General features: G+C 39.9%; 3 long non-coding RNA genes across 7 annotated transcripts in view; 1 reads left to right on the top strand and 2 right to left on the bottom strand.

Annotated features, from left to right (window-relative positions):
• Positions 1-22,472: 22,472 nt before the first annotated feature.
• Positions 22,473-29,867, bottom strand: LOC308312627. 2 transcript variants are annotated; one of them, XR_013963789.1, is made up of 3 exons: positions 29,852-29,867; positions 24,862-24,886; positions 22,473-23,898 (listed from the first exon to the last, which is right to left on the bottom strand). It is a non-coding gene; the product is annotated as an uncharacterized lncRNA (long non-coding RNA). The 2 variants fall into 2 exon arrangements; XR_013963790.1 differs by lacking the exon at positions 29,852-29,867 and adding an exon at positions 27,101-27,214 and having other exon boundaries at positions 24,862-24,892.
• Positions 29,868-47,866: 17,999 nt separating this feature from the next.
• Positions 47,867-55,262, bottom strand: LOC308312638. 2 transcript variants are annotated; one of them, XR_013963792.1, is made up of 3 exons: positions 55,247-55,262; positions 50,257-50,281; positions 47,867-49,292 (listed from the first exon to the last, which is right to left on the bottom strand). It is a non-coding gene; the product is annotated as an uncharacterized lncRNA (long non-coding RNA). The 2 variants fall into 2 exon arrangements; XR_013963793.1 differs by lacking the exon at positions 55,247-55,262 and adding an exon at positions 52,496-52,609 and having other exon boundaries at positions 50,257-50,287.
• Positions 55,263-69,691: 14,429 nt separating this feature from the next.
• LOC308314005 overlaps positions 69,692-72,089 on the top strand; it is an 8,214-nt gene continuing 5,816 nt past the window's right edge. For all 3 annotated transcript variants that reach the window (XR_013963927.1, XR_013963928.1, XR_013963929.1), the window contains exons 1-6: positions 69,692-69,741; positions 69,842-69,906; positions 70,003-70,084; positions 70,173-70,251; positions 70,338-70,405; positions 70,584-72,089. The exon at positions 70,584-72,089 is cut by the window's right edge. This is a non-coding gene — a long non-coding RNA (uncharacterized lncRNA). The remainder of the gene's footprint in view (positions 69,742-69,841; positions 69,907-70,002; positions 70,085-70,172; positions 70,252-70,337; positions 70,406-70,583) is intronic.

Raw genomic sequence — 72,089 nt, 5'->3', positions numbered from 1 at the left:
GGTCAGTGGCAGGTTGGTGGTCAGTGTTAGGTTGGTGGTCAGTGGCAGGTTGGTGGTCAGTGGTGGTCAGTGGCAGGTTGGTGGTCAGTGGCAGGTTGGTGGTCAGTGTCAAACCAAACTCAGCTTCTTCTACGCAACGGTAGAGTCTGTTCTCCTATACGGCAGTGAGTGCTGGACCCTGAAGCCAACTCTGCAGAAGTCTCTAGACTGGTGCTATACCAGAATACTGTGTGCAGTACAGTAAGAGCACACATGTTACCAACAAGAATCTGTATGGCCAAGGGTGAGCCAGAAAATAGCAGCCAGGAGAATGAGACTATAGCAGGACACTGCCAAAGGCATCAAGAGCTGCCAGCCAGTAAACTAGTGCTGTGAGAACCAACACACGGGCACCGGTCATGGCGACGTCCCACATTAACATGTGGATGTACTCAAGAACGACGCAGGAGCGCAAAGCACCAACGAGCTGGCCAGATGTGTGGAGAACCGGGATTACTGGAAGCGACGATGGAGGGCTCGTCTGAGAACGACCTAGAGAGAGAGGCAGGTTGCCGGTCATTGGCAGGTTGCCGGTCAGTGGCAGGTTGCCGGTCAGTGGCAGGTTGCCGGTCAGTGGCACCTGGAGAATTCGAGCACCATAAAACTGTTCAGCTCTGAAGTTGTTAATCAGAGCAGTGGTCAGTCCTCCCCACTTCTCAGGTGGCCACTCCTGATTACCACTGAAGTGTGAGGGAAAACAAGAGCAAAGCCCAAGGCCTCTTCAACTCACCAGTTGTGTCCCAAATGACAGTCCCTTAGTTGAGTGATGTCATGCATGCAGGCACGCACGCAGGCAGGCACGCACGCACAAGGTTGAAACATTTCAATAACACCAATTAAATATCACATGGTTCAATGCCTTGGCAAGTTAGCTGATCTTATCGTTTATTGTTTATTTGACAAGACTGTCAATAGCGTAAGTTTAATGCCTTTTATCCTGATGTCCAGTTTCCCTGTCTACAATGATGTGACATGAAGAGTGTTTGTGTGGGTAGAGTGTGTTTGTGCAGTAACTAGGCTAGGTTTTGTGACCTGCATTGTGTGTGTGTGTGTGTGTGTGTGTGTGTGTGTGTGTGTGTGTGCGTGTGTGTGCGCGTGTGTGCGTGTGTGTGTGTGTGTGTGTGTGTGTGTGTGTGTGTGCGTGCGTGCGTGCATGCGTGCGTGTGTGCATTACATAAAATACACAGATGCATTGAAATATAAAATGCATTCACATAAACACAGCAACAGTGATCATCAACAGTGGGGAAAAGGTGAACTACCGGTATTTAAACATTTTCTTATTAAAAATGTCCACAGCAGTCTGCACAAACAAAGTTTTGTAACCTTTCTTTTTAGCAAATGTTGCCCTAAGCCCGATGGCAACAAGTCAAATTCAGAGCGAAAAGGTTGGGTAGAATCATTGTAAATCTGAATAGCTTTTTTGGTCATGGTATGGAGCAGTTGTATATGTCCTGAAGTTGCAATGATTTGTCTCATATGATCTTACTTGCCTGGTTGGAGAGACAGCGAGATCAATTCGTGGCGGCGACGACTCGCCACGACCTATTTTTTTACGCCATGACGTATTCTTCATTATCCGCCGTGGCGAGTACAGAATCCGCCATGGCGAGTACAGAATCCGCCATGGCGGAGACTCGCCACGACCTATTTTTTTACGCCATGACGTATTCTTCATTATCCGCCGTGGCGAGTACAGAATCCGCCATTGTTTATTTTTTTTTTGCGTGCCGTGGTGCAGGTTTTATTGTCCTACTAGTACTCTTCTCGGAATTATTTCATCCTCTTGTAGCGTAACGGTTAGCGCTCTCGCCCCTATAGTCAAGGCACTGTGCCGGGCCAGGTTCGATTCTTGTAAAAAACAAACTTTTTTTTTTTTAAAGTTATTTTTTTACCCGTACATACAGTGTGTGTGCGTGCGTGCGTATACAGTGTGCGTGCGTGTATGCGTGCGTGCGTATACAGTGTGTGTGTGTGTGTGTGTGTGTGTGTGCGTGCGTGCTTCATCGTATTTATTATTATTATTATTATTATTAATATGCAGGTAATAATAATAAATACGATGAAGCACGCACGCATATACAGTGTGTGTGCGTGCGTGCGTATACAGTGTGCGTGCGTGTATGCGTGCGTATACAGTGTGTGTGTGTGCGTGCGTGCGTGCGTGCGTGCTTCATCGTATTTATTATTATTACCTGCATATTAATAATAATAATAATAATAATAATAAATACGATGAAGCACGCACGCACACACACTGTATACGCACGCACGCATACACGCACGCACACTGTATACGCACGCACGCACACACACTGTATGTACGGGTAAAAAAATAATTAAAAAAAAAAAAAGTTTGTTTTTTGCAAGAATCGAACCTGGCCCGGCACAGTGCCTTGACTATAGGGGCGAGAGCGCTAACCGTTACGCTACAAGAGGATGAAATAATTCCGAGAATAGTAATACTAGGACAATAAAACCTGCACCACGGCACGCAAAAAAAAAATAAACAATGGCGGATTCTGTACTCGCCACGGCGGATAATGAAGAATACGTCATGGCGTAAAAAAATAGGTCGTGGCGAGTCGCCGCCATGGCGGATTCTGTACTCGCCATGGCGGATTCTGTACTCGCCACGGCGGATAATGAAGAATACGTCATGGCGTAAAAAAATAGGTCGTGGCGAGTCGTCGCCGCCACAAATTGATCTCGCTCCACCTGCCTGGTTGACTACCTGGGTGGGTTTGTTTTTATCTCTAACTGAGAGATTCCCAAACCAGGACACGATGTTAAAAGTGAGAACACTCTCAGTAAGTGATCTATAGACCTATAGGTCAGGGTGTGTTTACTAGCATTAAAACTTCCCAGTTTCCTGAGAGGATTAAGCCGCTGCGTTGCCTTTTTGTAGATGTTATCTGCAGTCTGAAAGGTGAGTTGGCCATGTCATCAGCGTATTTTATGACGGAGAAGTCTTTGTTGTGGAAAATAACAGAGGGGATAAAACGCACTCCTGTGGAACGCCAGTATTTAGGACAAGGCAGTCAGACAGAGTGTTATTAATACAGACTCGTTGGGGTCTCTCTCTCTCTCTCCTTAATCCACAGAATGACATTACTACTGACGTTCAGGTCACACAGGGGTCAGTGACGTGACACGCCAAAAAAACGTGTTTTTTAAAAACCTTTAAATAACAGGAATAAAAATGATTTACTTTTGCTCCACTCACTCTCATCTTTATGGAAACATATTTAGTTTTTAGATATTTTATTGGAATCAGAATTTATTCAGCATTTTTTTGTACTTTGTACTACCAATGAAAATGGAGTACACCTTTCTTAAGTTGCTCACTTTATCAAAGTCCTTTATCATAACTAACATGTGATCCACTATAGTTTTGTGAAAACGTATTAAATCTGTATATTCTTTTAATAATCAACACTCAATGTGAGGCCCATGTTGTCGGTCTTTCAATATATTTTGTATTTATTATCACAAAACTTTCTCTAAAATTACACAAATATTTGTGACTCTTCCTGATAATATTTGCTATATGTAATCCATAAACATTAATGGTTTCATCATTAATAAAGGTATGATTTTTTCACTATTTGGAACGTCACACGAAATGATTTAGTGTCACACCGTATGATCATATCTTCATTTTCCAAAGCAAACTGTGTTTTAACCTACCTATCAGGCACGTGCAGAGAGGGGGGGGGGGGCTAGGGGGGCTTGAGCACCTGCCCTTTTGCAGAAATTGCCCTTTCTAAAAGAAAAAAAAATAGTTTTTTTTTTAGGGAAAGGGCAAAAAAGGGGGTGGTGTGGGGGACCAATACGAGCTTATGTGGTGGCCAAAAAGGGCTTGTGTGGGGGGCCAATAAGTGCCATTGGCCCTTCAAGACGGACATTTGAAAAGTAATGATAAGTTCCACAATCATAATAAATTATCTTTTAATCTGCCATCAGTCAGTTTTAGTTTCAGCCTAATGAGAACATATTGCTTATTGTACTGTCCAATGACATGAAATGGCACAAGGGAAGGACTCCACAAAAAGACCACCCCCAAAAATCGGTGCGCACGCAGACACATGTGCCCTTTTCTGGAGTTTGAGCCCCTGCCCCCCCAGTGCTCTCTGCACGGGCCTGCTACTTATTAGTGAGTACTGAACTTTACAGATAGATTAAACAATTACTCAGGAAAAACAGCAACAGGAAAATTGCTTTAACATTGAATAACATGGCAATGACTGAATAAAACAAAATTAAACACAATTTATTGTGGATAGTTGCATCTTTTAGGTGAAAATGTTTAAAACAAATGTTTAAATGGACAAAAGAAACATGGGACTTGTTATTTATTGTTATATCTGTAGGAAAATACAGTTTGTATCATATGGTGTGACAAAAAAGTCATATGGCGTGACAGGCAGACAGTCACACCATTATGATAAAGTGTCACACCATATTATGTTTTCTGCACTTCACATAACCTTGAGGCTACTAGCTACACATTAGCATGCTAACAACATGCTAGCTATAACAAAGCAACATAGATTTACATGTAATTATGACCAAAAAATCTAATACCTTTAAGTTTTATTCAAGTTCCTACTTTGAGAAACAAGACCGGGGCAGTCGCACCATAAGAGTTTTGCTGTGTTTGGTTGAAAATTCTGAAGAAATGAGGAAAGAAAGTATGTTAACTTCACATGAAGCATAATGTCCTGCACAATATTCCCACCCATATATCCAATACACATATTGGAATAAAATACACATAATGTGAATTTAACCCATCTACTTCCACCTGGTGGACGCAGAGGCAACCGCAAACTGCCAAATCGTTTGTAGTGTGACACACACTGGATTCACATCCTGTTTGGGCGGCCATCTTAGATGCTAAATAAATAGCGTCAATGCTAGCGAGCTAAAATGAAGCCATCCTTGCTATAGAAAGTGCCAATGTTCCCATCTAGATCACCGGGAAATCAGCAAAGACCTCCGAACATTGCGTGTTTTATCCAAACCATGGCAGTTTCCTGTAATATAATCTGTATTCCATGCTTTATGCGTGTTGTGTGAGAGCTCCGTAGATTTCGAGTTATTCAGCTTTTTAGTCAGCCTGTATAAAGGGAGGTGAACGGCAGCGAGGATGTGTGATCCGGTCTAGGATCAATAAAGAAGGAAAGGCCAAGCAAAACAAATAATAATAATCAGCGATCCGGTTTGGTATCAATAATAAAGCTTATCAGACGGAACGTTACGCCAATAGCAGTTGCCGGTTCGATTCCAACTGGCGGAACGTTCCGTCACGAGCAGTTAATTGGTTAAAAATGTCTGCTTCTACGTCTTGGTGGCACCTCGAGCCATGATGGACTTCTTAGTGTTTCTCTCAGGTTTCAAAATTATTATATAACACTTTGGTCCAAACAGCGCCAGCAAAATGCCCAAACTAGATGCTAAAATAGCAAACACCTCCACTACATCGGCATATTTGCCTGGAGAACTGATATATGCTGGTATGAAGGCTATCCACACGGCACAGAAGATCAACATGCTGAAAGTAATTAACTTGGCTTCATTGAAGTTGTCTGGAAGATTCCTTACCATGAATGCTAGGAGGAAACTGAGGAGTGCTAGTAAGCCAATATAACCTAGTAACACCGCAAAACCAACTGTTGATCCAACATTGCACTCATGGACTATCTTTTCAGAATAGTATTGTGTGTTTTTATGAGGAGTTGGTGAGGCAGACACAAGCCAGGCTGTGCAGATTATTGCCTGGATTGCAGTAAGAAAAAGAACTGTTCCTCTCTGCTGTATAGCACCAAAAAACTTCATAATGTCTGCACCACCAGGCTTGGAGGCCTTGAACACAGCCAGCACCACCATAGTCTTTACCAGGATGCAGGAGACACACAGCACAAAGCTGATCCCAAATGCTGCATGCCTCAGCTGACAAGTCCAGAGTCTGGGACGGCCAATGAACAGGAGTGAGCACAAGAAACATAGTTTGAGTGAAAGCAAGAGTTGGAAGCTGAGTTCAGAGTTGTTGGCGCGCACCATGGGCGTCTCTTTATGATAAACAAAGATCCCCAGGACAATAGCACAGAAAAATGTTCCTAGCAATGAGATGGTTGTTAAGGAGATTCCCAGGGCCTCATGGTAGGACAGGAACTCAATGCTCTTAGGGACACAGTGGTCACGCCGGGGACTGGACCAGAAGTCCTCTGGACACACGGTGCACTCTGTAGAGTCTAACAAATAGGACAAGATTCAAGGGACATCAATCAATCAATCAATTTATATAGCACATTTCAGACGAGTGCAGTTCAAAGTGCTTCACAGAAACATAACAAAGCAAAAACATAACGAGAGAGCATCAACTACAAGTTACTACATAGTAATAGTAATAGCAAAAACAAAAGAAGCAACTAAAACAGGAAACGGACTTGCAATGATCTAACTAAAAGCAATGCTAAAGAGCTGTGTCTATAAGAGTTTAAAGTTTAAAAGTAAAAACATGTCCACAGATTCAGAGAACCGTAGATCCCTTGGCAGGCTGTTCCACAGCACAGGGGCATAGTAGCTAAAGGCGGCTCCATATTTTTTATGTTAGGGGTCTCTGGAATCTCTAGGAGACCAGCACTATATATATAAAAACACTCATTGGGCTAAAAACGGCCAATGCCGTCATCACAAATTGATGATGTCACATTTGGGCAAGTGGGCATGGCCGTTTTTTTGCAAAACTAATGCTCGGAATGGATTCAGCATCATGAAAACCCCCTAGTTTGACATGTCACATTCTAGATAAATCATGATGAAATTTTGCCTTCTATAGGTTGATAATGGTATGGTCACATATTATGCCAATTCTGAAAATTGCTCAACATATGCAAGTTAGCATCCGGCAGTTTCTACATGCTGGGGATCCATACTCAACATTTCTAACATAAAACGTTGGTGTACTCAACATGTCCGGGTTAACTTTTTGGCTACTAGGCTACTAGAGGATCTAAGGGGTCTGCCGGGCACATATATAGGAAGCATTTCGTTTTTATTAGGCAATTTTTCATTTTCATTACAGATCCCCCATGCTTATGTGACGCACACAAAATGTATGGTCACATTTTAGTTTGTATTTTGTTTATCATTGTGGGCTCGCTACAGCGAGCACACACTAGTTATTGCCAGCCTATATTTATTCCGCTTCTTTATTTATTCCACCCGTTTTTTTGACACCCTACTACTTCCACATACTTTATGCTAGAAATTTAGTTCAAACTTCAAACTGTTCAGCTCTTTGAAGTGATTGTGGCTTGTATTTTTATTTTTACAAAGTTTTATACTTTTTATACTTTTTATACTTTTTAACTTTTTTTAACATCCTTTATAATGGGAGTCGATGGAAGAAAGGTCCCATTTTTCACAGTTAACTTTTTTGAGCTCTTATTACTCCGTCATACTTTCACTTTGAAACTTCATTCAAACTTTATAATGTTCATCTATCTTTGAACTTTCATTGGTGAAAAAGTTGTTTTGAAAAAGTTTATACTTTTTAAAATATTTAACTTTATTTATAGTTTTTGCCTCCCATAGACAATGAATGGGATTTATCTCTAAATCAACCTCACTTTTGCAGCCTCATTACTCTGGCATACTTTGTCGTAGAAACGTGATTTAAACTTTAGAACGCTCACACGACTCTGGACTCTGGACGGTTCAAACCGTATTTGAATACGTTAAACGGTTTTTCCGAAATCGCAGTTCAATCGCAGGCCGTTTCGCGTAATTAGTGCCATCTTAGAGTGCGGGGCTTCTTTGACTAGAGTGTGGAGACTGAAATTCTTTCCTTGAAAATTTACCAAACAAATTGTCGTCCTGGCCAAAGTATTCATTTTACACGCATGTTCTTTGGTCATTTTGTAGCCACACATGTCCTCTTTCACACAATGTGACCAACAAATCACAGAGACATACAGAATGTGAACTACAGCCTTTTAAGTGACACAAAAACAGTCAATCTGCTCATTGACCTCCATTGTATAATTCTTACGAGGAAATTATCGCGCTGACAATTCTTAACTCGCTCTTATAACCACATTTTCAATCGTACCAACACCACAATCGCACATGGTGTACCTCGATATCTCAGGCCACTCACAGCGAAAGAAATATTTGCATTCGACTTTTACTTTTTGCGATAGAGCAATTTGTTCGGACATAGTTTTCCCCCATCCAGGACCATTGAAATCTCCCAGTCATAGTGCTGGCAAGTAGTAGAACTCTTTTTACTTCCACAGCTGAGACATATAAGGGCTTAATTGCAGGGCTGACATTAAAGTTACAAGATCTCAATGAGTTGCTCTGCGATACCTTGTGAGCTTGTAGGTCTGCTATTTGTGCAATTAGGCTAGACACATGCAAGTGCACGCACGCACACACACACACACACACCCTGTCTTCGCTCGCACGCTCGCACACACACACCCTGTCTTCCTATTGGCTGGCCTTTACACAGCTCTCGCAAGCGCACGCACGCACGCACGCACGCACGCACGCACGCACGCACGCACGCAAAAAAAATAATAACTTTTTTTTTTTTTTTTTTTTGATTTTTTTTTTAAAAAAATAAAAATTGAAAAAAATTGAAAAAAATTGAAAAAAATTGAAAAAATTTGAAAAAATTTGAAAAAATTGAAAAATTGAAAAAAAATGAAAAAAATGAAAAAAATGAAAAAAATGAAAAAAATGAAAAAATTGAAAAAAATTGAAAAAAATTGAAAACTTAAAAAAAAAATGACTTATTAAGAAAATACTTCAACTTTTTTTTTTTTACTTATTAAGAAAAAACTTAAACTTTTTTTTTTTTTTACTATTTTTTTAATAAAGTTTTTTTTTTTTTTACTTATTAAGAAAAAACTTAAACTTTTTTTTTTTTTACTTAAAAAGAATAAACTTGATTTTTTTTTTTTACCTTTAAAGAAAAACTTTTAAAAACACTTCTACAACTTCCACATACTTTATTCCGCTTTATGCAGTTATTTATGCTTAAACTATAGTTTTTCCAAATGTTCATACTTTTTTAAACTTTTACTTCAGCTTTAATACATTTTCTACTTTTGTTTACAATATGCTACAGTCCCGAAATTTTGATTATGGATTTAGACCACCAATGGGAAAACTATTACTCCGGTCCCCGAGTTTCAAACTTGACACGGCAATAACTTTATACATTGCATTTTATGCGCAATGTAAGGCTCTAAACAGCCAATTTAAGGCTTTAAACAGCCTTAACTCTGTTTCCCAGCATGTTACAGGTCTCAAAGTTTGTGGGTGGTCTTACTATATGTTACAGCTGTAACATATTATGCCCCATCCACACTGTCTTCCTATTGGCTGGGCCATAACTCCAGATAATCTCTAAACATGCTACAGGTCTCAAACTTGGTGGGTCGTCCCACAGACCCCCAATTTCATAAGAAAATTACCACTTCCGAAACATTTGTAGACACAATTATAAATGTTTAATTCCAGGTTAATAACATAATCTTTAATGTGCTTAATGATGGTATGGACATTTTCTATATAACTGCTTCTATCTCATGTATACATACTTTACAAGGCATAACAAGTCCTTACTTTAGATGGGCTCTACTAGTATCTACTGTACCTTTAAAAAATCACGAGTTTGGGCATACATTTTTTACATACAAGGATTTGTATTTTTGCATTTTGCATACAAGTTCATCTGTGCAAAGTTTAGATTGATAAAAACAAAATTGACATACATTTTAGACAATAATTGAGCCATGCAATGGCTAGTACTTCACTAAATAAGAAAAGTGATATAGCTTAAGTATTTATCAGATGTATTAATAGAGGACATTATTGATGCATTATAACAGTCTTAATGGTAAACTAAAGTAGCTATTTTTTTTTTTAAACATATGTTTATTCATTTTCTTTATATTACACATAAGTATTTTCAACAATTGACATATATTTTCCCCCCCCCACATCCCTCTGGCAGCACAAATACAAACAAAATCTTATTACGAAATGAATTGACAATAATAAATACAAAACAAAAATAAATAAATAATGACAAAACGAAAAATAAAACGAAAAACGAAAATAAAACACATTACATACAGTTAAAGAAAACAGATTCACAATGTCCATCACAGTTCCCTACCCCCACCCCCCAGCTAAAGTAGCTATTAGATATGTATTAATAGAGGGCATTACTGATGCATTATTATTATTATTAACAGTATTTTGCGTGATATTTTTGACATTGACATATACAAGAAAACATTTGTCCAGCATAAATTTAACAATGAGTTGTGACCTCCATGTTTAACACTTTCCATCATCCCAGTTTTTCCCTGGCACCCCCCCCCCCCCCCCCGACCCACAGACACACCAATTTAGGCATTTGACAGACGCTCTTAATCCAGAGCAATTTAGAGTAAGCAAGAACACATGGTAATACATCAAATTACATAATAGTCATCAAGAATCATGCGCAAGCTAAGAACTTAACATCCCTCTGACAGTGGAATATCTATAATGAAACTATGTGTATACACTGTAGAGTGCTATGTCTACATAAACTGATATCTAAAAGTTGAGCCTTTGCATACGCCTGTAAGGTTGTCGAGGCTAGGGCACGTGCACACACACACATGCATGCATGCGCGCGCGCACACACACACACACACACACACACACACACACACACACACACACACACACACACACACACACACTTGTCACCCGTTGGTGAGATAATACTCACTGTGACTTTAAGGCTGAGTAATTGTGACTGTGCCTGTCTTAGGTTGTCCCGGGGTGTTTTACCCATGTGGGATCTTACCCGTCATTGGCTAACCAGCCTGCCATACTCGCCTACTTCTGGCTCCAAACGTGGAATGTAATTATCCAGTGCTCCCCAGTGTCCAGGATCTTATGCAAAGTAAATTAAACGCAGTAAGTCGTCAGCCCAGATAAGCGTTCAGCAGGTAGCAGTAGTGCAGGAACTGTGAGACGTGGTGCAGGATTGACTGGCATTCTCTGGAAATGTGAAGCTTTTCATAGTGTGGTTGATACCTCCTGTAAAAACACACACACGAGCACACATGTATCACTAATACATATGAATTGTGCATTGTTGCAAATTGAGTAGTGAATGCTTAATCGTATTATGTAGATTGTAATACATTTTAATATACAATTAACTTACATATAACAGGTAGGGTATCTATGGAAGGGTGGATGGGCTGTCTGTGGTGTGTTCTTGTTTGTGGGAGGGGTGGGGTATCCTCCTTCCATCTGTTGCTCCTCTCAAACCAAGAGTTGTAGTGTTGTTTGCAGATAGCTGTAAATAGCATTTGCTTAGTTACAAAATAAGCATTGGATGCTTACTCACATTACAAGGATTACAATACATTATATTTGGCATGCCATGGAAACAACTTACTTGTAATGTTGCAGCTATGGAATCGGGGGCTGCAGGATGGATGGGCTGCGACTGCCACATCCAGTGGTTGGGTATTGTTATGGGGGGGGGGGGGGTCCTATTTCTGTCTCTTGGAAACCAAGTGTTGTGGTTTTGTTGTGGGGTCCTATGTCCATCCCTCTTTCTTTCTCAGCTTCAAAGAGGCTGGGGCAGCCAAGGCAGGTGGTGGAGCTTGGCTGCATGGAGGACCCCCCCCCCCTATTATATGAATTAGTTGTATTACATTATGTTCTGTTAATCTATTCAAAAGCTTAATTGCGTTACTCTATTACTCTATATACTCTATTAAACATGTTTTTTCTAAACTAAATAAAAATATACAGTAATGTCTGAATAATATAATAATGCTGAATTAGTTGTATTACATTATGTTCTGTTAATCTATGCTTAATTAAACTACATTGCATTATGTTTTGCTATATTAAACATTGTTTTTTCTAAACTACATAAAAATGTACAGTGATGTCTATTATGATTATATCGTGTTGAATTTGTTTAATTACATTATGTTCTGTTAATCTATGCTGAATTAAACTACTACATTACATTATGCTTTACTCTATTAAACAATAATTCAATATAGTGCAATGTTGTATATCAATAGTCTATTAAATGTGACTTTGTAAATCTACTTTATATCAGATGTTGGCTGTTTGTTTATTTGAAAAACAAGGCACAATAGCCTACAGATTATTCACCTGAAATAGCTTTAAATTGATTGGTCATAATGCCAACAATAAATTGGTGGTCAGTAGCACATAATTTGACATATAAAATGAAAGACTTTAAAATATTGCACTGTAAGATTTCACAATACGGATTTAAGATTCCACAATACAAGTTGATATCGTTTGATAACTGTTACTCTACTGAGACACGTTAGAGGTTATTACACAGTATACAGGGTTGTGGTAACTGTGATAGGTTCGTAATACACCTGACTGGACACAATGCTGTGGTCGAGAGATGAAAATGTGGTCCAACAGTGTGTTCTTTTCAGTGGTCGCAGTTGTGATTAGCTGTGCATATCCTCTGGATTCAAACAGATCAAATATTGCATGCGTTCCACTGGACAGCAAATTTTCATTGAAGTCTGCACACACAATGATTGGGTGATGATCCATGATCTCTAAAGAGTCCAAGAGGCTTTTCAGGTTTGGGAGGAATTGATTAACACCGTAGTTTGGAGGTCTGTACACAGCAGCAATCAGTGCATTCACTGGGGCTTCAACTTTGACAACCACAAACTCCAGGTCAGTTACATTATGTATGTACGGCTTCTCACGGGCTTGAATGTTGTTTTTCACATATACAGCAACTCCACCCCCGTTACTGTTGGCCATGCAAGAATTGTTAGTGTAGGAAACGTTTCTGTTTCGCTTGAACATACTGTAGCCATCCAAATGGAGACTCTCAGCAACAAATGATCCATGCAGGTGAGTTTCCGTGAGACACAACACATCTGCTAGACCCAGCTCATGATGACTCTTTATGTCACTGATATGAGGTGCCAGTCCTTCTGTGTTGTGATGGATGATGGTGAGAGTGTCAGGCGTGTTCAGTGTTTGCGTGCTGTGAGCAAGTGGCATTATGTCCTCAAAGCTGAGTTGGGTCATGCTCTCGAGGCCTGCAGTGATTTCAGGGTTGGCATAGATTTTAGTCTCATCCATATCAATGATGTGCATTCCACTGAGAGAGGTTACTCTGCTGAGAGCTACGTAAGCCATACCGGGTTGAAAAATCTTTTTTAGGGACACTACAGCAGTAGAGGTTGTCATGCCTTGCACTTTGTGTATTGTACAGGCAAATGCGAGCTTCATGGGAAACTGTCTGCGTACTACGTGCTTCAGCTTTTCCTCTATCCTCTCGATGTACACAACATTATCAGGTCCTCCGCGTGTTTTATGACGGTGCCTCTGTCCTGCATTTGTATTGTCCAGCTCAAGCCCAAGCATCTTTGTATATATAGCACCATCTTTTTCACAGGTAACTATTCGGGCAATTTTACCAAATGTGCCGTTCACAAGTCCATCGTCCACATCAATGTTTCTGGTGATCATAACGCGAGCACCCACAGCAACTTGTAGTGTGTCTGGTAAGTCGTTCTTGGTTCCACGACATGGTTTTGCTTGTCTGGCCATTCTTCCTGATGATCTGTCCTTTCTATAGTCATCTGCATCAATGTTTGTGACATCAGAATGAAGCAGCGCTAACGTTTTTGCGTTGTGTTCATTGACCTCCTTATTAGTAGGAAAGATGTGAAGTACATCATTTGGGCAAAGTGCTGGTTCGGTGATGGCTTGTGAAAGCATATCTCTGTCTTGTTCAGACAAGGTATCTGACTTTAGTTTCACACGGATCCTGTTCAACGTCTCAGCATAAGCGATGTCATCCTTCTGACGCATGATCTCTGTCAATGTGATCATCTGAAATTGGTCGCGCCAAAGGTCTATCTGACATGATTCATAGACACAGAGAGGTTTAGTCTGTGAAATTGGTGGAATCTGATGGAAGTCTCCAACAGCGAGTACTGACATTCCTCCAAAAGGGTTTTGACTTCCTTTGATTTGTTTTAGTCTGGCATCTACATAGGCAAAGAGATTCTTTGAGACCATGGACACTTCATCAATGACAATAATTTCAGCATTTGAAAGCTCTGCTCGCACTTCATCCAGTTTGTTGCCAAGTCCTGGGAATGGAAGTTGAATGGATCTTGGTAGCTTAAAGATGGAATGCAACGTTTTGCCTAAAATGTTGAAAGCTGCCGTACCGGTGAATGCGGTTAACAGAACAGTAGGCTGCGATATGTCAGTTTCCTCACGATTTCTCTCGAGCCTGGACAATATCTTGGATGCCTCTGAATAGATGCATTTGATTAGATGTGACTTCCCTGTTCCAGCACCACCATTTATATACCAGAAAAATGGCTCTGAGGGTAGATTACAAACACGCTTCATGCACCAGTCTCTAACTGTGTAGAATATGCATGCTTGCTTCTGGTTCAGACCTTGATACATTTGGCGTAATACTACAGGGTCTATCTGAAAGGTTTGTATCATCGGTGCAGCTGTTGTAGCTTCAGACTCAACGCTATAGTCTGGGACATCTTCTTGTTCATGTTGGTCATCCAAATGTTGTGTTTCGCGTTCTGCGATACATTCCAACCTCACCAGTTCAGATTCAGGAGCCAGATTACACCATTCATCTTGCATGGGCCCGTTCTGCTCATATTCGTCGATGGCACTCTGGATCTCTTCACTGTGTTTTTCATATTTATATTTGTTTTCCTTGACAATGAGAAATACTGGCTGGAGTTGGTTTGAACCAGGTAGCTGAACACAGGCGCTATGCAAGAAGGACTGGTATGTTTGAAAGTTGTCACTTTTCAGCTGCGACTCTGAGCGGTGTGGGAGGTACAGTTTGAGTAGTGTGCCAAAATATCCCTCAGGATTCTTTTCCTCTGAGACGTGGTAATATCTGATGATGGCAGGTTTCCCCTTTGTTCTTTTCTTCACAAATCCCATCTCATTAAGTAGAGGCACAACATCTTTAGCTGTGTATTTCTGCCTGCCATAGACAATATTGCAAGTGGAAGAAAAATCAGCCAAGCACATCACCTCAAAGTCTGGACGTTCAGGTCTAGCATGGTATTTTTCAATTAACCCCGTCATCCACACATCTTCTGAGTCTGGTATAGTGTTCTCCAAGCGTGATTGGGGATAACTCATTTTCAGTCTATTGTCATCTGTTGGTATGAAACGGATACTGCGTGAAGACCTCTTCATTTTTATACCACATACACGAGTTACACACTCCTGAGCGCTGACCTCTCTCATTTTGGTGTACGCCTGCATTACTTGCATCATTTCCCCACGTTCGTCTAGGTTGGCATTGTCTTGATTTGAGTTTTCAATCATTGTTTTGAGATACTGGCTCATCCCGTGCTCAGCTTTGGTGACGTAGGCTGTGATGTACATGATACACGAGTATGCATTCAGAATGTACTGGATATCAATATTGGCATCCCAGGCATCAAGAATATAAGGATTGTATGGGTTCACCATGCATTCCTTTGGATCACGTTTCAGTATAACCTTATTGGAGCTGGTCAGTGATTCGAGATATTTTGTATACTCTTCCATGCTTAAATTACATGCAGCCAGTAGCTGTGGTAAATCCAGAGATTCAGTTTGAGGGTCGTCAAGCAACTCAACCACTGGTTTAAGCTTCGTCTTAGCTGCACTGAACTGCTTAGGATCTGTAGGTCTCGTTATCATGGTCTCACTCGCAGGGGGTTTAGGAAATCCAAATCGGCAGCCAGGTTTGTTGTTTTTGCGACATGACTTGGAGTGATTTCTGCTGTGTGTCTGAAGCTCTTTAACCTTTCTGTATAGTTCTGGCTCAGTATTTGGGTCAGGCAACCGGGCTGTAACGTACTTGTCAATAAAATTGCACACAGTCTCATCAGAGTCCTCATCATACACGGGTGCACCCTCTATCCATAACAAACAGTGAACATGAGGTGAGCCACGACTCTGATACTCTAAACGATACCAGTAATCTACAAGCTTGCCAAGCGGCTGCGCGGCACTCAGAAACAGTTTGAATAATTCATCAACACGTTTATCAAACATGCGCATTGTTGTAACCGGATTGCTTCGTAATATTTCACACTTTGTTGCCCAGTCAAGTTCTTCAAAATTAACCTGTTCACCTTGTTGTTTCTTAATTGCTTCAATCACCTGAGGCCATCTCATCTCTGCAGCAGAAGCAGTACCAAACCAAGTCGGTTTTCCTAATTGTCTGATGGTAGCAAACAGATCTCTGGTTGTTTTCTCCCAATAGGCAGGGGTTCCTCTCAGTGGCTGCATGAATCTGATTGCCTCTTTGTTTCGCACCAGTTTTTGAACCTCGTGTTTGTCTTGCAGCATCCTGGAGGTTATTTTGCGTCCATCTCGTGTCTTAGGCTTTCCTTTACGCAGTTGTATTGACATACTGGAAGTAGCCAAATGTATTTCTGTTACGAATTGTGAAAAGAACAAATAATTTGTATCTCTGGCAAAACGACTATCTACAGAGGTAAGCCTTGATTTAAAATAACTGCTGGGTGTTAACCTAATGGGTCTTGCATCATCAAATGTGTTTACACTAGTGGGAAATTGCACTGGGAATGCCATAGACTCAAGCTTAGGTGTTCTGAAAAAGTTGACCGGCTTATTACCTTCAGCAGGCGCAATACAGTAAATTCCTTCACTGAACGATAATAGCTGGTCTGCAATGTCAATTGGCTGTAGACAAGATTCGAGGGCAATGCCACCAGTTGGCTGTTCACCCTCTTGTTCTGTATCGTTTGAGTGATCCTGTTGTTGATTGTCATTACGAGGCAGGATATCGATATGTTGTTCCTCACCAAGACTATCGTGTGGCTGATTCAGTGCATTTTGCTCACACCTGTCAATGTCCCTCAATGCATCATCATCATACTCATCATCTTCCATGATATCATCAATTTGATTGTCACCTTCTTCCTCGTCGTAAATTGTCGGGTCACACAATTCGGCCTCATCTCTGATAGTTATGTCCTTATACTCGGGGTGAATTTGTTTTAAAGTGTGCAATGCCTTTAAAATTTTAGACATAGTGACAGTCTGGAACAATTGATGTCCTTTGTAGTGCAATCGTCTCTTCAACTTTACTCTCATCACTTGAGAATCACTTCTAAGTCTGGGTAAAACATTGACAGTCGCCTCTACTTCAGATGGCACACATACTACATTACCGCATAGTGATCTCTGCTGGCCTTTGGGAAGAGGTATGATTTTAGCAAATGTTAGGTACTTGGATGAAATATGCCTCTCCAATATGTTAAGATCAGACAATTCAGGGGGGATTTCTACCAGCTCCAAATTATTAGCCATAGCAAGTGGTGGCATGTGCCCTCTCTTAAGATAGTCATGGCAGGTGGCACAGATCCATTCTTGCTTCCTCTCATTGGGTACTGTGCAATGTTGTGGTTCTCTGCATACATCATTGCAAACATGAACATATTTTCCTGTCAAGCAAGCAGACACCACATCTGGATTTTTTACGTAGTCTGTCCTATTGCAGTGTTTTACTCGATCTGGAAACAATGCTCTATGGCATACTGTGCAGACATTAGTGGGGCCATCTTGTATGCTTGTTCTAAAAGCAGATATGGCTTGTTGCATTACAATGTTACGTTGTTGTGCACGTAGTGCATCTTCTTGTCTGTATTGTTGTATTATTTTCCGTGTGCAACGCATCTTATGAAAGAGTCTATATGCTGCTTCACTGTGATATCTTTTATAAAAATAAGCATTACATTTCTGTAAATGAAGCCGTCTGAAATCTGGGTCATTTTTGTATCTGTGTTGATTGATTCGTTTCATGATTTCAATATGTCTGAGTCTAAATTCAAGATCATTTTTGTATTTGTGTTGAATGTGTTGTTTCTTTCTGAGTCTAAATTCAAGATCATTTTTGTATCTGTGTTGAATGTGTTGTTTCTTTCTGAGTCTAAATTCAAGATCATTTTTGTATCTGTGTTGAATGTGTTGTTTCTTTCTGAGTCTAAATTCAAGATCATTTTTGTATCTGTGTTGATTGATTCGTTTCATGATTTCAATATGTTTGATTCTAAATTCAAGATAATTTGTGTACTTGTGCTGACTGATTTGTTTCATTGTTTGCATATGTTTCATTTTAAATGCACTATCATTTGAAAAACGCTTGTTAATATACAACTTTTTTCTTAGTCTATACAATTCGCATTTAGCATACAAAGTCCTTTGTTTCAAGTTTTTGGTTTCCTTTCTCTGTACTGTTTTTTGTTGCTTTATGCCAGTTTTTGGTAATGCAAGTTTTTCACAAGTCCTCATATATTTTCGTCTTTTCCCTTTTTCCAATTTTAACATGTGTGCTATCTGGTCCTTGCTCATATTTGTGATTTTGAAAGATTGTCCAGTCACAAACTTACAGGAAGTCATACTTTGAGATGCTTCAGTGTGAGTTAAGTTGGTGTGTGGGGTTTTAAAATCTGCACTTGATAATTGATTGCAAGTGACATTACAATGTTTATGATCAACAGCAGACGTTATGTCAACCTCCGGTTCAGTCATAGGTGATAATAAAGCACTGTCATCAGTACACTCAATATTGCCGGTGTGAAAATACTGTTCTGCAATCCCATCAGACATTTCTGACAATGAATGTTTAGCCTGCCTGTTTGTGCTGTAGACATCTGTGTTTGATGTTGTTGGAATTTCTATTCCAGAGTCTGCAATAGTAACATGACTGTTATCCAGGTTGTCACTGTGAAATCCTACAGGAATGAGTTCATACATGCATGTTGGTAACGTCTCAAACACCAGTTGGCACTCAATAATCCTCTTAATCATATCTTTCAACTTTGTGAATGTAAGCATTACAGCAGTGCCTAAGTGTTGATAATAATATTGACATGGTAATCCATCAGGACTTCTAGAGTGTGGGTCAAAGAAACCAAATTGTCCTGATCTGTTCCTGAACACAGCAATTACTAAACCACTCATTACCAGCAATGCATAGTTCACGTCTTTTAGCAAACAGCTAAGTCCTGCTTCTAGATTTAGGCACTTTTCTGCATAATGAGATGGAGGGTCTCCAAAGGTTCCATACTGGGAAAGATCATGATGCTTTGTTACATGGTAGTCATGGTCGCGGGCAGACACTTTGTCCGGTAAATCATCTATAGCTAGATGATCATGAGCAATTTTATTCTTTATTTTAGGTAAAGATGCACCATCTTCACCTTCGTGAGCTTGTAGATCGGCTGTTTTTCTGACTTTCGCATCTAACTGACGCTTGACCTCTGTGTACATGGTGTCGCCCTTTTGCAATACAAGGTCCAGGTTTGCTGCTGTAATGTGTTCTTCCTCATGAAGGAATGCCAGAAATGTTAGAGAACTACAGGCACACTGCTTATTCCTGGAAAAGACATGGTATTTAGTGCTGTTTTGACTATGAGATGCTGCAACACTTGTCTCATCAGAATGGCCTTTGTGTTGAATACGGTTAGATGTCCTTGGTACATGTCTAACTTTAGGCACATGTTTGACAGCATCAGTGGAAGACATATTCTGTAATGGTGTTTTATTGCTGTGGGGTGCACATTGTATTTGTTGACCTGCTGTGACATTGTCAGAAACATGCTCTTTAACCCAGTGTGTTGTTGTTGGAATTTCTATTCCAGCTCGTGGTGACAGGTCGATGGAGTCGGCAATAGTAACATCACTGTTGACCAGGTTGTCACTGTGAAATCCTACAGGCATGAGTTCATACATGCATGTTGGTAACGTCTCAAACATCAGGTGGCACACAATAATCCTGTTAATCATATCTTTCAATGTTGTGAATGTAATCATTACAGCAGTGCCTAAGTGTTGAGTATCTTCATTATATGGTAATCCATCAGGCCTTCTAGAGTGTGGGTCAAAGAAACCAAATTTTCCTGATCTGTTCCTGAACACAGCAATTACTAAACCACTCATTACCAGCAATGCATAGTTCACCTCTGTTAACAAACAGCTAAGTCCTGCTTCTAGATCTAGGTACTCTTCTGCATAATTAGATGGAGGGTCTCCGAATGTACCGTACCGGCGAACATGCTGTGTTACGTGGTAGTCATGGTTGAAGGCAGAAACTTTTCCCGGCAGTTCATCTGTAGCTAGATGAGTATGAGCAATTTTATTCTTTGTAGGTAACTGTTCCCCTTCGTGAGCTTGTAGATCGGCTGTTTTTCTGACTTCTGCATCCAACTGCTGCTTGACCTCTGTGTACATGGTGTCGCCCTTTTGCAATACAAGGTCCAGGTTTTCTGCTGTAATGTGTTCTTTCTCATGAAGGAATGCCAGAAATGTTATAGAACTACAGGCACATTGCTTATTCCTGGAAAATGTACGGTATGTAATGCTGTTTTGACTATGGGATGCTGCAACACATGTCTCATCAGATTGGCCTTTGTGTTGAATACGGTTAGATGTCCCTGGCACATGTCTAACTTTAGACACCTGTTTGACAGCATCAGTGGAAGACATCTTCTGTAATGGTGTTTTACTGCTGTGGGGAGCACATTGTATTTGTTGACCTGCTGTCACGATTGTATCCTTAACACAGTATGTGATGTTGTCAGAAAAACGCTCCTTAAACTCCTGCTCACCCATGGGTCCTACACGCTTTTTAAGATAATGTGTCAAATTCTTAGATAAACAGTCTTTATGGCAATGCACTTTAGCATCCTTCTGCTCGCTCATAGGTGATACAGCACTGTCATCAATACACTTGCTTGTTTGATATTCTGTACAATGTCCTACAATCACATCAGACATTTCTGACAATGAATGTTTAGCCTGCCTGTTTGCATGGTGTGTGCTGTAGACATCTGTGTTTGATGTTGTTGGAATTTCTATTCCAGCTCGTGGTGACAGGTCAATGGAGTCGGCAATAGTGACATCACTGTTATCCACGTCGTCACTGTGAAATCCTACAGGCATGAGTTCATACATGCATGTTGGTAACGTCTTAAACAACAGTTGGCACTCAATAATCCTGTCAATCATATCTTTCAATGTTGTGAATGTAATCATTACAGCAGTGCCTAAGTGTTGAGTATCTTCATTATATGGTAATCCATCAGGCCTTCTAGAGTGTGGGTCAAAGAAACCAAATTTTCCTGATCTGTTCCTGAACACAGCAATTACTAAACCAGTCATTACCAGCAATGCATAGTTCACCTCTGTTAACAAACAGCTAAGTCCTGCTTCTAGATCTAGGTACTCTTCTGCATAATTAGATGGAGGATCTCCGAATGAACCGTACTGGGAAAGATCATGATGCTTTGTTACATGGTAGTCATGGTCGCGGGCAGACACTTTGTCCGGTAGTTCATCTGTAGCTAGATGAGTATAATCAATTTTTTTCTTTGTTTTAGGTAACTGTCCCCCTTCGTGAGCTTGTAGATCGGCTGTTTTTTTTACTTTTGCATCTAACTGACACTTGACCTTTGTGTACATGCTGTCGCCCTTTTGCAATACAAGGTCCAGGTTTGCTGCTGTAATGTGTTCTTCCTCATGAAGGAATGCCAGAAATGTTAGAGAACTACAGGCACACTGCTTATTCCTGGAAAATACATCGTATTTAGTGCTGTTTTGACTATGGGATGCTTTAACTCTCGTCTCGTCAGATTGGCCTTTGTGTTGAATATGAGATGTCCCTGACAGATGTCCAACTTCACTGTGACTAACCTGTTTTACAGCATCAGTGTAGTACATTGGTTTCACATCATTGCAGCTGTGGGGAACATGCATTTGTTGACCAGGTATCACATCGTCAGATAATTTCAACTTGGACCAGTGTTGTTTTTTAGCTTGACTTTTTTTCCCTTTCCTCGGCATGGTAACGTTTGGTTCTTGTAGGCTATTTGTCACACTGGTAAACCTTAAATATTGCGTATAAGTTTGTGCTTTGCAATGTTTTTATGGTAACTTAATAGGGACTACGATATTCACAAATATCTTCAGAGAATGTAGTGATTGATACAGTAGGCTACAGTTCACTAGCAACTTGTTCTATAGACACCCAGAAAATTATGAAACAATTGTAATATAGGACCAGACGTCAACTGTAGTTTCACAGAATTCTAGGTAATATACCAGATGTGAGCTACTGAAAACCACAATGCAATCTCAATCACTGAGGGACATTCACTATAGTACCAAACAGAAGCAAGTGATTTGTCACACGTCCACTTGTATTATCTCACTTTCTAAACAATGTAGGCTACAACAGTATTAATAAGCAGTTTAGTTTAAAGAACTGTTCAAAAGAGGAAATGTGGTCAAGTTTGCAATTAATTTAAAAAAACGGGCTGCATTTAATGCAATACAGGCAATGTTAGACTAAACGATTAGTGCACCAAACAAATACCAGTCATTCATTAAATCAGTGTATCTATAAGGCAGTATAGACAGTTAATATAGATATGAACACTACCTTTGTAGATTTAGTATTTGATCAAAGATTAAACTAAATGTATAGGAATGTGGAAATGACCGTTTTGTTTTGAACCAATGAAATGTTTCTCAAATGTTAGCACAAGCAACAAACCTTCAAGTAGTGCTGATTAAATATTCAGTGATAGCTTAACAATATAGTGATGGATTAGGAAAATTATCTTGGTAATGTATACACTTAATATAGCAGTTGGGCTACTTCAGTTGATGGACCGCTGTTCAATAGAGTGATCACAGACAGGTCCACTTGTCAGAGCTGCAAATAGTTTAACTATCAAACAGAATTCTAAACAAGCCTATTGAACTACCATACATTTATTTTTACTCAAGTATATTTTACTATACAATGTATAAAGAAGCTGAACAATAAAGAGAGGTTGGCCTTGCTAGGAGTATATACTGTACTAATGTTAAGAGTATTTCTAAACAGTTTGTGAAATGTGTTTGCTTTGATGATCCTGGTCCAGTACGTAGTCCGGTCCTGGTTCAGTATGTAGAGTGCAGACACCAAGCTGATCGAGTTGAGGCTGCGTTCGGATCCAGATAGTGGATAGCCAGAAACAAATAATTTCAAAAATGAATGTATACGGAATGTAAAAACTATCACTCAGGAATGTGGAAATGGTGTTTAGGTGGATGGATGTTTAACCAAAACAAAAGGTGAATAAACAAAGATGGCTCAAAGGTGTGGCAATACAAATGTCTCAAAAAGCTGTATCCAAGGTTTCAAGGTTTCATATCAGGGTTGCATCAAAAGTTGTATCAAGTTTCATATCAGGGTTGCATCAAGTTGCGTTTCAGGGTTGCATCAAAACTTGTATCAAGTTGCGTTTCAGGGGTTGCTTAAGGGAGCAGAGCAAGATCTCTCAGAGTTGCTCCCAACTCTGAGACTTCTCTGAGCGAGATAGAGAAAAGGTAGAGACAAAAGACAGAGAGGCAGCAGGGAGATAGAAGGGTTTGGGGTGTTGGATTAAGAGAAAAACTGTATCCAAGGTTTCATATCAGGGTTGTATCAGGTTTCATATCAGGGTTGCATCAAAACTTGTATCAAGTTGCGTTTCAGGGTTGCGTATAAGGGGTTGCTTAAGGGAGCAGAGCAAGATCTCTCAGAGTTGCTCCCAACTCTGAGACTTCTCTGGGCGAGATAGAGAAAAGGTAGAGACAAAAGACAGAGAGGCAGCAGGGAGATAGAGGGGTTTGGGGTGTTGGATTAAGATAAAAACAGGATCCACTGGAACCCAGGGTTCACTGCGCAAGGTTTACCTGAAAGAAAGAATATTCATAGTCACATTTATACAAGTATATCAGTAACATAAATGCATAATGTTGCTGTCGGGAAGAAACCTTGTGTTGTTTGCTAAAGCAACTAACTCCACCTCTCATGGAATATATAAAGTTACAACACAAACTGCGCTAGCATAAACAGTTTACAAAATCTCATTGCTTATACATCTTTCTTTGAGATTTACAATAAAAAATCCGATCTTTTGAAAATCATGAGATTGGAGCAGATTTCCGATCACCTGATCAGGTCAACCCTAGTTATTACAATGTTTATTTGCAGCAATTTGGCTAGCTGTTCTGAATCTTCCCCACAGGATTAATAAGCCTTATGTAGTCAGTTACTGTACTGTATAGAATATGCAATTGCTAATTACATCAACCATAGTATTCAATATTTAAAGTATAATGTGTGTTCCATCGTACAACAGTGGTGTGTGCTGCAAATAGCAGTTCTACAAGCTCAGAATGTGGCCATTTGGTCAAAGGGTCCCTAACCAAAACATCTGCCCCTCCACCATAAACATAAGTATGTTTTTAAGCTATAAAGCTACAAATTCACAAGTCACGTTGTGAGCTTGTCGGTCTGCTATTTTTGCTAATCATACAGGGCTTAAAGGCCTATTCATAGTGTGGATTTTCGGTGGCGAGGTGACCACCGGAGCTGAAATAGCGTGGAGCGGTGGCGAGTAAAAACAGAGAGTAGGGCTGAGGCGGTGGCCGTGGTATGCTCTTCACCGCGGCTCAGTGACGTCATGTTGTAGTTCGGTGGTCACCTCACCACTGAAAGTCCATACTAGGAATAACGCCTAAGTGGTTACTATGTGTCAAAATGTGTGTGTGTGTGTGTGTGTGTGTGTGTGTGACATCACTTCTTGCATCTATATTCAACTTGAATACAAATATTGTGTAAAAACATCATCAGTGTTGATAACTAATACTTACTCAAGTGTAGGTCAACAGCAACCAGCTAAGTCTGCAGAATGAAAAGGAGAAAATCAGCAATTACTTAATTGTTCAAAGAATATTTTTCTTTTGTGTTGTTAACCCATTGAGATCTGGCACCAGATTCTACAATATGTCTTCCAAAACCTTATCAGTGGTTCTCAAACCATTTCATGTCAAGGACCCCGAGAATTATCTGTATTTTGCCACAGACCCCATCTGAAAATATGTTGTAGCAGGGACCCCCCCAGAAGCAAAGATTTGAGTTAAAGAAAACAAGCTACAAGCTCGTAGCGCAGCACTCAGAGCATGTAGATCTGCCATTTTTCAGGTAAAGTTTATAGTCATGGTTAAAAGCTATAGGGTGTACAAAGAGGCTCTACGCACACCAAAGTCCTTGTGGCGGTGCCGTCGCACGGGAGAAAACTGTATAGGAGATCTTGAATGAACAAGAAGGTGGCCGCACACACCAATAGCCAGAGTACCAATATTTATTCGGACAGCAGGTAAGACAAATATCCAACGTTTCGGCGGTTAAGCCTTCATCAGGGGGAAAAAAAAGCTATAGGGTGACAGAGATGTGTCCTCAGGTCTAAATGGGTTAATCATTTCCTGCTAAATGAGTAAAGTTCAATGCACACTGCTGCATATTTCTAACTAAATGGCTTACATTGTAACAGCTTGCATTGAATCAATCTGCTCCAATTTAAACACTTCACACAGTTTCAACCTATCGTTCAATTGGCCATCACTAACCCATTGCTATCCTCTGCGACAAAGTGGGTAGGCAGGAATGGTGTCATCTTATGAGTATTAGTGATGAACACTTAAAGCTAGGTTGACAGTTATTAAAGTAATTTAAGGCAGTGGTTCTCAAAGTGGGGTCTGGGTTGCGGAAACCCCCAGGGTTCCTTGAGGGGGTTCCCAGCAAAATAAAAATGTAAGCACTTCAACAGACTTTGGCCATTTGAAAATGGCAAATGAGCATGCAGGTCTGTTTAAAAAGAAAATTGTGTTCCTGGCACATATTTTCATACTTTTTTTGGGGCCCTTGAAATCAAAAAGTTTGAAAATCACTGACTTTTTTTTATATATATCTTTTATCCCACGATTTTGTAACCCATTTTTCACCCCTGTGTCAATCATCTAATGTGATCCTGGGCTCTACACACCCTCCGCCAACCTGGGGAGAGCAACGGACTTAACTCATGCTTCCTTCATGCTTTTGTGTCCAAGTTGCTCCTTTACACCTGACAGGGGGGAGTTTCCCTGGTTGGACATAGCGCGTGGAAGGAACACGTTATTCCAACCAGTTCCTTTCCCCTCCATCAGGCGCCCCGGCTGGCCAGGGGGAGGCAGTTTAGAGACCAGGATTACTGCATGTTTTTGTGAGGGTACCTACCCTAGGGGACACGGGGAGAACATGCAAACTCCACACAGAAAGGCCCTTTCGCCAACCCCGCCTCGGGTATGGGCACTGATGACGTGGAGGAGGAAACACGCCGCCAGCACCCACAGCGCCCCGAGCGGGAATCGAACCCAGGACCTTCTAGCTGTGAGGCGACAGCACTACCAACTGTGCCTCCGTGCCCCCACTGACCTTATTACTTAATATCCTAAAATACTAAAACGTCAACCACATTAAATCAGTAAGGCGCTGATTTCACGTTTACATTAAATATGGTTTGTATTCAATCCACTGGGAGAAAAAAGTATTGCACCTGTACTACCTGCATGATGCATGTGAATAAAACCTGTAAACCTCAGTAGATTTGTGATATCAGCTGGTAAATAACATAATGGTAATAATAATGGTAAATTGAATGTCACCCATTCACATCCCACATTGTGAGCTTGTAGATATATTTTCAGTGATTGACGATGCATACATCTGGGTTAAATCGTGAGGATTGTACAGTACGCAATGGCATTCCAATACAGTTTAGCGTTCAATGATTCTCAACCTTTTTAACTTCATGGAACCCCCAGTTTGATATGCATTATGCCACAGAGCCCCATTTGATCCAAATTAATCTATATCTCTGGGATCCCAATCTTCACTGTAAAATGCTGTGTCAATGTATCGCCCTGTGTGAAGTGTGGAAGAGAATGCAAATCGCACATATGTCTATTACATAGGTCTATCACAGGCAACGGGAGGCGATATTGGCAAGCTTTCCCCGAGATTCCAGTGATGTTTGGTATCTGCAAATATTAAGCTGATACAGTTAATACTTACTCAGAAGGTAGGGTGGTGTCGTTTGATCTGCAGATTGAAGGAGATAGAGGAAATTATTCAGTTTGTAGTTGCTATACATGCAGAATTTGTATTAATTCATTTCCATTATTTTCTTTTTTAACCCATTGTGGCGGGAACTTTTGGTGTTGGCATTATGTTATGCTTTAGCTATTGAAAAATAGCAGATCTACAAGCTCATAGTGCGCCACCGAGTGGCGCGCTACGAGCTTGTAGGTCTGCTATTTTTGAAAAACCACTGACATAGAAACATAGCTTTTTCAGAAAACTGTCAGGATGTAGAAGACATTTTTTTAATCTAATGTCAGGTCAAAATGGGTTAATAAGAATTTGAAGGTCTTCAAAAACCGTAGGTTAGGTTTTAGAAGGCATTTTTAATTCAACAGTATAGAATACACTGTCTGATAACAAATAAAAGGCTAAACTTAAATGACCAAATCAGCAACATTTTCTGTGTGTTGCAAGTTTGTAGATCTGCTATTTTTACAATACTAATAATAACATTAGGCAGCAGGGGGGCCACAGCGTTCTACAGGGAGGGAGGAATAATGTGATGTTGGGTCACCAATTCACGTTTCAAGTTTTCACAATCTCCTACTGCACCTGTTGCATATTTGAAACACCTCATCAACACTCAAGTGACGTTAGATTTGTCTGTGAGCAGACAGTGGTAACAGTGCATCCCATGGAGAGTAGATTGACATTCAAGGGACCCTAAGGTACCGACCTCCCAAGTACAGAACAGGTAACCGAACTGGAAAATAAACTACACAACATGCCCATTTATCTATACTTACTCAGATGTAGGCAGGATAGTAATTTCATCTGCAAAATGAAGGAGATCAAAATAAGCAATTAATCAGTTGTTTATTTCCAATATAAAAAACACTGTTGAAAGTAAAAAGTCTATATTGCTACAGTACCAAAGTAAAAAGTACTCAATTGTTTAAAATTAGCCAATCTACAAGCTCACAACTCACCGTGATGCAAAGGAGGGGGGGGAGAGAGAGAGAGAGAGAGAGAGAGAGAGAGACAGAGTTTAGATAAAACCATGACATACAAGGTGCTATGACAAATGTACAAGATGTCATGGTCCCCAAATTGACACTAATTGACCCCCAGTTGAAAAGATACAGGGACCCTGGACCATAAGAACCCGTTTAATTTCAAGGACCCCCAGTTTGACATGCATATTAACTACATTTAATGTCATTTCTATCTCTGGGACCCCCAATTCATATAAAAGGATTGTAAGACTCATAGTTACAGACCCATAAGGGTCCATTTGGTTCCTAACTATCATTTAGCTGGGGACCCCCTTCAACTCAAGGACCTCTAGGGGTCCACGGACCCCACTTTGGGAACCACTGCTATAGCTGTTCGGAGTTTGGTAGATTAAGCCCTCCGAAGGGCTAAGAACAGGCAGCACACATGGGCATGACTCGTGTTAGTCAATTTATTGATATGAAAGACCACAGGTCATAAACCTGGAAGAAAGAATAAAATAAAAATGGCATTACCATAACATTCGTTCGAATATAATGCAACAATTAACAAATAAGCATCACAGTATGTTATTGTAATTGACTCTCACAAAATATAATATAGCTGTACATTCTCCCAGAATATACCTGCTGAATATACTTGTAACATAATCTTACAGCTCCTCTCATTACTGATACAAAAGTGCAATATAAAGAAAACCAGCATCATGCATACATTCCCTATATACACACAAGTAGCCTACATATAACCAAACCACATATGTACTGCGCATACACTAAATGTGTATATAAAGCAGCACAGTAAAGCAGCACAGTAAACTCTGTTAATACAGCGAGCTGGATACAATAAGTATATAAACTATAAACTGCATTTCCCAGAATGCAATTCCCAAAGTGCCTTGCGCAGATCGCACGCAGCACGCACGCACTATGCCAGCCGGCCGGCACGATACTAAAACATTACCATGGCAACAGAGTCCGTAAGTTAATATACTGACGTGACACTATATGGACGTGCAAACACCACACAATAACACAGGACTTCTCCACCACGCTACAGTCCGCTAAGCGTCCCGACAGAGCAACCTGTCAAAACAGCCAACGCTGGCCACAGCTAAACACTAGCATTGCTACATAAACATTGCACCCCGTGCGCCGCTCGCTCGCTCAATACTTGCGGTATACCAACGCGGACACAACGTGACAATACTACTGCACAAAATGCTACCAGTAGCCCATAGCAAACATTATACATTTCACACACTACAGTTCAAATCTAACTTACCAACGGGCTGTGTGCTCCTGATGACATATCAGAATGTAATGAGTGAAAAAAACACTGCTAGCAAAAGGCTACTGTGTTAGCTATTAGTTAATGACATGAAAACTTCTTCACAGATTAAAACCCGTTTAGTACAATTAATTTATAGACATGTATGACTCAACGTCATAACAGTCAGCAACACGCAGTGTTTGTGTGTTCCTCTTATGACGGCGGGGCCGCGGGGAGCTAATTAGCCTGGTAGCTAATTGTTAGCAAAATAAACTCAAAATAAATAGCATGACAAATGAGAGCAAAAACGGACCTAAAACAACGGGACAAAGACAAGTAATGGTTTCGGGTCTGTTGTTTAACAAAGTAACGAACTGGGACAAACGCAATGTGTTCATTTAGGTGATAAATTAATATAATATGTACTGTACACAACAGAGCTGGGACGTTACTTACCAGTGGCAGTTTTCCAAACAGGAAGTGGTGTGGTGTTGCAGTAAAAGCGGTCCGCATGTGCTTGCAAAACGTTCCGTCTCTGACATTTGCATGAAGACATGACAAATTGACTTATTGTTATTATTTGATAACCCAGCACTTACTACTGTAGGCTACTGTAGGCTACTACTAATAATAATAATTATTATTATTATAATTATAATTCATAACATTATAATCAGAACATTTGTACAAATATACAATTATATGAAAAAATCACACTTGTGCGCCGATTTTTGGGGGTAGTCCGTCCCTTGTGTCATTGGACAGTAAAATAAGCAATATGTTCTCATGAGTCTGAAACTAAAACTGACTGATGGCAGATTAAAAGATAATTCATTATGATAGTGGAATTATCATTACTTGTCAAATGTTCGTCTTGAACCATTGGCCCCCCACATAAGCCCTTATTGCCCCCCCCACACAAGCCCTAATTGGCCCCCACACAAGCTTGTATTGGCCCCCCACATCACATGCCCCCTTAGTTATGTGGCCAAAAAAAAAGAAAAACCCCACCCCCATCTGCACGTGCCTGTGACACAGAGACTCACGCACGCACGCACACACACACACACACACACACACACACACACACACACACACACACACACACACACACACACACACACACACACACACACACACACACACACACACACAATGCCACGCCAGACTTTCCGGTCCATGCCCAGTTCCTGCTTACTGATGCATGTGTCCCTAGCGATGACATCAGGCCAGGGAACGACAGTTTTCTGCTGCTTTGAGGCAGGATTCCAGAGAAGAAGGGAATAAATAATGTCATTGTCAGCTATTATAGGCTGTTACTATGTTAGCTGATAATAGCCTATATTACAGTTGATGAAAGATGAAAAAATCACACTTTGTGTGAAGTGAGAGGCGCTCTTATCATCATACATCATCACATTCCGTGCCAAGCCCATTATCACAAATTTTGCGGTACACATTCCCTACTCAGCCAATCAAATAATCGCTATGGGGTACACACAAACACACTAACCTGGGCATAGGAGGGGCTATCGTCCCTCAAAATGGGAAGAAATGTGGAGGCCTACAGTGTGGAAAAATTGGCTTTTTTAGCAGGGCCAGTTTCAAATAGCAGCCCACTGTAACTGCTCTAAGTGCTCTTTGAGAGCGGTTATGAAGGAGTCTATTTCTTTATTGGTACAGTGTTCCACAAAAATGTAATGGCTTAATTGCTTAAGCCCCGCCCCTCTGTATTCCTATTGGCTTTTACACAGCTATAACTTTTGTTTGCAGCATGCTACAGTCTTGAAACTTGCTCCATGGACTTAGACCACCAATAGGAGCATGCTGCAATTGGTTAATTACTTAAGCCCCGCCCCTCTGTCTTCCTATTGGCTGGCCTTTACACAGCTCTAACTTTCGTTCACAACATGCTACAGCCTTAAACTTTGGTACATGGACGTAGACCATCAAGAGGAACAAGCTTTAATGGCTTAATTGCTTAAGCCCCGCCCCTCTGTCTTCCTATTGGCTGGCCTTTACACAGCTATATCTTTTGTTTGTAGCATGCTACAGTCTTGAAACTTGTTCCATGGACTTAGACCACCAATAGGAGCACGCTGTAATTGCTTAAGCCCCACCCCTCTGTCTTCCTATTGGCTGGCATTTACACAGCTATAACTTAAAAAAGAAAACTTAAAAATAAAAAACTTAAACTTTTTTTTAACTTAAAAAGAAAAAGATTTTTTTAGATTATTTATTTTTTTACATTTAAATTTGTTTTTAAAAATAAAAACACTTCATCAATCAAAGAAAAATCAATAATCATTGTGTTTATGCTTTTAAAGATAGGCCTATATGCTTGTAAGCGCCATTTTGAGTCTCCTAATTGTGGCCAATGATGTCCACTGAGGGGTGTGGTCAAGTTCAGGTTGCCATAGTTACAGGGAGGGTATTTAACCCTGTCCCTAATGAATTGCAGGTGTTGTTGATAGGAGGCAAACTGTTTTCTGACTGTGCAGACAGGGACTGTTGCATTCACCACGTTTGACTGTTTGCTACTTATGTTATTTGCCTTCAAAGTATAGGATTTTGTAAGGAAAATAAATATAATTTAATATCCACTCTACGAACATTCTGGACCTCAGTTCTTTCAGCACACGTCTAAACTTCCTCATCCGTCAGCAGCCAGTAGCACCTAATACAGGGATTTAGGCGCTACAATGCTATTTGACCCTTTTTTAAATGTAAAAGTATGCTATTTAATACAATTTCTGCTCATTCATGCTTTCATATCCATTGATGTATTTTTTCTTTTTACCTTTTCCTAATTAATCAAGAATACATTGTAAAGCATTATTCATACATTACAAATCATTAGTAGACAGTAATACTTTACTTACTTTATTCTGCCACTTTTTGGGCATCATACTACTTCCACATACTTTATTCCACTTTATGCAGTTATTCATGCTTAAACTATAGTTTTTACAAATGTTCATACTTTTTTTAACTTTTACTTCAGCTTTAATGCATTTTCTACTTTTGTTTACAATATGCTACAGTCCAGAAAGTTTGATTATGGATTTAGACCACCAATGGTAACACTATTACCCCGAGTTTCAAACTTGACACGGCAATAACTTTATACATTGCATTTTATGCGAGCCCACGCAGTTTCTACAGGAACTGCTTTCTAGTTGTGGGCTCGCTACAGCGAGCACACACTAGTTATTGCCAGCCTATATTTATTCCGCTTCTTTATTTATTCCACCCGTTTTTTTGACACCCTACTACTTCCACATACTTTATGCTAGAAATTTAGTTCAAACTTCAAACTGTTCAGCTCTTTGAAGTGATTGTGGCTTGTATTTTTATTTTTACAAAGTTTTATACTTTTTATACTTTTTATACTTTTTAACTTTTTTTAACATCCTTTATAATGGGAGTCGATGGAAGAAAGGTCCCATTTTTCACAGTTAACTTTTTTGAGCTCTTATTACTCCGTCATACTTTCACTTTGAAACTTCATTCAAACTTTATAATGTTCATCTATCTTTGAACTTTCATTGGTGAAAAAGTTGTTTTGAAAAAGTTTATACTTTTTAAAATATTTAACTTTATTTATAGTTTTTGCCTCCCATAGACAATGAATGGGATTTATCTCTAAATCAACCTCACTTTTGCAGCCTCATTACTCTGGCATACTTTGTCGTAGAAACGTGATTTAAACTTTAGAACGCTCACACGACTCTGGACTCTGGACGGTTCAAACCGTATTTGAATACGTTAAACGGTTTTTCCGAAATCGCAGTTCAATCGCAGGCCGTTTCGCGTAATTAGTGCCATCTTAGAGTGCGGGGCTTCTTTGACTAGAGTGTGGAGACTGAAATTCTTTCCTTGAAAATTTACCAAACAAATTGTCGTCCCGGCCAAAGTATTCATTTTACACGCATGTTCTTTGGTCATTTTGTAGCCACACATGTCCTCTTTCACACAATGTGACCAACAAATCACAGAGACATACAGAATGTGAACTACAGCCTTTTAAGTGACACAAAAACAGTCAATCTGCTCATTGACCTCCATTGTATAATTCTTATGAGGAAATTATCGCGCTGACAATTCTTAACTCGCTCTTATAACCACATTTTCAATCGTACCAACACCACAATCGCACATGGTGTACCTCGATATCTCAGGCCACTCACAGCGAAAGAAATATTTGCATTCGACTTTTACTTTTTGCGATAGAGCAATTTGTTCGGACATAGTTTTCCCCCATCCAGGACCATTGAAATCTCCCAGTCATAGTGCTGGCAAGTAGTAGAACTCTTTTTACTTCCACAGCTGAGACATATAAGGGCTTAATTGCAGGGCTGACATTAAAGTTACAAGATCTCAATGAGTTGCTCTGCGATACCTTGTGAGCTTGTAGGTCTGCTATTTGTGCAATTAGGCTAGACACATGCAAGTGCACGCACGCACACACACACACACACACCCTGTCTTCGCTCGCACGCTCGCACACACACACCCTGTCTTCCTATTGGCTGGCCTTTACACAGCTCTCGCAAGCGCACGCACGCACGCACGCACGCACGCACGCACGCACGCACGCAAAAAAAATAAAAACTTTTTTTTTTTTTTTTTTTTGATTTTTTTTTTTAAAAAATAAAAATTGAAAAAAATTGAAAAAAATTGAAAAAAATTGAAAAAAATTGAAAAAAATTGAAAAAAATTGAAAAAAATTGAAAAAAATTAAAAAAATTGAAAAATTGGAAAAAAATGAAAAAAATTGAAAAAAATGAAAAAATTGAAAAAAATTGAAAACTTAAAAAAAAAATGACTTATTAAGAAAATACTTCAACTTTTTTTTTTTACTTATTAAGAAAAAACTTAAACTTTTTTTTTTTTTTACTATTTTTTTAATAAAGTTTTTTTTTTTTTTACTTATTAAGAAAAAACTTAAACTTTTTTTTTTTTTACTTAAAAAGAATAAACTTGATTTTTTTTTTTTACCTTTAAAGAAAAACTTTTAAAAACACTTCTACAACTTCCACATACTTTATTCCGCTTTATGCAGTTATTTATGCTTAAACTATAGTTTTTCCAAATGTTCATACTTTTTTAAACTTTTACTTCAGCTTTAATACATTTTCTACTTTTGTTTACAATATGCTACAGTCCCGAAATTTTGATTATGGATTTAGACCACCAATGGGAAAACTATTACTCCGGTCCCCGAGTTTCAAACTTGACACGGCAATAACTTTATACATTGCATTTTATGCGCAATGTAAGGCTCTAAACAGCCAATTTAAGGCTTTAAACAGCCTTAACTCTGTTTCCCAGCATGCTACAGGTCTCAAAGTTTGTGGGTGGTCTTACTATATGTTACAGCTGTAACATATTATGCCCCATCCACACTGTCTTCCTATTGGCTGGGCCATAACTCCAGATAATCTCTAAACATGCTACAGGTCTCAAACTTGGTGGGTCGTCCCACAGACCCCCAATTTCATAAGAAAATTACCACTTCCGAAACATTTGTAGACACAATTATAAATGTTTAATTCCAGGTTAATAACATAATCTTTAATGTGCTTAATGATGGTATGGACATTTTCTATATAACTGCTTCTATCTCATGTATACATACTTTACAAGGCATAACAAGTCCTTACTTTAGATGGGCTCTACTAGTATCTACTGTACCTTTAAAAAATCACGAGTTTGGGCATACATTTTTTACATACAAGGATTTGTATTTTTGCATTTTGCATACAAGTTCATCTGTGCAAAGTTTAGATTGATAAAAACAAAATTGACATACATTTTAGACAATAATTGAGCCATGCAATGGCTAGTACTTCACTAAATAAGAAAAGTGATATAGCTTAAGTATTTATCAGATGTATTAATAGAGGACATTATTGATGCATTATAACAGTCTTAATGGTAAACTAAAGTAGCTATTTATTTTTTTAAACATATGTTTATTCATTTTCTTTATATTACACATAAGTATTTTCAACAATTGACATATATTTTCCCCCCCCCACATCCCTCTGGCAGCACAAATACAAACAAAATCTTATCACGAAATGAATTGACAATAATAAATACAAAACAAAAATAAATAAATAATGACAAAACGAAAAATAAAACGAAAAACGAAAATAAAACACATTACATACAGTTAAAGAAAACAGATTCACAATGTCCATCACAGTTCCCTACCCCCACCCCCCAGCTAAAGTAGCTATTAGATATGTATTAATAGAGGGCATTACTGATGCATTATTATTATTATTAACAGTATTTTGCGTGATATTTTTGACATTGACATATACAAGAAAACATTTGTCCAGCATAAATTTAACAATGAGTTGTGACCTCCATGTTTAACACTTTCCATCATCCCAGTTTTTCCCTGGCACCCCCCCCCCCCCCCCCCCCCCCCGACCCACAGACACACCAATTTAGGCATTTGACAGACGCTCTTAATCCAGAGCAATTTAGAGTAAGCAAGAACACATGGTAATACATCAAATTACATAATAGTCATCAAGAATCATGCGCAAGCTAAGAACTTAACATCCCTCTGACAGTGGAATATCTATAATGAAACTATGTGTATACACTGTAGAGTGCTATGTCTACATAAACTGATATCTAAAAGTTGAGCCTTTGCATACGCCTGTAAGGTTGTCGAGGCTAGGGCACGTGCACACACACACATGCATGCATGCCCGCGCGCACACACACACACACACACACACACACACACACACACACACACACACACACACACACACACACACACACACACACTTGTCACCCGTTGGTGAGATGATACTCACTGTGACTTTAAGGCTGAGTAATTGTGACTGTGCCTGTCTTAGGTTGTCCCGGGGTGTTTTACCCATGTGGGATCTTACCCGTCATTGGCTAACCAGCCTGCCATACTCGCCTACTTCTGGCTCCAAACGTGGAATGTAATTATCCAGTGCTCCCCAGTGTCCAGGATCTTATGCAAAGTAAATTAAACGCAGTAAGTCGTCAGCCCAGATAAGCGTTCAGCAGGTAGCAGTAGTGCAGGAACTGTGAGACGTGGTGCAGGATTGACTGGCATTCTCTGGAAATGTGAAGCTTTTCATAGTGTGGTTGATACCTCCTGTAAAAACACACACACGAGCACACATGTATCACTAATACATATGAATTGTGCATTGTTGCAAATTGAGTAGTGAATGCTTAATCGTATTATGTAGATTGTAATACATTTTAATATACAATTAACTTACACATAACAGGTAGGGTATCTATGGAAGGGTGGATGGGCTGTCTGTGGTGTGTTCTTGTTTGTGGGAGGGGTGGGGTATCCTCCTTCCATCTGTTGCTCCTCTCAAACCAAGAGTTGTAGTGTTGTTTGCAGATAGCTGTAAATAGCATTTGGTTAGTTACAAAATAAGCATTGGATGCTTACTCACATTACAAGGATTACAATACATTATATTTGGCATGCCATGGAAACAACTTACTTGTAATGTTGCAGCTATGGAATCGGGGGCTGCAGGATGGATGGGCTGCGACTGCCACATCCAGTGGTTGGGTATTGTTATGGGGGGGGGGGGGGTCCTATTTCTGTCTCTTGGAAACCAAGTGTTGTGGTTTTGTTGTGGGGTCCTATGTCCATCCCTCTTTCTTTCTCAGCTTCAAAGAGGCTGGGGCAGCCAAGGCAGGTGGTGGAGCTTGGCTGCATGGAGGACCCCCCCCCCCTATTATATGAATTAGTTGTATTACATTATGTTCTGTTAATCTATTCAAAAGCTTAATTGCGTTACTCTATTACTCTATATACTCTATTAAACATGTTTTTTCTAAACTAAATAAAAATATACAGTAATGTCTGAATAATATAATAATGCTGAATTAGTTGTATTACATTATGTTCTGTTAATCTATGCTTAATTAAACTACATTGCATTATGTTTTGCTATATTAAACATTGTTTTTTCTAAACTACATAAAAATGTACAGTGATGTCTATTATGATTATATCGTGTTGAATTTGTTTAATTACATTATGTTCTGTTAATCTATGCTGAATTAAACTACTACATTACATTATGCTTTACTCTATTAAACAATAATTCAATATAGTGCAATGTTGTATATCAATAGTCTATTAAATGTGACTTTGTAAATCTACTTTATATCAGATGTTGGCTGTTTGTTTATTTGAAAAACAAGGCACAATAGCCTACAGATTATTCACCTGAAATAGCTTTAAATTGATTGGTCATAATGCCAACAATAAATTGGTGGTCAGTAGCACATAATTTGACATATAAAATGAAAGACTTTAAAATATTGCACTGTAAGATTTCACAATACGGATTTAAGATTCCACAATACAAGTTGATATCGTTTGATAACTGTTACTCTACTGAGACACGTTAGAGGTTATTACACAGTATACAGGGTTGTGGTAACTGTGATAGGTTCGTAATACACCTGACTGGACACAATGCTGTGGTCGAGAGATGAAAATGTGGTCCAACAGTGTGTTCTTTTCAGTGGTCGCAGTTGTGATTAGCTGTGCATATCCTCTGGATTCAAACAGATCAAATATTGCATGCGTTCCACTGGACAGCACATTTTCATTGAAGTCTGCACACACAATGATTGGGTGATGATCCATGATCTCTAAAGAGTCCAAGAGGCTTTTCAGGTTTGGGAGGAATTGATTAACACCGTAGTTTGGAGGTCTGTACACAGCAGCAATCAGTGCATTCACTGGGGCTTCAACTTTGACAACCACAAACTCCAGGTCAGTTACATTATGTATGTACGGCTTCTCACGGGCTTGAATGTTGTTTTTCACATATACAGCAACTCCACCCCCGTTACTGTTGGCCATGCAAGAATTGTTAGTGTAGGAAACGTTTCTGTTTCGCTTGAACATACTGTAGCCATCCAAATGGAGACTCTCAGCAACAAATGATCCATGCAGGTGAGTTTCCGTGAGACACAACACATCTGCTAGACCCAGCTCATGATGACTCTTTATGTCACTGATATGAGGTGCCAGTCCTTCTGTGTTGTGATGGATGATGGTGAGAGTGTCAGGCGTGTTCAGTGTTTGCGTGCTGTGAGCAAGTGGCATTATGTCCTCAAAGCTGAGTTGGGTCATGCTCTCGAGGCCTGCAGTGATTTCAGGGTTGGCATAGATTTTAGTCTCATCCATATCAATGATGTGCATTCCACTGAGAGAGGTTACTCTGCTGAGAGCTACGTAAGCCATACCGGGTTGAAAAATCTTTTTTAGGGACACTACAGCAGTAGAGGTTGTCATGCCTTGCACTTTGTGTATTGTACAGGCAAATGCGAGCTTCATGGGAAACTGTCTGCGTACTACGTGCTTCAGCTTTTCCTCTATCCTCTCGATGTACACAACATTATCAGGTCCTCCGCGTGTTTTATGACGGTGCCTCTGTCCTGCATTTGTATTGTCCAGCTCAAGCCCAAGCATCTTTGTATATATAGCACCATCTTTTTCACAGGTAACTATTCGGGCAATTTTACCAAATGTGCCGTTCACAAGTCCATCGTCCACATCAATGTTTCTGGTGATCATAACGCGAGCACCCACAGCAACTTGTAGTGTGTCTGGTAAGTCGTTCTTGGTTCCACGACATGGTTTTGCTTGTCTGGCCATTCTTCCTGATGATCTGTCCTTTCTATAGTCATCTGCATCAATGTTTGTGACATCAGAATGAAGCAGCGCTAACGTTTTTGCGTTGTGTTCATTGACCTCCTTATTAGTAGGAAAGATGTGAAGTACATCATTTGGGCAAAGTGCTGGTTCGGTGATGGCTTGTGAAAGCATATCTCTGTCTTGTTCAGACAAGGTATCTGACTTTAGTTTCACACGGATCCTGTTCAACGTCTCAGCATAAGCGATGTCATCCTTCTGACGCATGATCTCTGTCAATGTGATCATCTGAAATTGGTCGCGCCAAAGGTCTATCTGACATGATTCATAGACACAGAGAGGTTTAGTCTGTGAAATTGGTGGAATCTGATGGAAGTCTCCAACAGCGAGTACTGACATTCCTCCAAAAGGGTTTTGACTTCCTTTGATTTGTTTTAGTCTGGCATCTACATAGGCAAAGAGATTCTTTGAGACCATGGACACTTCATCAATGACAATAATTTCAGCATTTGAAAGCTCTGCTCGCACTTCATCCAGTTTGTTGCCAAGTCCTGGGAATGGAAGTTGAATGGATCTTGGTAGCTTAAAGATGGAATGCAACGTTTTGCCTAAAATGTTGAAAGCTGCCGTACCGGTGAATGCGGTTAACAGAACAGTAGGCTGCGATATGTCAGTTTCCTCACGATTTCTCTCGAGCCTGGACAATATCTTGGATGCCTCTGAATAGATGCATTTGATTAGATGTGACTTCCCTGTTCCAGCACCACCATTTATATACCAGAAAAATGGCTCTGAGGGTAGATTACAAACACGCTTCATGCACCAGTCTCTAACTGTGTAGAATATGCATGCTTGCTTCTGGTTCAGACCTTGATACATTTGGCGTAATACTACAGGGTCTATCTGAAAGGTTTGTATCATCGGTGCAGCTGTTGTAGCTTCAGACTCAACGCTATAGTCTGGGACATCTTCTTGTTCATGTTGGTCATCCAAATGTTGTGTTTCGCGTTCTGCGATACATTCCAACCTCACCAGTTCAGATTCAGGAGCCAGATTACACCATTCATCTTGCATGGGCCCGTTCTGCTCATATTCGTCGATGGCACTCTGGATCTCTTCACTGTGTTTTTCATATTTATATTTGTTTTCCTTGACAATGAGAAATACTGGCTGGAGTTGGTTTGAACCAGGTAGCTGAACACAGGCGCTATGCAAGAAGGACTGGTATGTTTGAAAGTTGTCACTTTTCAGCTGCGACTCTGAGCGGTGTGGGAGGTACAGTTTGAGTAGTGTGCCAAAATATCCCTCAGGATTCTTTTCCTCTGAGACGTGGTAATATCTGATGATGGCAGGTTTCCCCTTTGTTCTTTTCTTCACAAATCCCATCTCATTAAGTAGAGGCACAACATCTTTAGCTGTGTATTTCTGCCTGCCATAGACAATATTGCAAGTGGAAGAAAAATCAGCCAAGCACATCACCTCAAAGTCTGGACGTTCAGGTCTAGCATGGTATTTTTCAATTAACCCCGTCATCCACACATCTTCTGAGTCTGGTATAGTGTTCTCCAAGCGTGATTGGGGATAACTCATTTTCAGTCTATTGTCATCTGTTGGTATGAAACGGATACTGCGTGAAGACCTCTTCATTTTTATACCACATACACGAGTTACACACTCCTGAGCGCTGACCTCTCTCATTTTGGTGTACGCCTGCATTACTTGCATCATTTCCCCACGTTCGTCTAGGTTGGCATTGTCTTGATTTGAGTTTTCAATCATTGTTTTGAGATACTGGCTCATCCCGTGCTCAGCTTTGGTGACGTAGGCTGTGATGTACATGATACACGAGTATGCATTCAGAATGTACTGGATATCAATATTGGCATCCCAGGCATCAAGAATATAAGGATTGTATGGGTTCACCATGCATTCCTTTGGATCACGTTTCAGTATAACCTTATTGGAGCTGGTCAGTGATTCGAGATATTTTGTATACTCTTCCATGCTTAAATTACATGCAGCCAGTAGCTGTGGTAAATCCAGAGATTCAGTTTGAGGGTCGTCAAGCAACTCAACCACTGGTTTAAGCTTCGTCTTAGCTGCACTGAACTGCTTAGGATCTGTAGGTCTCGTTATCATGGTCTCACTCGCAGGGGGTTTAGGAAATCCAAATCGGCAGCCAGGTTTGTTGTTTTTGCGACATGACTTGGAGTGATTTCTGCTGTGTGTCTGAAGCTCTTTAACCTTTCTGTATAGTTCTGGCTCAGTATTTGGGTCAGGCAACCGGGCTGTAACGTACTTGTCAATAAAATTGCACACAGTCTCATCAGAGTCCTCATCATACACGGGTGCACCCTCTATCCATAACAAACAGTGAACATGAGGTGAGCCACGACTCTGATACTCTAAACGATACCAGTAATCTACAAGCTTGCCAAGCGGCTGCGCGGCACTCAGAAACAGTTTGAATAATTCATCAACACGTTTATCAAACATGCGCATTGTTGTAACCGGATTGCTTCGTAATATTTCACACTTTGTTGCCCAGTCAAGTTCTTCAAAATTAACCTGTTCACCTTGTTGTTTCTTAATTGCTTCAATCACCTGAGGCCATCTCATCTCTGCAGCAGAAGCAGTACCAAACCAAGTCGGTTTTCCTAATTGTCTGATGGTAGCAAACAGATCTCTGGTTGTTTTCTCCCAATAGGCAGGGGTTCCTCTCAGTGGCTGCATGAATCTGATTGCCTCTTTGTTTCGCACCAGTTTTTGAACCTCGTGTTTGTCTTGCAGCATCCTGGAGGTTATTTTGCGTCCATCTCGTGTCTTAGGCTTTCCTTTACGCAGTTGTATTGACATACTGGAAGTAGCCAAATGTATTTCTGTTACGAATTGTGAAAAGAACAAATAATTTGTATCTCTGGCAAAACGACTATCTACAGAGGTAAGCCTTGATTTAAAATAACTGCTGGGTGTTAACCTAATGGGTCTTGCATCATCAAATGTGTTTACACTAGTGGGAAATTGCACTGGGAATGCCATAGACTCAAGCTTAGGTGTTCTGAAAAAGTTGACCGGCTTATTACCTTCAGCAGGCGCAATACAGTAAATTCCTTCACTGAACGATAATAGCTGGTCTGCAATGTCAATTGGCTGTAGACAAGATTCGAGGGCAATGCCACCAGTTGGCTGTTCACCCTCTTGTTCTGTATCGTTTGAGTGATCCTGTTGTTGATTGTCATTACGAGGCAGGATATCGATATGTTGTTCCTCACCAAGACTATCGTGTGGCTGATTCAGTGCATTTTGCTCACACCTGTCAATGTCCCTCAATGCATCATCATCATACTCATCATCTTCCATGATATCATCAATTTGATTGTCACCTTCTTCCTCGTCGTAAATTGTCGGGTCACACAATTCGGCCTCATCTCTGATAGTTATGTCCTTATACTCAGGGTGAATTTGTTTTAAAGTGTGCAATGCCTTTAAAATTTTAGACATAGTGACAGTCTGGAACAATTGATGTCCTTTGTAGTGCAATCGTCTCTTCAACTTTACTCTCATCACTTGAGAATCACTTCTAAGTCTGGGTAAAACATTGACAGTCGCCTCTACTTCAGATGGCACACATACTACATTACCGCATAGTGATCTCTGCTGGCCTTTGGGAAGAGGTATGATTTTAGCAAATGTTAGGTACTTGGATGAAATATGCCTCTCCAATATGTTAAGATCAGACAATTCAGGGGGGATTTCTACCAGCTCCAAATTATTAGCCATAGCAAGTGGTGGCATGTGCCCTCTCTTAAGATAGTCATGGCAGGTGGCACAGATCCATTCTTGCTTCCTCTCATTGGGTACTGTGCAATGTTGTGGTTCTCTGCATACATCATTGCAAACATGAACATATTTTCCTGTCAAGCAAGCAGACACCACATCTGGATTTTTTACGTAGTCTGTCCTATTGCAGTGTTTTACTCGATCTGGAAACAATGCTCTATGGCATACTGTGCAGACATTAGTGGGGCCATCTTGTATGCTTGTTCTAAAAGCAGATATGGCTTGTTGCATTACAATGTTACGTTGTTGTGCACGTAGTGCATCTTCTTGTCTGTATTGTTGTATTATTTTCCGTGTGCAACGCATCTTATGAAAGAGTCTATATGCTGCTTCACTGTGATATCTTTTATAAAAATAAGCATTACATTTCTGTAAATGAAGCCGTCTGAAATCTGGGTCATTTTTGTATCTGTGTTGATTGATTCGTTTCATGATTTCAATATGTCTGAGTCTAAATTCAAGATCATTTTTGTATTTGTGTTGAATGTGTTGTTTCTTTCTGAGTCTAAATTCAAGATCATTTTTGTATCTGTGTTGAATGTGTTGTTTCTTTCTGAGTCTAAATTCAAGATCATTTTTGTATCTGTGTTGAATGTGTTGTTTCTTTCTGAGTCTAAATTCAAGATCATTTTTGTATCTGTGTTGATTGATTCGTTTCATGATTTCAATATGTTTGATTCTAAATTCAAGATAATTTGTGTACTTGTGCTGACTGATTTGTTTCATTGTTTGCATATGTTTCATTTTAAATGCACTATCATTTGAAAAACGCTTGTTAATATACAACTTTTTTCTTAGTCTATACAATTCGCATTTAGCATACAAAGTCCTTTGTTTCAAGTTTTTGGTTTCCTTTCTCTGTACTGTTTTTTGTTGCTTTATGCCAGTTTTTGGTAATGCAAGTTTTTCACAAGTCCTCATATATTTTCGTCTTTTCCCTTTTTCCAATTTTAACATGTGTGCTATCTGGTCCTTGCTCATATTTGTGATTTTGAAAGATTGTCCAGTCACAAACTTACAGGAAGTCATACTTTGAGATGCTTCAGTGTGAGTTAAGTTGGTGTGTGGGGTTTTAAAATCTGCACTTGATAATTGATTGCAAGTGACATTACAATGTTTATGATCAACAGCAGACGTTATGTCAACCTCCGGTTCAGTCATAGGTGATAATAAAGCACTGTCATCAGTACACTCAATATTGCCGGTGTGAAAATACTGTTCTGCAATCCCATCAGACATTTCTGACAATGAATGTTTAGCCTGCCTGTTTGTGCTGTAGACATCTGTGTTTGATGTTGTTGGAATTTCTATTCCAGAGTCTGCAATAGTAACATGACTGTTATCCAGGTTGTCACTGTGAAATCCTACAGGAATGAGTTCATACATGCATGTTGGTAACGTCTCAAACACCAGTTGGCACTCAATAATCCTCTTAATCATATCTTTCAACTTTGTGAATGTAAGCATTACAGCAGTGCCTAAGTGTTGATAATAATATTGACATGGTAATCCATCAGGACTTCTAGAGTGTGGGTCAAAGAAACCAAATTGTCCTGATCTGTTCCTGAACACAGCAATTACTAAACCACTCATTACCAGCAATGCATAGTTCACGTCTTTTAGCAAACAGCTAAGTCCTGCTTCTAGATTTAGGCACTTTTCTGCATAATGAGATGGAGGGTCTCCAAAGGTTCCATACTGGGAAAGATCATGATGCTTTGTTACATGGTAGTCATGGTCGCGGGCAGACACTTTGTCCGGTAAATCATCTATAGCTAGATGATCATGAGCAATTTTATTCTTTATTTTAGGTAAAGATGCACCATCTTCACCTTCGTGAGCTTGTAGATCGGCTGTTTTTCTGACTTTCGCATCTAACTGACGCTTGACCTCTGTGTACATGGTGTCGCCCTTTTGCAATACAAGGTCCAGGTTTGCTGCTGTAATGTGTTCTTCCTCATGAAGGAATGCCAGAAATGTTAGAGAACTACAGGCACACTGCTTATTCCTGGAAAAGACATGGTATTTAGTGCTGTTTTGACTATGAGATGCTGCAACACTTGTCTCATCAGAATGGCCTTTGTGTTGAATACGGTTAGATGTCCTTGGTACATGTCTAACTTTAGGCACATGTTTGACAGCATCAGTGGAAGACATATTCTGTAATGGTGTTTTATTGCTGTGGGGTGCACATTGTATTTGTTGACCTGCTGTGACATTGTCAGAAACATGCTCTTTAACCCAGTGTGTTGTTGTTGGAATTTCTATTCCAGCTCGTGGTGACAGGTCGATGGAGTCGGCAATAGTAACATCACTGTTGACCAGGTTGTCACTGTGAAATCCTACAGGCATGAGTTCATACATGCATGTTGGTAACGTCTCAAACATCAGGTGGCACACAATAATCCTGTTAATCATATCTTTCAATGTTGTGAATGTAATCATTACAGCAGTGCCTAAGTGTTGAGTATCTTCATTATATGGTAATCCATCAGGCCTTCTAGAGTGTGGGTCAAAGAAACCAAATTTTCCTGATCTGTTCCTGAACACAGCAATTACTAAACCACTCATTACCAGCAATGCATAGTTCACCTCTGTTAACAAACAGCTAAGTCCTGCTTCTAGATCTAGGTACTCTTCTGCATAATTAGATGGAGGGTCTCCGAATGTACCGTACCGGCGAACATGCTGTGTTACGTGGTAGTCATGGTTGAAGGCAGAAACTTTTCCCGGCAGTTCATCTGTAGCTAGATGAGTATGAGCAATTTTATTCTTTGTAGGTAACTGTTCCCCTTCGTGAGCTTGTAGATCGGCTGTTTTTCTGACTTCTGCATCCAACTGCTGCTTGACCTCTGTGTACATGGTGTCGCCCTTTTGCAATACAAGGTCCAGGTTTTCTGCTGTAATGTGTTCTTTCTCATGAAGGAATGCCAGAAATGTTATAGAACTACAGGCACATTGCTTATTCCTGGAAAATGTACGGTATGTAATGCTGTTTTGACTATGGGATGCTGCAACACATGTCTCATCAGATTGGCCTTTGTGTTGAATACGGTTAGATGTCCCTGGCACATGTCTAACTTTAGACACCTGTTTGACAGCATCAGTGGAAGACATCTTCTGTAATGGTGTTTTACTGCTGTGGGGAGCACATTGTATTTGTTGACCTGCTGTCACGATTGTATCCTTAACACAGTATGTGATGTTGTCAGAAAAACGCTCCTTAAACTCCTGCTCACCCATGGGTCCTACACGCTTTTTAAGATAATGTGTCAAATTCTTAGATAAACAGTCTTTATGGCAATGCACTTTAGCATCCTTCTGCTCGCTCATAGGTGATACAGCACTGTCATCAATACACTTGCTTGTTTGATATTCTGTACAATGTCCTACAATCACATCAGACATTTCTGACAATGAATGTTTAGCCTGCCTGTTTGCATGGTGTGTGCTGTAGACATCTGTGTTTGATGTTGTTGGAATTTCTATTCCAGCTCGTGGTGACAGGTCAATGGAGTCGGCAATAGTGACATCACTGTTATCCACGTCGTCACTGTGAAATCCTACAGGCATGAGTTCATACATGCATGTTGGTAACGTCTTAAACAACAGTTGGCACTCAATAATCCTGTCAATCATATCTTTCAATGTTGTGAATGTAATCATTACAGCAGTGCCTAAGTGTTGAGTATCTTCATTATATGGTAATCCATCAGGCCTTCTAGAGTGTGGGTCAAAGAAACCAAATTTTCCTGATCTGTTCCTGAACACAGCAATTACTAAACCAGTCATTACCAGCAATGCATAGTTCACCTCTGTTAACAAACAGCTAAGTCCTGCTTCTAGATCTAGGTACTCTTCTGCATAATTAGATGGAGGATCTCCGAATGAACCGTACTGGGAAAGATCATGATGCTTTGTTACATGGTAGTCATGGTCGCGGGCAGACACTTTGTCCGGTAGTTCATCTGTAGCTAGATGAGTATAATCAATTTTTTTCTTTGTTTTAGGTAACTGTCCCCCTTCGTGAGCTTGTAGATCGGCTGTTTTTTTTACTTTTGCATCTAACTGACACTTGACCTTTGTGTACATGCTGTCGCCCTTTTGCAATACAAGGTCCAGGTTTGCTGCTGTAATGTGTTCTTCCTCATGAAGGAATGCCAGAAATGTTAGAGAACTACAGGCACACTGCTTATTCCTGGAAAATACATCGTATTTAGTGCTGTTTTGACTATGGGATGCTTTAACTCTCGTCTCGTCAGATTGGCCTTTGTGTTGAATATGAGATGTCCCTGACAGATGTCCAACTTCACTGTGACTAACCTGTTTTACAGCATCAGTGTAGTACATTGGTTTCACATCATTGCAGCTGTGGGGAACATGCATTTGTTGACCAGGTATCACATCGTCAGATAATTTCAACTTGGACCAGTGTTGTTTTTTAGCTTGACTTTTTTTCCCTTTCCTCGGCATGGTAACGTTTGGTTCTTGTAGGCTATTTGTCACACTGGTAAACCTTAAATATTGCGTATAAGTTTGTGCTTTGCAATGTTTTTATGGTAACTTAATAGGGACTACGATATTCACAAATATCTTCAGAGAATGTAGTGATTGATACAGTAGGCTACAGTTCACTAGCAACTTGTTCTATAGACACCCAGAAAATTATGAAACAATTGTAATATAGGACCAGACGTCAACTGTAGTTTCACAGAATTCTAGGTAATATACCAGATGTGAGCTACTGAAAACCACAATGCAATCTCAATCACTGAGGGACATTCACTATAGTACCAAACAGAAGCAAGTGATTTGTCACACGTCCACTTGTATTATCTCACTTTCTAAACAATGTAGGCTACAACAGTATTAATAAGCAGTTTAGTTTAAAGAACTGTTCAAAAGAGGAAATGTGGTCAAGTTTGCAATTAATTTAAAAAAACGGGCTGCATTTAATGCAATACAGGCAATGTTAGACTAAACGATTAGTGCACCAAACAAATACCAGTCATTCATTAAATCAGTGTATCTATAAGGCAGTATAGACAGTTAATATAGATATGAACACTACCTTTGTAGATTTAGTATTTGATCAAAGATTAAACTAAATGTATAGGAATGTGGAAATGACCGTTTTGTTTTGAACCAATGAAATGTTTCTCAAATGTTAGCACAAGCAACAAACCTTCAAGTAGTGCTGATTAAATATTCAGTGATAGCTTAACAATATAGTGATGGATTAGGAAAATTATCTTGGTAATGTATACACTTAATATAGCAGTTGGGCTACTTCAGTTGATGGACCGCTGTTCAATAGAGTGATCACAGACAGGTCCACTTGTCAGAGCTGCAAATAGTTTAACTATCAAACAGAATTCTAAACAAGCCTATTGAACTACCATACATTTATTTTTACTCAAGTATATTTTACTATACAATGTATAAAGAAGCTGAACAATAAAGAGAGGTTGGCCTTGCTAGGAGTATATACTGTACTAATGTTAAGAGTATTTCTAAACAGTTTGTGAAATGTGTTTGCTTTGATGATCCTGGTCCAGTACGTAGTCCGGTCCTGGTTCAGTATGTAGAGTGCAGACACCAAGCTGATCGAGTTGAGGCTGCGTTCGGATCCAGATAGTGGATAGCCAGAAACAAATAATTTCAAAAATGAATGTATACGGAATGTAAAAACTATCACTCAGGAATGTGGAAATGGTGTTTAGGTGGATGGATGTTTAACCAAAACAAAAGGTGAATAAACAAAGATGGCTCAAAGGTGTGGCAATACAAATGTCTCAAAAAGCTGTATCCAAGGTTTCAAGGTTTCATATCAGGGTTGCATCAAAAGTTGTATCAAGTTTCATATCAGGGTTGCATCAAGTTGCGTTTCAGGGTTGCATCAAAACTTGTATCAAGTTGCGTTTCAGGGGTTGCTTAAGGGAGCAGAGCAAGATCTCTCAGAGTTGCTCCCAACTCTGAGACTTCTCTGAGCGAGATAGAGAAAAGGTAGAGACAAAAGACAGAGAGGCAGCAGGGAGATAGAAGGGTTTGGGGTGTTGGATTAAGAGAAAAACTGTATCCAAGGTTTCATATCAGGGTTGTATCAGGTTTCATATCAGGGTTGCATCAAAACTTGTATCAAGTTGCGTTTCAGGGTTGCGTATAAGGGGTTGCTTAAGGGAGCAGAGCAAGATCTCTCAGAGTTGCTCCCAACTCTGAGACTTCTCTGGGCGAGATAGAGAAAAGGTAGAGACAAAAGACAGAGAGGCAGCAGGGAGATAGAGGGGTTTGGGGTGTTGGATTAAGATAAAAACAGGATCCACTGGAACCCAGGGTTCACTGCGCAAGGTTTACCTGAAAGAAAGAATATTCATAGTCACATTTATACAAGTATATCAGTAACATAAATGCATAATGTTGCTGTCGGGAAGAAACCTTGTGTTGTTTGCTAAAGCAACTAACTCCACCTCTCATGGAATATATAAAGTTACAACACAAACTGCGCTAGCATAAACAGTTTACAAAATCTCATTGCTTATACATCTTTCTTTGAGATTTACAATAAAAAATCCGATCTTTTGAAAATCATGAGATTGGAGCAGATTTCCGATCACCTGATCAGGTCAACCCTAGTTATTACAATGTTTATTTGCAGCAATTTGGCTAGCTGTTCTGAATCTTCCCCACAGGATTAATAAGCCTTATGTAGTCAGTTACTGTACTGTATAGAATATGCAATTGCTAATTACATCAACCATAGTATTCAATATTTAAAGTATAATGTGTGTTCCATCGTACAACAGTGGTGTGTGCTGCAAATAGCAGTTCTACAAGCTCAGAATGTGGCCATTTGGTCAAAGGGTCCCTAACCAAAACATCTGCCCCTCCACCATAAACATAAGTATGTTTTTAAGCTATAAAGCTACAAATTCACAAGTCACGTTGTGAGCTTGTCGGTCTGCTATTTTTGCTAATCATACAGGGCTTAAAGGCCTATTCATAGTGTGGATTTTCGGTGGCGAGGTGACCACCGGAGCTGAAATAGCGTGGAGCGGTGGCGAGTAAAAACAGAGAGTAGGGCTGAGGCGGTGGCCGTGGTATGCTCTTCACCGCGGCTCAGTGACGTCATGTTGTAGTTCGGTGGTCACCTCACCACTGAAAGTCCATACTAGGAATAACGCCTAAGTGGTTACTATGTGTCAAAATTGTGTGTGTGTGTGTGTGTGTGTGTGTGTGTGACATCACTTCTTGCATCTATATTCAACTTGAATACAAATATTGTGTAAAAACATCATCAGTGTTGATAACTAATACTTACTCAAGTGTAGGTCAACAGCAACCAGCTAAGTCTGCAGAATGAAAAGGAGAAAATCAGCAATTACTTAATTGTTCAAAGAATATTTTTCTTTTGTGTTGTTAACCCATTGAGATCTGGCACCAGATTCTACAATATGTCTTCCAAAACCTTATCAGTGGTTCTCAAACCATTTCATGTCAAGGACCCCGAGAATTATCTGTATTTTGCCACAGACCCCATCTGAAAATATGTTGTAGCAGGGACCCCCCCAGAAGCAAAGATTTGAGTTAAAGAAAACAAGCTACAAGCTCGTAGCGCAGCACTCAGAGCATGTAGATCTGCCATTTTTCAGGTAAAGTTTATAGTCATGGTTAAAAGCTATAGGGTGTACAAAGAGGCTCTACGCACACCAAAGTCCTTGTGGCGGTGCCGTCGCACGGGAGAAAACTGTATAGGAGATCTTGAATGAACAAGAAGGTGGCCGCACACACCAATAGCCAGAGTACCAATATTTATTCGGACAGCAGGTAAGACAAATATCCAACGTTTCGGCGGTTAAGCCTTCATCAGGGGGAAAAAAAAGCTATAGGGTGACAGAGATGTGTCCTCAGGTCTAAATGGGTTAATCATTTCCTGCTAAATGAGTAAAGTTCAATGCACACTGCTGCATATTTCTAACTAAATGGCTTACATTGTAACAGCTTGCATTGAATCAATCTGCTCCAATTTAAACACTTCACACAGTTTCAACCTATCGTTCAATTGGCCATCACTAACCCATTGCTATCCTCTGCGACAAAGTGGGTAGGCAGGAATGGTGTCATCTTATGAGTATTAGTGATGAACACTTAAAGCTAGGTTGACAGTTATTAAAGTAATTTAAGGCAGTGGTTCTCAAAGTGGGGTCTGGGTTGCGGAAACCCCCAGGGTTCCTTGAGGGGGTTCCCAGCAAAATAAAAATGTAAGCACTTCAACAGACTTTGGCCATTTGAAAATGGCAAATGAGCATGCAGGTCTGTTTAAAAAGAAAATTGTGTTCCTGGCACATATTTTCATACTTTTTTTGGGGCCCTTGAAATCAAAAAGTTTGAAAATCACTGACTTTTTTTTATATATATCTTTTATCCCACGATTTTGTAACCCATTTTTCACCCCTGTGTCAATCATCTAATGTGATCCTGGGCTCTACACACCCTCCGCCAACCTGGGGAGAGCAACGGACTTAACTCATGCTTCCTTCATGCTTTTGTGTCCAAGTTGCTCCTTTACACCTGACAGGGGGGAGTTTCCCTGGTTGGACATAGCGCGTGGAAGGAACACGTTATTCCAACCAGTTCCTTTCCCCTCCATCAGGCGCCCCGGCTGGCCAGGGGGAGGCAGTTTAGAGACCAGGATTACTGCATGTTTTTGTGAGGGTACCTACCCTAGGGGACACGGGGAGAACATGCAAACTCCACACAGAAAGGCCCTTTCGCCAACCCCGCCTCGGGTATGGGCACTGATGACGTGGAGGAGGAAACACGCCGCCAGCACCCACAGCGCCCCGAGCGGGAATCGAACCCAGGACCTTCTAGCTGTGAGGCGACAGCACTACCAACTGTGCCTCCGTGCCCCCACTGACCTTATTACTTAATATCCTAAAATACTAAAACGTCAACCACATTAAATCAGTAAGGCGCTGATTTCACGTTTACATTAAATATGGTTTGTATTCAATCCACTGGGAGAAAAAAGTATTGCACCTGTACTACCTGCATGATGCATGTGAATAAAACCTGTAAACCTCAGTAGATTTGTGATATCAGCTGGTAAATAACATAATGGTAATAATAATGGTAAATTGAATGTCACCCATTCACATCCCACATTGTGAGCTTGTAGATATATTTTCAGTGATTGACGATGCATACATCTGGGTTAAATCGTGAGGATTGTACAGTACGCAATGGCATTCCAATACAGTTTAGCGTTAAATGATTCTCAACCTTTTTAACTTCATGGAACCCCCAGTTTGATATGCATTATGCCACAGAGCCCCATTTGATCCAAATTAATCTATATCTCTGGGATCCCAATCTTCACTGTAAAATGCTGTGTCAATGTATCGCCCTGTGTGAAGTGTGGAAGAGAATGCAAATCGCACATATGTCTATTACATAGGTCTATCACAGGCAACGGGAGGCGATATTGGCAAGCTTTCCCCGAGATTCCAGTGATGTTTGGTATCTGCAAATATTAAGCTGATACAGTTAATACTTACTCAGAAGGTAGGGTGGTGTCGTTTGATCTGCAGATTGAAGGAGATAGAGGAAATTATTCAGTTTGTAGTTGCTATACATGCAGAATTTGTATTAATTCATTTCCATTATTTTCTTTTTTAACCCATTGTGGCGGGAACTTTTGGTGTTGGCATTATGTTATGCTTTAGCTATTGAAAAATAGCAGATCTACAAGCTCATAGTGCGCCACCGAGTGGCGCGCTACGAGCTTGTAGGTCTGCTATTTTTGAAAAACCACTGACATAGAAACATAGCTTTTTCAGAAAACTGTCAGGATGTAGAAGACATTTTTTTAATCTAATGTCAGGTCAAAATGGGTTAATAAGAATTTGAAGGTCTTCAAAAACCGTAGGTTAGGTTTTAGAAGGCATTTTTAATTCAACAGTATAGAATACACTGTCTGATAACAAATAAAAGGCTAAACTTAAATGACCAAATCAGCAACATTTTCTGTGTGTTGCAAGTTTGTAGATCTGCTATTTTTACAATACTAATAATAACATTAGGCAGCAGGGGGGCCACAGCGTTCTACAGGGAGGGAGGAATAATGTGATGTTGGGTCACCAATTCACGTTTCAAGTTTTCACAATCTCCTACTGCACCTGTTGCATATTTGAAACACCTCATCAACACTCAAGTGACGTTAGATTTGTCTGTGAGCAGACAGTGGTAACAGTGCATCCCATGGAGAGTAGATTGACATTCAAGGGACCCTAAGGTACCGACCTCCCAAGTACAGAACAGGTAACCGAACTGGAAAATAAACTACACAACATGCCCATTTATCTATACTTACTCAGATGTAGGCAGGATAGTAATTTCATCTGCAAAATGAAGGAGATCAAAATAAGCAATTAATCAGTTGTTTATTTCCAATATAAAAAACACTGTTGAAAGTAAAAAGTCTATATTGCTACAGTACCAAAGTAAAAAGTACTCAATTGTTTAAAATTAGCCAATCTACAAGCTCACAACTCACCGTGATGCAAAGGAGGGGGGGGAGAGAGAGAGAGAGAGAGAGAGAGAGAGAGACAGAGTTTAGATAAAACCATGACATACAAGGTGCTATGACAAATGTACAAGATGTCATGGTCCCCAAATTGACACTAATTGACCCCCAGTTGAAAAGATACAGGGACCCTGGACCATAAGAACCCGTTTAATTTCAAGGACCCCCAGTTTGACATGCATATTAACTACATTTAATGTCATTTCTATCTCTGGGACCCCCAATTCATATAAAAGGATTGTAAGACTCATAGTTACAGACCCATAAGGGTCCATTTGGTTCCTAACTATCATTTAGCTGGGGACCCCCTTCAACTCAAGGACCTCTAGGGGTCCACGGACCCCACTTTGGGAACCACTGCTATAGCTGTTCGGAGTTTGGTAGATTAAGCCCTCCGAAGGGCTAAGAACAGGCAGCACACATGGGCATGACTCGTGTTAGTCAATTTATTGATATGAAAGACCACAGGTCATAAACCTGGAAGAAAGAATAAAATAAAAATGGCATTACCATAACATTCGTTCGAATATAATGCAACAATTAACAAATAAGCATCACAGTATGTTATTGTAATTGACTCTCACAAAATATAATATAGCTGTACATTCTCCCAGAATATACCTGCTGAATATACTTGTAACATAATCTTACAGCTCCTCTCATTACTGATACAAAAGTGCAATATAAAGAAAACCAGCATCATGCATACATTCCCTATATACACACAAGTAGCCTACATATAACCAAACCACATATGTACTGCGCATACACTAAATGTGTATATAAAGCAGCACAGTAAAGCAGCACAGTAAACTCTGTTAATACAGCGAGCTGGATACAATAAGTATATAAACTATAAACTGCATTTCCCAGAATGCAATTCCCAAAGTGCCTTGCGCAGATCGCACGCAGCACGCACGCACTATGCCAGCCGGCCGGCACGATACTAAAACATTACCATGGCAACAGAGTCCGTAAGTTAATATACTGACGTGACACTATATGGACGTGCAAACACCACACAATAACACAGGACTTCTCCACCACGCTACAGTCCGCTAAGCGTCCCGACAGAGCAACCTGTCAAAACAGCCAACGCTGGCCACAGCTAAACACTAGCATTGCTACATAAACATTGCACCCCGTGCGCCGCTCGCTCGCTCAATACTTGCGGTATACCAACGCGGACACAACGTGACAATACTACTGCACAAAATGCTACCAGTAGCCCATAGCAAACATTATACATTTCACACACTACAGTTCAAATCTAACTTACCAACGGGCTGTGTGCTCCTGATGACATATCAGAATGTAATGAGTGAAAAAAACACTGCTAGCAAAAGGCTACTGTGTTAGCTATTAGTTAATGACATGAAAACTTCTTCACAGATTAAAACCCGTTTAGTACAATTAATTTATAGACATGTATGACTCAACGTCATAACAGTCAGCAACACGCAGTGTTTGTGTGTTCCTCTTATGACGGCGGGGCCGCGGGGAGCTAATTAGCCTGGTAGCTAATTGTTAGCAAAATAAACTCAAAATAAATAGCATGACAAATGAGAGCAAAAACGGACCTAAAACAACGGGACAAAGACAAGTAATGGTTTCGGGTCTGTTGTTTAACAAAGTAACGAACTGGGACAAACGCAATGTCTTCATTTAGGTGATAAATTAATATAATATGTACTGTACACAACAGAGCTGGGACGTTACTTACCAGTGGCAGTTTTCCAAACAGGAAGTGGTGTGGTGTTGCAGTAAAAGCGGTCCGCATGTGCTTGCAAAACGTTCCGTCTCTGACATTTGCATGAAGACATGACAAATTGACTTATTGTTATTATTTGATAACCCAGCACTTACTACTGTAGGCTACTGTAGGCTACTACTAATAATAATAATTATTATTATTATAATTATAATTCATAACATTATAATCAGAACATTTGTACAAATATACAATTATATGAAAAAATCACACTTGTGCGCCGATTTTTGGGGGTAGTCCGTCCCTTGTGTCATTGGACAGTAAAATAAGCAATATGTTCTCATGAGTCTGAAACTAAAACTGACTGATGGCAGATTAAAAGATAATTCATTATGATAGTGGAATTATCATTACTTGTCAAATGTTCGTCTTGAACCATTGGCCCCCCACATAAGCCCTTATTGCCCCCCCCACACAAGCCCTAATTGGCCCCCACACAAGCTTGTATTGGCCCCCCACATCACATGCCCCCTTAGTTATGTGGCCAAAAAAAAAGAAAAACCCCACCCCCATCTGCACGTGCCTGTGACACAGAGACTCACGCACGCACGCACACACACACACACACACACACACACACACACACACACACACACACACACACACACACACACACACACACAATGCCACGCCAGACTTTCCGGTCCATGCCCAGTTCCTGCTTACTGATGCATGTGTCCCTAGCGATGACATCAGGCCAGGGAACGACAGTTTTCTGCTGCTTTGAGGCAGGATTCCAGAGAAGAAGGGAATAAATAATGTCATTGTCAGCTATTATAGGCTGTTACTATGTTAGCTGATAATAGCCTATATTACAGTTGATGAAAGATGAAAAAATCACACTTTGTGTGAAGTGAGAGGCGCTCTTATCATCATACATCATCACATTCCGTGCCAAGCCCATTATCACAAATTTTGCGGTACACATTCCCTACTCAGCCAATCAAATAATCGCTATGGGGTACACACAAACACACTAACCTGGGCATAGGAGGGGCTATCGTCCCTCAAAATGGGAAGAAATGTGGAGGCCTACAGTGTGGAAAAATTGGCTTTTTTAGCAGGGCCAGTTTCAAATAGCAGCCCACTGTAACTGCTCTAAGTGCTCTTTGAGAGCGGTTATGAAGGAGTCTATTTCTTTATTGGTACAGTGTTCCACAAAAATGTAATGGCTTAATTGCTTAAGCCCCGCCCCTCTGTATTCCTATTGGCTGGCCTTTACACAGCTATAACTTTTGTTTGCAGCATGCTACAGTCTTGAAACTTGCTCCATGGACTTAGACCACCAATAGGAGCATGCTGCAATTGGTTAATTACTTAAGCCCCGCCCCTCTGTCTTCCTATTGGCTGGCCTTTACACAGCTCTAACTTTCGTTCACAACATGCTACAGCCTTAAACTTTGGTACATGGACGTAGACCATCAAGAGGAACAAGCTTTAATGGCTTAATTGCTTAAGCCCCGCCCCTCTGTCTTCCTATTGGCTGGCCTTTACACAGCTATATCTTTTGTTTGTAGCATGCTACAGTCTTGAAACTTGTTCCATGGACTTAGACCACCAATAGGAGCACGCTGTAATTGCTTAAGCCCCACCCCTCTGTCTTCCTATTGGCTGGCATTTACACAGCTATAACTTAAAAAAGAAAACTTAAAAATAAAAAACTTAAACTTTTTTTTAACTTAAAAAGAAAAAGATTTTTTTAGATTATTTATTTTTTTACATTTAAATTTGTTTTTAAAAATAAAAACACTTCATCAATCAAAGAAAAATCAATAATCATTGTGTTTATGCTTTTAAAGATAGGCCTATATGCTTGTAAGCGCCATTTTGAGTCTCCTAATTGTGGCCAATGATGTCCACTGAGGGGTGTGGTCAAGTTCAGGTTGCCATAGTTACAGGGAGGGTATTTAACCCTGTCCCTAATGAATTGCAGGTGTTGTTGATAGGAGGCAAACTGTTTTCTGACTGTGCAGACAGGGACTGTTGCATTCACCACGTTTGACTGTTTGCTACTTATGTTATTTGCCTTCAAAGTATAGGATTTTGTAAGGAAAATAAATATAATTTAATATCCACTCTACGAACATTCTGGACCTCAGTTCTTTCAGCACACGTCTAAACTTCCTCATCCGTCAGCAGCCAGTAGCACCTAATACAGGGATTTAGGCGCTACAATGCTATTTGACCCTTTTTTAAATGTAAAAGTATGCTATTTAATACAATTTCTGCTCATTCATGCTTTCATATCCATTGATGTATTTTTTCTTTTTACCTTTTCCTAATTAATCAAGAATACATTGTAAAGCATTATTCATACATTACAAATCATTAGTAGACAGTAATACTTTACTTACTTTATTCTGCCACTTTTTGGGCATCATACTACTTCCACATACTTTATTCCACTTTATGCAGTTATTCATGCTTAAACTATAGTTGTGGGCTCGCTACAGCGAGCACACACTAGTTATTGCCAGCCTATGTTTATTGTGGGCTCGCTACAGCGAGCACACACTAGTTATTGCCAGCCTATATTTATTCCGCTTCTTTATTTATTCCACCCGTTTTTTTGACACCCTACTACTTCCACATACTTTATGCTAGAAATTTAGTTCAAACTTCAAACTGTTCAGCTCTTTGAAGTGATTGTGGCTTGTATTTTTATTTTTACAAAGTTTTATACTTTTTATACTTTTTATACTTTTTAACTTTTTTTAACATCCTTTATAATGGGAGTCGATGGAAGAAAGGTCCCATTTTTCACAGTTAACTTTTTTGAGCTCTTATTACTCCGTCATACTTTCACTTTGAAACTTCATTCAAACTTTATAATGTTCATCTATCTTTGAACTTTCATTGGTGAAAAAGTTGTTTTGAAAAAGTTTATACTTTTTAAAATATTTAACTTTATTTATAGTTTTTGCCTCCCATAGACAATGAATGGGATTTATCTCTAAATCAACCTCACTTTTGCAGCCTCATTACTCTGGCATACTTTGTCGTAGAAACGTGATTTAAACTTTAGAACGCTCACACGACTCTGGACTCTGGACGGTTCAAACCGTATTTGAATACGTTAAACGGTTTTTCCGAAATCGCAGTTCAATCGCAGGCCGTTTCGCGTAATTAGTGCCATCTTAGAGTGCGGGGCTTCTTTGACTAGAGTGTGGAGACTGAAATTCTTTCCTTGAAAATTTACCAAACAAATTGTCGTCCTGGCCAAAGTATTCATTTTACACGCATGTTCTTTGGTCATTTTGTAGCCACACATGTCCTCTTTCACACAATGTGACCAACAAATCACAGAGACATACAGAATGTGAACTACAGCCTTTTAAGTGACACAAAAACAGTCAATCTGCTCATTGACCTCCATTGTATAATTCTTACGAGGAAATTATCGCGCTGACAATTCTTAACTCGCTCTTATAACCACATTTTCAATCGTACCAACACCACAATCGCACATGGTGTACCTCGATATCTCAGGCCACTCACAGCGAAAGAAATATTTGCATTCGACTTTTACTTTTTGCGATAGAGCAATTTGTTCGGACATAGTTTTCCCCCATCCAGGACCATTGAAATCTCCCAGTCATAGTGCTGGCAAGTAGTAGAACTCTTTTTACTTCCACAGCTGAGACATATAAGGGCTTAATTGCAGGGCTGACATTAAAGTTACAAGATCTCAATGAGTTGCTCTGCGATACCTTGTGAGCTTGTAGGTCTGCTATTTGTGCAATTAGGCTAGACACATGCAAGTGCACGCACGCACACACACACACACACACCCTGTCTTCGCTCGCACGCTCGCACACACACACCCTGTCTTCCTATTGGCTGGCCTTTACACAGCTCTCGCAAGCGCACGCACGCACGCACGCACGCACGCACGCACGCAAAAAAAATAATAACTTTTTTTTTTTTTTTTTTTTGATTTTTTTAAAAAAAAAAAAAAAATTGAAAAAAATTGAAAAAAATTGAAAAAAATTGAAAAAAATTGAAAAAAATTGAAAAAATTGAAAAATTGAAAAAAAATGAAAAAAATGAAAAAAATGAAAAAAATGAAAAAAATGAAAAAATTGAAAAAAATTGAAAAAAATTGAAAACTTAAAAAAAAAATGACTTATTAAGAAAATACTTCAACTTTTTTTTTTTTACTTATTAAGAAAAAACTTAAACTTTTTTTTTTTTTTACTATTTTTTTAATAAAGTTTTTTTTTTTTTTACTTATTAAGAAAAAACTTAAACTTTTTTTTTTTTTACTTAAAAAGAATAAACTTGATTTTTTTTTTTTACCTTTAAAGAAAAACTTTTAAAAACACTTCTACAACTTCCACATACTTTATTCCGCTTTATGCAGTTATTTATGCTTAAACTATAGTTTTTCCAAATGTTCATACTTTTTTAAACTTTTACTTCAGCTTTAATACATTTTCTACTTTTGTTTACAATATGCTACAGTCCCGAAATTTTGATTATGGATTTAGACCACCAATGGGAAAACTATTACTCCGGTCCCCGAGTTTCAAACTTGACACGGCAATAACTTTATACATTGCATTTTATGCGCAATGTAAGGCTCTAAACAGCCAATTTAAGGCTTTAAACAGCCTTAACTCTGTTTCCCAGCATGTTACAGGTCTCAAAGTTTGTGGGTGGTCTTACTATATGTTACAGCTGTAACATATTATGCCCCATCCACACTGTCTTCCTATTGGCTGGGCCATAACTCCAGATAATCTCTAAACATGCTACAGGTCTCAAACTTGGTGGGTCGTCCCACAGACCCCCAATTTCATAAGAAAATTACCACTTCCGAAACATTTGTAGACACAATTATAAATGTTTAATTCCAGGTTAATAACATAATCTTTAATGTGCTTAATGATGGTATGGACATTTTCTATATAACTGCTTCTATCTCATGTATACATACTTTACAAGGCATAACAAGTCCTTACTTTAGATGGGCTCTACTAGTATCTACTGTACCTTTAAAAAATCACGAGTTTGGGCATACATTTTTTACATACAAGGATTTGTATTTTTGCATTTTGCATACAAGTTCATCTGTGCAAAGTTTAGATTGATAAAAACAAAATTGACATACATTTTAGACAATAATTGAGCCATGCAATGGCTAGTACTTCACTAAATAAGAAAAGTGATATAGCTTAAGTATTTATCAGATGTATTAATAGAGGACATTATTGATGCATTATAACAGTCTTAATGGTAAACTAAAGTAGCTATTTTTTTTTTTAAACATATGTTTATTCATTTTCTTTATATTACACATAAGTATTTTCAACAATTGACATATATTTTCCCCCCCCCACATCCCTCTGGCAGCACAAATACAAACAAAATCTTATTACGAAATGAATTGACAATAATAAATACAAAACAAAAATAAATAAATAATGACAAAACGAAAAATAAAACGAAAAACGAAAATAAAACACATTACATACAGTTAAAGAAAACAGATTCACAATGTCCATCACAGTTCCCTACCCCCACCCCCCAGCTAAAGTAGCTATTAGATATGTATTAATAGAGGGCATTACTGATGCATTATTATTATTATTAACAGTATTTTGCGTGATATTTTTGACATTGACATATACAAGAAAACATTTGTCCAGCATAAATTTAACAATGAGTTGTGACCTCCATGTTTAACACTTTCCATCATCCCAGTTTTTCCCTGGCACCCCCCCCCCCCCCCCCCGACCCACAGACACACCAATTTAGGCATTTGACAGACGCTCTTAATCCAGAGCAATTTAGAGTAAGCAAGAACACATGGTAATACATCAAATTACATAATAGTCATCAAGAATCATGCGCAAGCTAAGAACTTAACATCCCTCTGACAGTGGAATATCTATAATGAAACTATGTGTATACACTGTAGAGTGCTATGTCTACATAAACTGATATCTAAAAGTTGAGCCTTTGCATACGCCTGTAAGGTTGTCGAGGCTAGGGCACGTGCACACACACACATGCATGCATGCGCGCGCGCACACACACACACACACACACACACACACACACACACACACACACACACACACACACACACTTGTCACCCGTTGGTGAGATAATACTCACTGTGACTTTAAGGCTGAGTAATTGTGACTGTGCCTGTCTTAGGTTGTCCCGGGGTGTTTTACCCATGTGGGATCTTACCCGTCATTGGCTAACCAGCCTGCCATACTCGCCTACTTCTGGCTCCAAACGTGGAATGTAATTATCCAGTGCTCCCCAGTGTCCAGGATCTTATGCAAAGTAAATTAAACGCAGTAAGTCGTCAGCCCAGATAAGCGTTCAGCAGGTAGCAGTAGTGCAGGAACTGTGAGACGTGGTGCAGGATTGACTGGCATTCTCTGGAAATGTGAAGCTTTTCATAGTGTGGTTGATACCTCCTGTAAAAACACACACACGAGCACACATGTATCACTAATACATATGAATTGTGCATTGTTGCAAATTGAGTAGTGAATGCTTAATCGTATTATGTAGATTGTAATACATTTTAATATACAATTAACTTACATATAACAGGTAGGGTATCTATGGAAGGGTGGATGGGCTGTCTGTGGTGTGTTCTTGTTTGTGGGAGGGGTGGGGTATCCTCCTTCCATCTGTTGCTCCTCTCAAACCAAGAGTTGTAGTGTTGTTTGCAGATAGCTGTAAATAGCATTTGCTTAGTTACAAAATAAGCATTGGATGCTTACTCACATTACAAGGATTACAATACATTATATTTGGCATGCCATGGAAACAACTTACTTGTAATGTTGCAGCTATGGAATCGGGGGCTGCAGGATGGATGGGCTGCGACTGCCACATCCAGTGGTTGGGTATTGTTATGGGGGGGGGGGGGGTCCTATTTCTGTCTCTTGGAAACCAAGTGTTGTGGTTTTGTTGTGGGGTCCTATGTCCATCCCTCTTTCTTTCTCAGCTTCAAAGAGGCTGGGGCAGCCAAGGCAGGTGGTGGAGCTTGGCTGCATGGAGGACCCCCCCCCCCCTATTATATGAATTAGTTGTATTACATTATGTTCTGTTAATCTATTCAAAAGCTTAATTGCGTTACTCTATTACTCTATATACTCTATTAAACATGTTTTTTCTAAACTAAATAAAAATATACAGTAATGTCTGAATAATATAATAATGCTGAATTAGTTGTATTACATTATGTTCTGTTAATCTATGCTTAATTAAACTACATTGCATTATGTTTTGCTATATTAAACATTGTTTTTTCTAAACTACATAAAAATGTACAGTGATGTCTATTATGATTATATCGTGTTGAATTTGTTTAATTACATTATGTTCTGTTAATCTATGCTGAATTAAACTACTACATTACATTATGCTTTACTCTATTAAACAATAATTCAATATAGTGCAATGTTGTATATCAATAGTCTATTAAATGTGACTTTGTAAATCTACTTTATATCAGATGTTGGCTGTTTGTTTATTTGAAAAACAAGGCACAATAGCCTACAGATTATTCACCTGAAATAGCTTTAAATTGATTGGTCATAATGCCAACAATAAATTGGTGGTCAGTAGCACATAATTTGACATATAAAATGAAAGACTTTAAAATATTGCACTGTAAGATTTCACAATACGGATTTAAGATTCCACAATACAAGTTGATATCGTTTGATAACTGTTACTCTACTGAGACACGTTAGAGGTTATTACACAGTATACAGGGTTGTGGTAACTGTGATAGGTTCGTAATACACCTGACTGGACACAATGCTGTGGTCGAGAGATGAAAATGTGGTCCAACAGTGTGTTCTTTTCAGTGGTCGCAGTTGTGATTAGCTGTGCATATCCTCTGGATTCAAACAGATCAAATATTGCATGCGTTCCGCTGGACAGCAAATTTTCATTGAAGTCTGCACACACAATGATTGGGTGATGATCCATGATCTCTAAAGAGTCCAAGAGGCTTTTCAGGTTTGGGAGGAATTGATTAACACCGTAGTTTGGAGGTCTGTACACAGCAGCAATCAGTGCATTCACTGGGGCTTCAACTTTGACAACCACAAACTCCAGGTCAGTTACATTATGTATGTACGGCTTCTCACGGGCTTGAATGTTGTTTTTCACATATACAGCAACTCCACCCCCGTTACTGTTGGCCATGCAAGAATTGTTAGTGTAGGAAACGTTTCTGTTTCGCTTGAACATACTGTAGCCATCCAAATGGAGACTCTCAGCAACAAATGATCCATGCAGGTGAGTTTCCGTGAGACACAACACATCTGCTAGACCCAGCTCATGATGACTCTTTATGTCACTGATATGAGGTGCCAGTCCTTCTGTGTTGTGATGGATGATGGTGAGAGTGTCAGGCGTGTTCAGTGTTTGCGTGCTGTGAGCAAGTGGCATTATGTCCTCAAAGCTGAGTTGGGTCATGCTCTCGAGGCCTGCAGTGATTTCAGGGTTGGCATAGATTTTAGTCTCATCCATATCAATGATGTGCATTCCACTGAGAGAGGTTACTCTGCTGAGAGCTACGTAAGCCATACCGGGTTGAAAAATCTTTTTTAGGGACACTACAGCAGTAGAGGTTGTCATGCCTTGCACTTTGTGTATTGTACAGGCAAATGCGAGCTTCATGGGAAACTGTCTGCGTACTACGTGCTTCAGCTTTTCCTCTATCCTCTCGATGTACACAACATTATCAGGTCCTCCGCGTGTTTTATGACGGTGCCTCTGTCCTGCATTTGTATTGTCCAGCTCAAGCCCAAGCATCTTTGTATATATAGCACCATCTTTTTCACAGGTAACTATTCGGGCAATTTTACCAAATGTGCCGTTCACAAGTCCATCGTCCACATCAATGTTTCTGGTGATCATAACGCGAGCACCCACAGCAACTTGTAGTGTGTCTGGTAAGTCGTTCTTGGTTCCACGACATGGTTTTGCTTGTCTGGCCATTCTTCCTGATGATCTGTCCTTTCTATAGTCATCTGCATCAATGTTTGTGACATCAGAATGAAGCAGCGCTAACGTTTTTGCGTTGTGTTCATTGACCTCCTTATTAGTAGGAAAGATGTGAAGTACATCATTTGGGCAAAGTGCTGGTTCGGTGATGGCTTGTGAAAGCATATCTCTGTCTTGTTCAGACAAGGTATCTGACTTTAGTTTCACACGGATCCTGTTCAACGTCTCAGCATAAGCGATGTCATCCTTCTGACGCATGATCTCTGTCAATGTGATCATCTGAAATTGGTCGCGCCAAAGGTCTATCTGACATGATTCATAGACACAGAGAGGTTTAGTCTGTGAAATTGGTGGAATCTGATGGAAGTCTCCAACAGCGAGTACTGACATTCCTCCAAAAGGGTTTTGACTTCCTTTGATTTGTTTTAGTCTGGCATCTACATAGGCAAAGAGATTCTTTGAGACCATGGACACTTCATCAATGACAATAATTTCAGCATTTGAAAGCTCTGCTCGCACTTCATCCAGTTTGTTGCCAAGTCCTGGGAATGGAAGTTGAATGGATCTTGGTAGCTTAAAGATGGAATGCAACGTTTTGCCTAAAATGTTGAAAGCTGCCGTACCGGTGAATGCGGTTAACAGAACAGTAGGCTGCGATATGTCAGTTTCCTCACGATTTCTCTCGAGCCTGGACAATATCTTGGATGCCTCTGAATAGATGCATTTGATTAGATGTGACTTCCCTGTTCCAGCACCACCATTTATATACCAGAAAAATGGCTCTGAGGGTAGATTACAAACACGCTTCATGCACCAGTCTCTAACTGTGTAGAATATGCATGCTTGCTTCTGGTTCAGACCTTGATACATTTGGCGTAATACTACAGGGTCTATCTGAAAGGTTTGTATCATCGGTGCAGCTGTTGTAGCTTCAGACTCAACGCTATAGTCTGGGACATCTTCTTGTTCATGTTGGTCATCCAAATGTTGTGTTTCGCGTTCTGCGATACATTCCAACCTCACCAGTTCAGATTCAGGAGCCAGATTACACCATTCATCTTGCATGGGCCCGTTCTGCTCATATTCGTCGATGGCACTCTGGATCTCTTCACTGTGTTTTTCATATTTATATTTGTTTTCCTTGACAATGAGAAATACTGGCTGGAGTTGGTTTGAACCAGGTAGCTGAACACAGGCGCTATGCAAGAAGGACTGGTATGTTTGAAAGTTGTCACTTTTCAGCTGCGACTCTGAGCGGTGTGGGAGGTACAGTTTGAGTAGTGTGCCAAAATATCCCTCAGGATTCTTTTCCTCTGAGACGTGGTAATATCTGATGATGGCAGGTTTCCCCTTTGTTCTTTTCTTCACAAATCCCATCTCATTAAGTAGAGGCACAACATCTTTAGCTGTGTATTTCTGCCTGCCATAGACAATATTGCAAGTGGAAGAAAAATCAGCCAAGCACATCACCTCAAAGTCTGGACGTTCAGGTCTAGCATGGTATTTTTCAATTAACCCCGTCATCCACACATCTTCTGAGTCTGGTATAGTGTTCTCCAAGCGTGATTGGGGATAACTCATTTTCAGTCTATTGTCATCTGTTGGTATGAAACGGATACTGCGTGAAGACCTCTTCATTTTTATACCACATACACGAGTTACACACTCCTGAGCGCTGACCTCTCTCATTTTGGTGTACGCCTGCATTACTTGCATCATTTCCCCACGTTCGTCTAGGTTGGCATTGTCTTGATTTGAGTTTTCAATCATTGTTTTGAGATACTGGCTCATCCCGTGCTCAGCTTTGGTGACGTAGGCTGTGATGTACATGATACACGAGTATGCATTCAGAATGTACTGGATATCAATATTGGCATCCCAGGCATCAAGAATATAAGGATTGTATGGGTTCACCATGCATTCCTTTGGATCACGTTTCAGTATAACCTTATTGGAGCTGGTCAGTGATTCGAGATATTTTGTATACTCTTCCATGCTTAAATTACATGCAGCCAGTAGCTGTGGTAAATCCAGAGATTCAGTTTGAGGGTCGTCAAGCAACTCAACCACTGGTTTAAGCTTCGTCTTAGCTGCACTGAACTGCTTAGGATCTGTAGGTCTCGTTATCATGGTCTCACTCGCAGGGGGTTTAGGAAATCCAAATCGGCAGCCAGGTTTGTTGTTTTTGCGACATGACTTGGAGTGATTTCTGCTGTGTGTCTGAAGCTCTTTAACCTTTCTGTATAGTTCTGGCTCAGTATTTGGGTCAGGCAACCGGGCTGTAACGTACTTGTCAATAAAATTGCACACAGTCTCATCAGAGTCCTCATCATACACGGGTGCACCCTCTATCCATAACAAACAGTGAACATGAGGTGAGCCACGACTCTGATACTCTAAACGATACCAGTAATCTACAAGCTTGCCAAGCGGCTGCGCGGCACTCAGAAACAGTTTGAATAATTCATCAACACGTTTATCAAACATGCGCATTGTTGTAACCGGATTGCTTCGTAATATTTCACACTTTGTTGCCCAGTCAAGTTCTTCAAAATTAACCTGTTCACCTTGTTGTTTCTTAATTGCTTCAATCACCTGAGGCCATCTCATCTCTGCAGCAGAAGCAGTACCAAACCAAGTCGGTTTTCCTAATTGTCTGATGGTAGCAAACAGATCTCTGGTTGTTTTCTCCCAATAGGCAGGGGTTCCTCTCAGTGGCTGCATGAATCTGATTGCCTCTTTGTTTCGCACCAGTTTTTGAACCTCGTGTTTGTCTTGCAGCATCCTGGAGGTTATTTTGCGTCCATCTCGTGTCTTAGGCTTTCCTTTACGCAGTTGTATTGACATACTGGAAGTAGCCAAATGTATTTCTGTTACGAATTGTGAAAAGAACAAATAATTTGTATCTCTGGCAAAACGACTATCTACAGAGGTAAGCCTTGATTTAAAATAACTGCTGGGTGTTAACCTAATGGGTCTTGCATCATCAAATGTGTTTACACTAGTGGGAAATTGCACTGGGAATGCCATAGACTCAAGCTTAGGTGTTCTGAAAAAGTTGACCGGCTTATTACCTTCAGCAGGCGCAATACAGTAAATTCCTTCACTGAACGATAATAGCTGGTCTGCAATGTCAATTGGCTGTAGACAAGATTCGAGGGCAATGCCACCAGTTGGCTGTTCACCCTCTTGTTCTGTATCGTTTGAGTGATCCTGTTGTTGATTGTCATTACGAGGCAGGATATCGATATGTTGTTCCTCACCAAGACTATCGTGTGGCTGATTCAGTGCATTTTGCTCACACCTGTCAATGTCCCTCAATGCATCATCATCATACTCATCATCTTCCATGATATCATCAATTTGATTGTCACCTTCTTCCTCGTCGTAAATTGTCGGGTCACACAATTCGGCCTCATCTCTGATAGTTATGTCCTTATACTCGGGGTGAATTTGTTTTAAAGTGTGCAATGCCTTTAAAATTTTAGACATAGTGACAGTCTGGAACAATTGATGTCCTTTGTAGTGCAATCGTCTCTTCAACTTTACTCTCATCACTTGAGAATCACTTCTAAGTCTGGGTAAAACATTGACAGTCGCCTCTACTTCAGATGGCACACATACTACATTACCGCATAGTGATCTCTGCTGGCCTTTGGGAAGAGGTATGATTTTAGCAAATGTTAGGTACTTGGATGAAATATGCCTCTCCAATATGTTAAGATCAGACAATTCAGGGGGGATTTCTACCAGCTCCAAATTATTAGCCATAGCAAGTGGTGGCATGTGCCCTCTCTTAAGATAGTCATGGCAGGTGGCACAGATCCATTCTTGCTTCCTCTCATTGGGTACTGTGCAATGTTGTGGTTCTCTGCATACATCATTGCAAACATGAACATATTTTCCTGTCAAGCAAGCAGACACCACATCTGGATTTTTTACGTAGTCTGTCCTATTGCAGTGTTTTACTCGATCTGGAAACAATGCTCTATGGCATACTGTGCAGACATTAGTGGGGCCATCTTGTATGCTTGTTCTAAAAGCAGATATGGCTTGTTGCATTACAATGTTACGTTGTTGTGCACGTAGTGCATCTTCTTGTCTGTATTGTTGTATTATTTTCCGTGTGCAACGCATCTTATGAAAGAGTCTATATGCTGCTTCACTGTGATATCTTTTATAAAAATAAGCATTACATTTCTGTAAATGAAGCCGTCTGAAATCTGGGTCATTTTTGTATCTGTGTTGATTGATTCGTTTCATGATTTCAATATGTCTGAGTCTAAATTCAAGATCATTTTTGTATTTGTGTTGAATGTGTTGTTTCTTTTTGAGTCTAAATTCAAGATCATTTTTGTATCTGTGTTGAATGTGTTGTTTCTTTCTGAGTCTAAATTCAAGATCATTTTTGTATCTGTGTTGAATGTGTTGTTTCTTTCTGAGTCTAAATTCAAGATCATTTTTGTATCTGTGTTGATTGATTCGTTTCATGATTTCAATATGTTTGATTCTAAATTCAAGATAATTTGTGTACTTGTGCTGACTGATTTGTTTCATTGTTTGCATATGTTTCATTTTAAATGCACTATCATTTGAAAAACGCTTGTTAATATACAACTTTTTTCTTAGTCTATACAATTCGCATTTAGCATACAAAGTCCTTTGTTTCAAGTTTTTGGTTTCCTTTCTCTGTACTGTTTTTTGTTGCTTTATGCCAGTTTTTGGTAATGCAAGTTTTTCACAAGTCCTCATATATTTTCGTCTTTTCCCTTTTTCCAATTTTAACATGTGTGCTATCTGGTCCTTGCTCATATTTGTGATTTTGAAAGATTGTCCAGTCACAAACTTACAGGAAGTCATACTTTGAGATGCTTCAGTGTGAGTTAAGTTGGTGTGTGGGGTTTTAAAATCTGCACTTGATAATTGATTGCAAGTGACATTACAATGTTTATGATCAACAGCAGACGTTATGTCAACCTCCGGTTCAGTCATAGGTGATAATAAAGCACTGTCATCAGTACACTCAATATTGCCGGTGTGAAAATACTGTTCTGCAATCCCATCAGACATTTCTGACAATGAATGTTTAGCCTGCCTGTTTGTGCTGTAGACATCTGTGTTTGATGTTGTTGGAATTTCTATTCCAGAGTCTGCAATAGTAACATGACTGTTATCCAGGTTGTCACTGTGAAATCCTACAGGAATGAGTTCATACATGCATGTTGGTAACGTCTCAAACACCAGTTGGCACTCAATAATCCTCTTAATCATATCTTTCAACTTTGTGAATGTAAGTGTAATCAGTGGGACTGAACCAATAGGTGTCATAGCACCACCCCCCTCAGCTCAGCATATAAGGTAGCTGGACAGGCATAGGGAATAGGAGGTGTTTTACCCAGGATCTTTTCCTGTTCCAGTCAGGCTGTGTGGCGTTTGTTTGTGCTCGTAGCATCGAGGTAAGCTCTTGGTTTTACTACTATAGGGTTACCTGTCCCTAGGTTGATATGTCAACAACCTTTATTTAGTTATTTATTTATGTTTCTTTTTCTTCGTCAGAAACTGTGGAGCTCGCAGTTAGTGACAGCCCTGTCAGCCTGGGTGTATAATTCAGAGAAACCAAGGTAGGCTTGCTTCATATCGCAACAGCACAAACAAGCCTTTAATTCATGTTGAACTGCCTTCCCGTTTATTTATGCAAACCCTTGTCTCGTTGTTAGACGCAGTTAGACGCAGAGGCAAGCGGCGAACGAGAGCCTGGCTAATGTGTGTGTCCCTGTGTGTTTACACAACAGTCTTGAGGTAGGCTTGCGTCCGTATTGCAACAGTATAGCAGTTTCGCTGTTATGGTGCGAGTCCTCATGATGTTTGTGATGTGTTTGTTGCACAGACGGTGATCCGAAAGAAATACACTGACAGGAGCCTGCCTAACGTATGTGCGTGTGTAAGCCTGCACACTGAGTCTAGAGGTAGGCTTGCGCCCATATTGCGACAGTATAGCAGTCTTTGTCTTATGAATGAAACTGAGTCCTCATTATATGTTTATATTACACAGACGGTGTCCCGACCGAGCCAAACACACTGTTGTATCGACCACCTGGAGTCCCTGACCATCTTAACAGGGTATGGGCTAGTTTGCATAAGCAGCAGTGCAAAGTACATTTAATGCACTTTATTAATTACTGTATAACTGTTTGGCTACATCAGTGTTGTAGTCAGAATCTGATTCTGAGTACAACCAGGAAAGCACTTTAGCTATATGGTCAATTGGAGGCTAATCAAGGTTTATGTTCCATTACAGATTGGGCCTCATACTGTGAACCGCTGTTCTTTTTATCTTTTTTTTATATTTTGAATTCAAGTCTATGCTGCTATAGTTTTTATACTTTTGAATTCAAGTCTATGCTGCTATAGTTTTTATACTTAATTGGGATTGGATGATATCATATAGCCCAAGTGGCGTCTTAAGCACTTTTACTACTTTAACCAAAGAGTTAACTAGTTAATCGCCAACGACGGATATATTGGTTTCAGGATTATATTGCATAGTTTCACTCGTGGACTACTGTCCCTTTTACAGTGCAGTGTTCTTTTGGGCTTTTAGCCTTTCTTATTGATTTGCAGTGTTTTTAATGCCAACCATATTTGGCTCAGAGTGATAGTGTGCTTATGTTGCAGTGCTCAATCTTGTGTTTATGGACCTAGGAAATGAGTGTAAATTAGTGCAATCGATCCAATTCCTTATCTGTGTAGTGAACGACTTGATAACCCCCTATTGGTATCTCTGTAGATAGTGAATATACGTTTTTAAAGGAGAGGTCAATACTGTGAATACATGTATGTTTTTAAAGGAAATGTCAATACTTTGTACATTCTAAGAATAAAGTTATACTCTATGAAGCAACCGACAGTTATTGTTCACTCAAACTGAACACTTACCTTGGTATTCCGGGTCTCCCACCCTGTAATTGGGAGTGGCGTAGTATTACTGTGACATTAGGAGTACTTAGCGACTCCACTTGGTTACAATTGGCGTAGTCGGCAGTGACTTATTGTTGGTCGGTTGGAGAGTTGTACATTGTATTGGCATTTGTTAGTAGCAGCATAGCAGGTTTTATTTTATTTTTTTAAAGAACAGCGGTTGGCAGTCAACCTTTTCATCACGAATCAATCCTCTGGTCGCTCTCCCTGGGACTGCAGTCGCTATGGAGGAAGAGCTCCAGAGCCTACGGGAGGAGATGGCTCAGCTCCGAGCTGAAAATCGAAGACTGTCGAACAGTCAAACTGAGAGACTCTCTGTGTCAGACCAAACATCTGACACTGCAAACAATGCACCTACACCCCCACCCCCACAGAGAAGAGAACAGACTGTTTACCTCCCTAGGGAGAGAAAATGCTCCAAATTCTCAGGGTCTTCACTTTCTGGGGCCTTAACTGTGGACGAGTGGGTGGAGGAGGTGGAGGGTTGTTTGAGGGCAAGGCACATGTCCACAATTGACAAAGCCTTGTTTGTGTACGACCATTTGGAAGGTGCTGCTCGTACTGAAATTAAATTTAGAGCTCAAGGGGTAAGGGAGGATTCTGAGCAGATTATTACAATACTACAGGAGTTCTATGGTTGTTCAAAATCCTATGTGTCTTTGCAACAAAAATTCTTTGAGAGAAAACAGAAAGAGGGAGAATCATTGCAGGATTTCTCCCACGCTCTTATGACTTTAATGGAAAAAGTGCAATTGTGTAACGCTATGTCCAATTCACAGATTTTGCTGCGAGACCAGTTCTGTGAAAATGTGAGAGACCATATGCT

Source organism: Protomyctophum bolini (genome assembly GCF_963924005.1).
Source record: "Protomyctophum bolini genome assembly, chromosome: 1".
NCBI lineage: Eukaryota > Metazoa > Chordata > Actinopteri > Myctophiformes > Myctophidae > Protomyctophum > Protomyctophum bolini.
The sequence above is the reverse complement of the archived record's forward strand: the minus strand, read 5'-3'. Positions and strand labels throughout refer to the sequence as shown.